This window comes from Papaver somniferum, chromosome 3 (genome assembly GCF_003573695.1).
Source record: "Papaver somniferum cultivar HN1 chromosome 3, ASM357369v1, whole genome shotgun sequence".
Taxonomy (NCBI): Eukaryota; Viridiplantae; Streptophyta; class Magnoliopsida; order Ranunculales; family Papaveraceae; genus Papaver; species Papaver somniferum.
Window position 1 is genome coordinate 6,729,529 of NC_039360.1, and position 71,290 is coordinate 6,800,818.

Here is a 71,290-nt window from a genome sequence, read left to right on the forward strand (position 1 = left end):
GGGGAGATAGAGAATTCTGTTTCGTGTCCGATAAAGGGGCGGACCGTCAAAATCAGAGTCCATACGCAGATTCTACATCAATTCTAGTAAAGGGCGCTAATTAGGGTTTCGACGTGTCAAACCCTAAACCGCAAGCGCTTCCGTTACCAGCGCCATGCCTTTCCAAGTGCTTTATAGAGCGGCAGCTGCCAATCCGCACCACGTCATTCTTTCCTTGCTAACGCCATGCTCTGCCAAACGACCCACGCCCATCTAGGCTCATTAATACCGACAAGTCACTTTCACACCCAGTTTACGCTAGCAGATCCGCCTCGCGCTCCAAAGCTTGGCCACAAAGGCATATAAACGACTGGGATTTATACAAAGCTACCAGATGCAAGGATTGCGAATTCTACTTACGGCTCGAAAAAGGTCAGACAAGTCTCCTTAGCCCTCTTTCACGACTTACTATCTCAGTTCTATCCTCGTCTGTCACCATCTTATGCTTTCCTTGCAACAAGGCCCCTATTCCAAGATAAGCATGGGACTTAATGTTGATGGTGGTTTTTAGACAAGGGGTAAAATCTTAAATCCTTACGTATATCATGACGTCACCGGTGACATTAAATACATTTCTTAGAACCTTTAATGCACTTATGTAAAAAATTACCAGGGTATCTTTTTTCAAATGCTAAACTAGGTTTCGACACACAAAACCCTAAGTCTACGCATACCGCACAACCATTGTGCAAAAACATGGCAACGATGCCAAAACCAAGCCGCACAACCGTTGCGCATCATGGCAACGATGCCAAAACCAAGCCGCACAACTGCTGCGCATCATGGCAACGATGCCAAAACCAAGCCACACAACTGCTGCGTATCATGGCAACAATGCCAAAACCAAGCCGCACAACTGCTCCGCATCATGGCAACGATGCCAAAACCAAGCCGCACAACGCTGCACATCATGGCAACGATGCCAAAACCAAGTCGCACAATCATTGCGCTTCACGACAACCGTGCCAAATCCGAAACGCACAATCATTGCGCTTCACGGCAACCATGACAAATCCGAGCTGCACAAACATTGCGCCACACGTGCCATTGGCACATGCCAAGAGACGCTTGCAACCTAGCATGCTGAACCGTGCAAACCTAGGGCCAAGCCTCCACACGCGCCATTGACACATGCCAAGATACGCTTGAAACCTAGCATGCCAAACCGTGCAAACCTAGGGCCAAGCCGCCACACGCGTCTTTGGCACATGCCAAGCGACGCTTGCAACCTAGCATGCCAAACCGTGCAAACCTAGGGCCAAGCCGCCACACGCTCCATTGGCACATGACAAGCGACTTATGCAACCTAGCATGCCAAACCATGCAAACCTAGAGCCAAGCCCCCACACGCGCCATTGGCACATGCCAAGCGACGCTTGCGACCTACCATGCCAAGCCGTGCAAACCTAGGGCCAAGCCGCCACACGCGCCATTGGCACATGCCAAGCGACGCTTGCGACCTAGCATGCCAAACCGTGCAAACCTAGTGCCAAGCCGCCACACGTGCCATTGGCACATGCCAAGCGACGCTTGCGACCTAGCATGCCAAGCCGTGCAAACCTAGGGCCAAGCCGCCACACGCGCCTTTGGAACATGCCAAGCGATGCTTGCGACCTAGCATTCCAAGCCGTGAAAACCTAGGGCCAACCCGCCACACGCGCCATTGGCACATGCCAAGCGACGCTTGCGACCTAGCATGCCAAGCCGTGCAAACCTAGAGCCAAGCCGCCACATGCAACATTGGCACATGCCAACCGACGCTTGCGACCTAGCATGCCTAGCCGTGCAAACATAGGGCCAATCCGCCACACGCGCCATTGGCACATGCCTAGCGACGCTTGCAACCTAGCATGCCGAACCGTGCAAACCTAGGGCCAAGCCGCCACACGCGCTGTTGACACATGCCAAAATACGCTTGCCACCTAGCATGCCAAACCGTGCAAACCTAGGGCCAAGCCGCCACACGCGTCATTGGCACATGTCAAGCGATGCTTTCAACCTAGCATGCCAAACCGTGAAAACCTGGGGCCAAGCCGCCACACGCGCCATTTGCACATACCAAGCGATGCTTGCGACTTAGCATGCCAAGCCGTGCAAACCTAGGGGCAAGACGCAACACGCGCCATTGGCACATGCCAAGCGACGCCTGCAACCTAGCATGCCAAACCGTGCAAACCTAGGGCCAAGCCTCCACATGCGCCATTGGCACATGCCAAGCGACGCTTGCGACCTAGCATGCCAAGCCGTGCAAACCTAGGGCCAAGCCGCCACACGCACCATTGGCACATTCCAAGCAACACTTGTGACCTAGCATGCCAAGCCGTGCAAACCTAGGGCCAAGCCGCCACATGCGCCATTGGCACATGCCAAGCGACGCTTGCGATCTTGCATGCCAAGCCGTCCAAATCTAGGTCCAAGCCGCCACACGCGCCATTGGAACATGCCAAGCGACGCTTGCGACATAGCATGCCTAGCCGTGCAAACCTAGGGCCAAGTCGCCACACGCGCCATTGGCACATGCCAAGCGACACTTGCAACCTAGCATGCCTATCCGTGCAAACCTAGGACCAAGCCGCCACACGCGCCATTGGCACATGCCAAGCGACCCTTGCAACCTAGCATGCCAAGCCATGCAAACCTAGGGCCAAAGCCGCTACGCGCGCCACTGGCACATGCCATGCAACACTTGCATTTTGGCATTGCCACCTGCACCCGATGCGCAACCTACATCCAAGACATTCCACACAAGCCATTGTCACATGCCTTGCAACCCTTGCACTTTAGCATGCTGCGCCTAAATCAAAGGCCACGATTCCTCTCAAGATGCAAAATCTCTACCGTTGAAGGTCGCCACTGAGCCTGCACATCTCTCAAGCTCAACTTATCAAACACCAGCGACATGCTACACATTTTCCACGAAAAAACTCGAGACATCAATACATGTCACAAACTGGGGGATGCTCTGTAGGGTTTTGGTTTGGCGGTTTATAGCATGCGGCATACACAAATGCCCGTTTCAAGACAGTGTATTAAGAATAAAACGGTTAGTAAATGCAAGAAGTAATGGTGAAACGCTCTTTCATTATGGAACATCAATTCCATCAATATCAGGCATTACCACCTCTTCCCATTTAACTCATTCGTTTCTTTTTCTTACGAGGCCAGAGTACGTTTCACTTAGACTTGTATAAATAGGTCTCACTTATTTCCACCAAAAACACGAGTTTTTGGTCAGGGAGAAATACAATACTCAGAAAGGCAACTTTGCTAGCTTTATCAAAGCTTTCACCTTCTGATACAAGTTAAGTACTACTCTTACAGAACTGCTCTGGTCTCAACACTCTCTTCGCTTCCCTCCCTAAACCAGCCCTTCTCCTCCTCTTTGTGACCGAAGCAAATCCGGAACGGCCATTTCTTGGTTTAGGTCGGAGTTGTACAGATTGATCTCTCGAATCTAAAGTACTCCCGTGCAGTGCATTTGTTTAGGGTTTAGATTTGTTTCTCGTATAGAAAAACACATTCTCTTTCCCTTTTTTCTCTTTAATTGGTGCCAATGTTTGTACCGAAAATTACTTTGAGGCACAAAACATGATTGATTTGATGATGATAGTGTGAAATTAGGGGTTAGAAAACGACAAGTAAAGGAGATAAGAATTTAATGTGGTTCGGCGAGTGATACCTATATCCACGGATGAATCCCCCTAGAAGAGTTATTTTATTGATATATCTGGTACAAAGTGTTTCTAATCCCTTTTAGGCTATATTGGTATATTTTCTTATCTCTAGACTTCCCCCTTTAGGGTTTAAATTTCATATGGGTTAAACCCTAATTTTGAGATAAGCTTCAAATGCAAGAAACTTAGCCAGCAAGACATATGGAATGTTCCACAACTTTCTCCCAACGACTTGGTCAATCAGGCAATCCAGATACTTCTAAAACCGTCCTGACAGATTCCGGCATTGGATTGTTAGAAACGGGTCAAACTGACATGAACTAGCAGATTAACGGGTGGGTCTTGACTTTGACTAGCGGACTGACTTTAGTGGGCATGCATTGACTTTTTGTTGTCGAGCCTTGACTGGTAGGAATTGATGGAATACTGGCTCGACTGGTTGAAAAGCATGGGTGGCAGACTTGATGGCAACATGGCTAGTTGCATGGCTTGAAAATTGAATTGCGAACTAGATGGCATCATGGATGCCAATGAAGGACATGGACGGAGGACTAGAACGATTGACCAGGTCGGGCGAATTGAGTTTTGACCGCTTGATGGTGATTTTGACCATTGATTGACAGTTGACTTTGACCATTGACCGGTGGCCGAAGTACAACCAGGCTAGGCCTGTCTTAAGCCACTCCCGAACAATTTTTTTAGTTGTATTAGGTTTACATTTTAGCCCATCTTAGCTTAAGTGCAGTAATTAAAATTTGTGGTCAAGCCAGGGTTAATACCTTTGTATCTGATTTCATATTTATTCATTTTTGTCTAACTTTTTGCTGCCACTAAGAGGGTATCTGTTTCTCAAGTAGGCAACGTATACATAATGAATGATCGATCTTAGTTCCATATTGCAATATAGCTAGCTCGGTAGATGGGATTGCACAAGCATAGACTAAATAGTAATTACAAAATTTTATTGATCCACTAACCAACATGCATGTACATTCACACAAAAATGATCGTACAGGTTTTCGTAGAGCAAGGAAAAAACACTAGTAACGATCGAGAGCACTGGATTGACTACTTATGCAAATATTGCGGCTGCTTAGTTCCTACTTGATCATAAAAAATCGACGTATTGAGAGTATAGACGCTTTGGTAGCTTTCTTCTTGTTTTTGTCCCGGTCAAGATTGTATATCTGACAGACTCTTTGAAACTATGTGCATCATCACATTCCTGCATTGTAAGGGACACCAGAAGTCATGATAAATCACATTCCTGCAGTGTAGGGGACACCAGAAGTCATGATAAACTTACCACCCTTCATAACATTAGAAGTGGCAGTGAACTGTTTAAAATGTTCTGGAGGCAGGGTTCCCGTCTTTACACCACGCCACTTAACCCTTTTTGTCAAGGCCGCGCCAGGACCCCTGTTATTAACTTCTGCAAAGAAGCAAGTATTGAGGCCAAAGTCGCCCATCCATTCATGCCAACCTGCTGGATCGATCAAGTCATCAATTTGACTATCCATGATTATGTGTCTTGCATATTCTTTCCACGGCCGACCCAAGTAGGACTTCAACGTAAACCTCTCGGGGAACAACAAGGGGTCTGCGGTGATGGTGCAGTTCTGGAGGACGAGGGCAGCTGGGTCATTTTTCGTTTTCCTTCCACTGGCGAGCACCATGTTTGATTGATTTTCCATAGGTTTCCTTACTATGATTTTGCAGTTCTGGAATAATGCCATTGCAGCACCAAAAATGAAATCTATTGTCCCAGTGATGGTACATTCTCTGTAAAACTGGCGATTGGCGTGAGCATATAATGTGTCTTGGTAACCATCAATCTGTACTCTATAAAAGATAGACATATCGGCCGAGACCCTCAATGCCACAGCTTGATGTTTAACTGCTCCTGCGCTGTTTTCAAATCCAATGTCCTTGGCCATGAAACCATCTCCAACGACACCTGTTAAGTTTTACACATATTTGATTAATTATTAATATATGTATATTAGGATGAAAATTTGTATCATTTCCGTTTCTAGAAAAGAGATACATATCACTTTTCACGGTGTGACCTATTTTTAAGTTAAAATGAAAAAAATGACAGTGTCTCTTTTCTAAAAACGGAAGTAGTATTTTTTAAATGAGCTATACATACTGAATGTTGCGGTTGAAAAAGTGTTGATCCCATCCGTAAAGCCTTTGTTGTTGGTGATCTTTGTTTTTGTGGCGCCATCTCCAATCAACATCACATTGGTCATTTGCTTGGTAATGTTGACCCATTCATTATAAACACCCTCCTTTACATAAATTATAAATGGTTTCTTGTTCTTCATAGGAACCTCTTGGAGTGCATCCCCGACTGACTTATACTTACCGCTCCCATCAAGGGATACAACAACATTAGGAGTGATCGAATCGGAATTGCTTTGCAGGAGTTTGCGCTGCCCTGCCGTGGCCCAACTTGGTAAAGTCGATTTTGATTCTGATTCTGATTTCGAGTCCCCTGCTGTGAACAAGCCTTGAGAAGTCGATTCTGATTCTGACTTGGATTCTTGAGAAGTCGATTCTGATTCTGACTTCGGTTCTTGAGAAGTTGATTCTGATTCTGGTTCTGACTTCGGTTCCCCTGCTGTGAACAAACCTTGTGTAGTGGACGCTTCTGATTCGGATTCTGATTCCGTTTGTTCTCCATGGTGAAGAAATGGAATTTTGAAGATGCTAAGGATTTTTGTGAGTTCAGAAACCATGCTAAGTCCATTATTAGTCAGCTCCATTGTAGACTTCAATGATCCTTTCATGGATACCCCAGAATTGCTTGTTGAACTTTCGAAACCATCCAAACATGTATCTTGATACGTCAAGGCCGCCGATAACCAAACTTGCAAGTCTTTTACGGCATCACAAATCTTGAAGATATCCAAAGGACCTATATGTTCGAAACATCTATTGATACCATCGATCGCATAATCCATGAGTTCCTGACAATTGTGAAGAGCTAACTTGGCCCTTGGTTCTCTCTCCCGCCTCAGCAACCCTCCTGAAAAACTGAGAGATCCATGGAGTTGTACCAAGTTCGACTGGAATCCAATCTTAATAAGTTCTTTCGGATCATTTACGTGGCGGGGTTCCGCTTTGTTTAAGGTATCAATGCAAACTTGTTCGAACTTCATTAGTTTGCAAATAGCCCCGATTGGCCCGATTGGCTTATTGGTGGCATTGAACAGTGGCACACCACCAATGACATTTTTGGTGGTGTTTAATACACCGCCAATGATATCAACACCGCGAATGGCATCGACATGAGCTGCAATGACGAATACTAGCACCATCCAGGAGGCGCTCATCATCGCTAAATTATTCTTCTTATGTTGAATCGACATATTTGATTTTAATTGTTAAGAAAATGTGAATTATTATGATGACACAAAGGATTTATTTATATAGGCTGAGACTTGAGAGATAAATCGAGGAAATTTGAAAGTTAGTTAAGTTAGTTAAGTTAGTTAAGAATAAAGAGGAAAAATTTACTACACAATGGAAGGCTGAAAAGAATTTACAGAGATAGATATTTGAGTGTACATAGTCAGTTTGAATTCGGCGTCAATCCTTAATTATTTCTAGTAGATTATCTAACCACCATGTATAAAGGTGAGACGCAGGAATCATCAATCTAGCTCCTAAGTTCGACATTTTCTATTTCCGACGACCATTGTGCATTTCTCCATTCCACTATTAATTAGTGCACAAAACGTTCATTTAGACCGTTAAAATGATGGGAATGGATGCAATGAATCTGCCAAATTTAATTATATTATCCTATTTTGAAGTCTCAATGAACTTGAAACAACATGAACCTCTGATAGTTTTAGGTACACAATAGATGATATGTTGTATCATTTTATTTTATTTTTCTCTTGTCTGACTCGTCTAGTTCTGACTCGCCTAAAACTGACTAAAATTAGCCGAGTCATTCGGATCTGATTCCAAATGTTTGTTTTTCGAGTCAGACCTAAGTCATCTGACACAAAAATATGACGAGTCCGGGGTGAGTCGGATCTAAGTCATCTGACTCAAAAATATGTCGAGTCTGGGTACGTGGAGTACAAGAGAGCGAGGTATTGGAACATTTATTTGTTGCTCAAAAACGTGACAATCTCAAATATAGGGGCGAAATATAGCACAAGACATAACTTAACTTCGCCCCAGATAAGACAACTCCAAACATAAAGTTATTGCGATAATCAAAGATTAAGGCGAAGAATATAAACACGATAGTAAAGAAAGAGTGCGAAGAAGTTACCATGCGATGAAAATAAAGCGAAGGTCGGTTCAAAAGGAGTTGTGCGAAAGACATAGCAAATAGCGCGAAGGACAGCGACATCTTCCCAAAGCCTGGAGAATAAGACAAACTGAAATAAGATCAGTTAACAGAGATCATTCATGTGAACCTTAGTTGTCTTCTACATATATATTTGCATATATAAGGGTTCAAAAATGATGGAGAGAGAGAGAGAGAGTTCAGTTGAGAGAGAAAGGCTAAAGAAACCACTAAGAAGAGTAGAAAATATCCATTATTATAACTGAGTATCAATCATATATTTCTCCATTGTTGTATGTAAGTTCATCTTGTGATCATTGTAAGAACTCCACACCTTTAATAAAAAGTGTTTGTGAAGATCATTTTAGCGTCAAAGTGATGAACAATATCATTAATGTTTGAGTTGATACACATGACTTAAGCTTTGTGTTGTTATCATTACAACGGGTGTAGTTGTGGGATTTTTCGCAACTACATTTTAGCGTTAGAAACAGGGAGGATTTATCCTCACCTGCTAGTTATCAGCTAGAAGTAATCATCTTTAGAAGTTCGTTTGTTATTTTCATTACTATCATTTTTCTGTCCACCATGAGAACTCGCCATTTGATTGTTTGAAGCCATCATTGTTATTATCATCATCACAACTCTACATTGTTTTCATTTCTTTCGTCCCATCATGAAGTTTTGATAGAGCATCACCACTGTCTCATTTGAAAAAATTCCTGTCGAAAAAACCTTCTACTCTTCAAAAAACTGAGCAATACTCTGTCGGATATCATCCTTAAGATTCTTTATCAGTAGCCAACAACCAGACCAAAGTTCATTCACTTACACTCCTCGCGGGCAGGATGGTGGGAACCGCTTCAAGAGCAGGACATGTCATCGCTACACGGAGAAGTGACAGAGTGGAAAATAGAAAGGGAACAAGAGATGAAGCTGAAACTTTAGCTGCTGGAGAGAGAAGAGGTTTAGAGCGACATAACCGTAATCACAACTTACTCTCCATCATAGAAACGGGCCAGAAGAACGACAATGTTGTCGCCCGAAACCCAACCCAACAAAATAACAACTAAGAGAGGGTCATCTATAAAGAAAGTGTCGTACACACGACTGATACCGAAACACTGGAGGATGAGGAACAAACAATACAAGGAAGAGGCGAGAATCCTCATAATAAGGACAATCTGACCATCCAACAATTGAGAGAACGTCTCACACAAGATAGAAGAATTGAAAGAGAACTGAGGAAAGAAATCGAACGAATTAGAGCAAGAGATACGGAGCAAGCAGAAGAACGTGCAAACTTGGCACGACAGAACGCCTTGTTAACAGAAGAAAACAACCGACTGAATGAGGATATACAAGCGCGAACTAATACTGGAGAAACAGAAACTCAGACGAGTAGAAGTTCGTCAAGGTGAAGAAGAAAACGACATAATATAAATAGAGAAGTGCAAAACATCCTTGCAAAATACGAACGAGGAGTACGCGAAAGAGAAAATACGCGCGATATAGAAAGAAGATTACAAGAACGAAGAGAAAGGATAAGGAATCGGGAAAGGAGGGAAAGCCCAGAACGCGAAGTGCAGAGATACGATGGCAGAAGAAGAAGTAGCTCAGAACGTAAAATCCATATATGTAGGAGAGAAACAAGTTTTGAGCGAGAAACTAGAAGGGCGATAGAGAGAAACATGATATAACAAAGAGTTTTGGAGGCGGTAATAGAACCAAGGCAGAGGGAGACAGGGCATATCGATGCGAATGAAGTTATACTCCAACAGATTGAATAACTCAAAGCAGCAATGAAAAACAATAACAGAAGAGGAGGAGGAAAAATGAAATTAGCAGAAGTTATACAGGAGGCGGAGCGATCACCATTTTCGAGCGAAATACTACAAGTACCCATTCTTGCCAAATGTACCTTACCCACGTTCTCCAGCATCTTTGATGGAACGGGGTACAACACATGAAAGCCTATAACTTTACATTAATGCCATGGGCCTAGCACCAAGCGGTGTTACGTAAATATTTTTCGGCCAGTCTAACAAGGGAGGCTTCATTATGGTTCAAAAATTTGTGCGAAGGATCAGTGACTTCTTTCGCGCAACTGCAAAGGTTGTTCTTGGGAAAATACATAACTAGCAGCCGGGCAAAGGAAGGAATTGAAAATGTGTTTAACTTAAGGAAGACGCATGGAGAAAGTATGCGAAGCCTGACCACGTGATGGAGGACCATGTGTAGCGAATCAGCAGGAAAAGTATCAGAGCACACTTGATCCTCGCCTTTTTCAATGCTTTGTACGCAACTGATGTGACGGACCGGAAAATTACGCCTGGGCGCGCATGCCATAACTACCTCGATGCGACATGATGAAGATACGATCCGGGCCTTAAAGCTAGGAAAATGCATGTCCATTTTCCCTTGCAAGCATGCTCGTGGAGCATGGTGCAGCTAACTCATCTTCCAGACCGTTCCATCTTACCCCCTGTTCTGCAAAGGGTTTAAAGCCATTGAGTCTATGGATGATGCATCTTGCATGCATCACTGGCTTCCGAATATTGTCCAGACATAAGGAAAATGCCTAGGACCTAGGCATAGGCAGCTCAAAGTTGATTGTCATTTCCTTACTTCGCTTTACCAACTTAGCTTACTTTCGAGGCCATGCCCAATGCGCCATTGGTACATGCCTAAGTCGAACAACTTGATAGGAAGTATGAGCATCCACGGGATGGCATGCAACTTGCTTCATCAAGTATGGCCACAATCATCTCTTGCATCGAGCTACCGAGCTTAGATGATATGAGGGGAAAAAATGCTGGAGGGCAATGTTGTAACTCATTGCGACTGCCTACGTACCTTTCTGTACTCTAAAAGGATCAATTATAGACCGTAGTTCATCCACGAAGGGACTGCAACTAAGACAAACTCGTTTTTAAGGACGTTGCCAAACAATAATGGTAATGGCCTAGTACGTATAGGCCGTTCCGTCATAATGCACAATGATTATGCATTATCGGGTCCGCGACGATACCTAAGCATCAAATTCCATATTCGCAAGGCTACACAACTATAAATGAGGCTTACACACCATTTATACTCTTTCGGATAAGGTATGAAGCTTATTTGATGCATGGTCCGCATATGCACCTTCAACCAAGTACCCCTCCCTATATGTGTTAACTTGCAATTTCTACAACTTAGAATTGGGTACCAAATTGACATGCTTGCTTCACTATTCATGTATAAATTATTGCGCACAATGATGGATTACAATGATTGCGGACAATGATTACGCAACACTCGTTCGACCAGCCCTTTATGGCCTGATGCACAATGATTAGGCAATATTGGTCTTACGCCAATAGCCTTCATCATGCGCAAAGGATGCGCTACAATGCTCTAGGCCATCCACCCAACTGGCCTAATGCGTCATTTGATGCGAGATTTGGCTCTTGGCCAAATGCCAAACATAATGCGTCATTTTGGCGCGATATTAGCCTTAAGCCAGTCTACCTCTTATCAACCAACATAATTTTTGGATGAATCTTCATCTCAGGACATGTCGCATCTTTTAGCATGTGCCATGATAAAAACACGGGGTGTTACAACTGATCTCTTGTACATAGCCGACTCAGACACGTAATTGATATGCAAGAGCTAAGGGAGTATCAGGAAGAGTTTATCACATTGGAAGAAAAGCAAAGGGAAATGGATATCAACCTAACAACATCAGAACCGCGAAAGGAGAAAGCGCGACACTCATACCGTGAATAGTGGGCAATGTCGAAAGTACCCCCAACACCGAACAGGGAAAGCCAGCAAAAGAGAGTACTGAAAAAGAAGTGGCTCTATCAAGGAAGGATGAAGAGTGGTTTCAGAGACAATATGGGGATATGCTTCACACATACAATTATCCAACAAGGAGGTACGATAATCAGGGAGGAAGCAATAATAGAAGGACCGGGTATAACAATAACCAAATATTTGAGCAAAGTCCATATTACCCTCTATTCGAAGATGTGAAACTTCCTAGACTAAACACCTCAATAGAAAAGATCTGGGAAACTGTCGTGCTGACTGAAGAAATACCACTACCAGGGAATATTGGACGAGAACCCCCACTAGGAGGAAGAAGTGGTGAATTTTGTGTGTATCATCGGTTTCACGGCCATAGCATCGCAAGCTGCAGAAACGTGCGAAGATTTATGCTAGAACTAATCGAGAAAGGAAAATTGAATCGACTTCTGGAGGTAGGCGAATTTCCAAGGGAACTACCACCCCAGCAACCATCAATCATACATCGCATTGAAATCAGACAGAACTCAAGGAAAATAAATTCAGTTATCCATTCTGCTAAAGACATCAGTGATTTTCATGATAATGTCCTAAGCCGAGTGTACAAAAGAGATTGCAATGGTGAAGAAATACACATGGTAACAAAAATTCGATCATTCGAAGAATGGCAAAAGCAACCGATTTCCTTCACGACAGAAGACATACCAGCAGGAGGAGGAATGCATTCTGATCCATTAGTAGTCACCATGACTATGCAAACGCACACTAAATGGGAAGAAGACGAAGAAAAGAAAAAGCGACTTTGGGCGATAAATAAGATCCTGGTAGACATGGGGAGCTCAGTTGATATATTGTTCTATCATGCATTCAGGACCATGGGGTACAACGACTCAGACCTGATCCCTTCCACGTATACAATCTACGGGTTCAACAGTGTTGCGCCAAGACCAAAAGGAGATATTACCATGGTTATTCCTGCGGGAACCCTAGAAACAGTAGTCACATTTTGTGTGGTAAATGTGGAGTCGCCGTACAATGCCATCACTTGGAGGCTCTGGGTTCAGGGAGTAATGTGAGTCGTGTCAACTTACCACAGGAGAATACGATTCCCCATGCCATCTGGCATGTGAGAGAACGTAGGAATTGTACCAGCGGGAAGAGATTCAACGAACTGGATGTAAAGCAATATGAGGGAAAAACGAAACTAAAGGAAAAGCAAAGACAGAATGTGAAAGACGATAAACGGGTGAAAGGCTGATGATCAATATGATAATGGCAGAAGGGGAAAAGGGAAAAATTATGCGAAGGAGAAAGGGGGTCAAAGCATAAAATACTAGGAGAAATACAAAAGGGAAGGATAAGGCTGAATGTGGTATGATGAATGCGAATTCAAACCTGTGAAAACCTAAGAAGATATCAAAACATGGCAAGACAAGAGAACTTTGCAGGATTAGTCAGTCACAAGATTCACCTCCTAAAGGGATGATGGAGCAAGGTGAAGCAACAAAGCACAAGCACTCTCAAAAGACGAGCATTACATCCTCTACAGAATGGCAGAATGCGCTCATAAACGCATATGCACAAATCGATTTGCTCAAAACAGGAAGAAACGCATTATTCGTCTTGAAGAGAGAACAAGGCGAAAGTTTGCAAGACTTGGTATTAAGATGGAAGGCCCTGTGCAATGAAATCTCTAACTGCACCACAACTGATCACTCTGTTCGCAATAAAAGAAAAGGGGCGACCGCGGGTCATCAGCAGGAAACTAAAACTGACCTCGCTGAAGCAATGACTGAAGGCGAAAGCAAAGAGATGCGTCTGATACAAGTTACCATATAAAAAGACGAATACAATGGTGAAATGATGTGATGAATAAAGCAAGCTATGTACCAACCAAAGAAACATTAATATGAAGTAAAGTTCTTTCTATATGCGAGCAAGCCAAAGGCGAAACAAAGTTTAAACAAATCATCTTGTAAGACCTCAATAAGGGGCAACAAGTCACTATTTTAAAGCCTCTAATTAGGGAGGTTGGGTATCCAATTTTGGCGTGTCAACTTAGTTCGCGTGATTGTGCGACGGCGTTTTAGCATGATCACGTAAGAGGCGACCCTAAGTCCTAACGCGCGTCATGTTGGGAAAATCCTGTAAAAGTCAATTATATTGGGGCGACATAAAAGCCTATCCGCTGGAGGCCACTGAGAATGAACCACTCAGCGAATAAGTTCTCCGGTATAGGGTGTAGAAACATGACCAATGGAGTAGAAGGAGTTCCTGGATTGGATACACTCGGTCCAAAGAAACCCCACTTAGGGTGTGATCTTGTACCATAAGCCACATAAGCGAAGGGTACGAGGTTACGACAACACTGGTTGTTGAATATCTGGATGGGAGGAGCCCAACTGAAATGGTTAGGGGTGACCTTCTTGAAAGGGAAATTCGGGAGGAATATAAATAGACGACACCCTCCATTAGCGAGCTGAATTGTGTCAAACACGACAATGTGTTGGGGATTTTTACTAACGGGAGTATCTGAGACCTGGTATATTGTCGCAAATTTGACCTGAGGAGGTAAAAATACTAATACAGATAAGGCGAGATCGATGATCAATGACTCGAAAGAGCACATGGAACTGAGATTTCGTCGCCCAATGTTGAAGACCCTATCCAAGGAGACCATAAGTCCTTTAAGTTCTCTATGTGGGGGAAGGAAGTAAGACCTTACTTAGGAGGCAAATAAGACCTATAAAGATCATGCTAATATAAACAATAAATGGAGCGCGAAAGAAACTGAGGAAGTAAGAAAGTCACGCTGAGGCACGAGGAGACACATTTCTCTTGAGCTAAGTATTATCCAACTTACAAGTTAAGATATTTTATATGAAATACTTAAATGCCTATCTCATCATGATACCATGTGACACACACTATATCCAACCCTAACACCATAATAAAGACTTGCTTCGCACTTGTATCAAACCCTCAGAAATATGACATAACCTCGTATGTGCGAATGGCATGATAAGAAACAAATATAAATTTAATTTTCGCCCAAACTTACTACTCGCATTACCTTAGTATTCGCCAAATCCTAAATGCAACGACCGAAGGGTCCATAAACAAATATCCTCCCTCGGCCGCTGTCATAGATTCATTTGCATATACCATATTAGTATAACACGATAGAATACTAGTCTTCCTTCAAAGGTGGAAAGCGGAGGCAAGTATGGGAACACTAAAATTCATATGCTTTCCACCTACTCAGTCAGATACCTAGAAACACGCTGAGATGTATTTCGAATGTTAAGTACATAACAACGATAGAATTAGAATTACTTGTCTAGATATTGAAGAACAGGAAAACAAGGAGTATTCAAAAGTCAAGCTACGCCCCCAAGCTTGGGAGCACCCAGATAACCACTCAAAAGAAGATAAAATGTCAACAGGAAAAAGGAAGGAGGGAAAAACAAAAGAGCGGAATCTAAGAACCAACAACATCAAGAACAACTGAAGGAGGGTCAGTAACTTCAGGCATAGACTGGATAGTTTGCACCAAAGCATCAACAACTTTCGCGCTTACGGCACCATCATCCTTGGTTTGGGAACGATCTCCATCCTTCTCAACATCATCAACATTGAAAGGACCGGACCCCTCATCATCAGCATGCTCGCCCTCAGAGATGTTCGCACTCACATCCTCATCCTCTTCATCATTGCTGACAGGAACTTGAGGATAATTCACGCGGGAAAGTCCATGCTTACCGCAAACCCAATTAACCACGAGATGGGTCTCTTCATTCACACGACGTTGAGTCGCCTTTGAATATTTCCTTCTGGCCCCATCCACGAAAGACTGATATTCCTGCTCCAACTCCTCGTTTGACTTCCGCAGGTTATCTCGTTCCTTCTTAAGATCAAACACCATGCGCGAAACTGTAGAAAATTATTGAGAAGAAGAATACCGCGCCTTGATAGACTCTTCCAAATTCTTCAGTGCAACAATTTCTTGTTGGAACGACTCTTCCAAATCAGAAAGAAAGACAAGTCAGAACGGCACGTCTCAAATAAATATATAAAACTGAGGCAGCAATTACGGCAGCCTTCGCGACTGCCTTCTTTATGTGAAACAACTACACAAAGGTCATGCGAAACTATAGGTTGACGGGTAACATCTTGAAGTAACCACAGATCTTCTAATGCCTTATCTCTATACCGATAAACTTTATCTCTTTCCTCCGACAATTTCGCCAACTTCGACGCCAAATCATCAGATACATTCTTCTAAGATAGAATAAAACTCTCTAATAAATTGTCATCTCGGTGAAGCCTATAATACACGCCGTCAAAAGAAAGCTTATCATCTTTCAAACCGCGATTATCATCAGACAAGGTTTGATTCTTGTCCAGAAGAGAGGGGTTTAGCATATTGGACACCTCTAGAGCCCTGGAAAGTTGGCCAGATAAGAAACAATGTTGATCCGAACGCGGACGCCAGCCTGAATTTTCAATTACAACTTGCTCGCATAAGCGCAAACGACCATTCTCCAACTGAGTAATCTGAGCCTTCAGTGCGACATACTCGTCTCTAGCATATTTTGCGGCGAATACGAATTCATATCGTTCGGACTTACGTTTTTGGTTTAAAGCTTAAGTACGAAAGACCTAAAAATCAAGAGGGGCGACGCAAAATAAAAACATGCACGATAGACAAAAAAATTTGGCAGAATGTCACCTTTAAGTTCCTCATTATTCGCGCGAAGCCTAGAAACATCATTTGCTCCAGCAGATAGCTCTGACACCTGCTTTTCAAATCATCAATGATTCATTCATACTTGCAGAGTTCATCAGTCTGAACCAAACGACGGCGAAATTCCTGCAAATACCAAAACTTCAGAGCCACGATAAACAAAGAAAGGAGTAAAAATCAATAAGAGAAAAACTTACTTCTGATTCAATGGCGATAAGTTTATTGCGCTTGGAAAGTTGGGACGACTCAGAATCAGTCTTGGGAGGCGACATACCTAGCGCGATAGTGGATTGGCTCGACATAGCGATAAATCTTTCAAACAAACGAACTTTATGAAAACAGGTTCTGTCGAAACAAAGAGGAAGAAATAAGGTGAAGTAGATGAATCTCTCTCTTCGAAAGTATTTATTGAAACAGGCGAACCGGCCGAAGCAGTAACCGGTCAAGAATTGGAACCTTGATGTGTCAATTGAGAAAAGGTGAAGTTACTGCACGTGCAAATAATCATACGAAAAAACCGGAGAAATGTCGGGCAAAAAAAGGCAAAAAGTCACAAATTCGAAGCTGAGATTCTCGCATTATTCCAATTACGGAAGAACAATGCGAGAAGAGGCAAAATGTAGGGGAGAAATATCGCACAAGACATAACTTAACTTCGCCCCAGATAAGACAACTCCAAACATAAAGTTATTGCGATAATCAAAGATTAAGGCGAAGAATATAAACGCGGCAGTAAAGAAAGAGTGCGAAGAAGTCACCATGCGATGAAGATAAAGCGAAGATCGTTTCAAAAGGAGTTGTACGAAAGACATAGCAAATAGCGCGAAGGACAGCGACATCTTCCCAAAGCCTAGCGAATAAGACAAACTGAAATAAGATCAGTTAACAAAGATCATGCATGTGAACCTTGGTTGTCTTCTACTGATATATTTGCCTATATAAGGATTCAAAAATGATGGAGAGAGAGAAATCAGTTGAAAGAGAAAGTCTAAAGAAACCACTAAGAAGAATAGAAAATATCCATTAGAACTTAGTATCCATCATATATTTCTCCATTGTTGTATGTAAGTTCATCTTGTGATCATTGTAAGAATTCCACACCTTCAATACAAAGTGTTTGTGAAGATCATTTTAGCGTCAAAGTGGTGAATAATATCATTAATGTTTGAGTTGATACACATGACTTAAGCTTTGTGTTATTATCATTATAACGGGTGTAGTTGTGGGATTTTCCGCAACTACATCAAATACAAGAATTTTGTTGCATGAAAGCTAATAATCTTGAATTAGCACGTAAAGAATTATAGACTATAGTAATTCCCCTCTGAAGGGAATTCCTGTTGCAGGCAGCCAATCATCTCCTACTATGAAATTCGAGACCGTGAAGGCAGTTGCATTCGTGATATCAATAGTACGATAACCAGGCCACTGAACTCTGCTGCTTGTGTTTGATCCAGGCCCCCTGTTACTGAATTCAGCATAATATAACGTGTCTAGAAATTCTCCAGTCCAAGGATCCCAACCCGAAGGATCAATCAAACTATCAATGAACGATTGACTGTAAATAGTCCTAGAGTACTCTCTCCATGGTCTTCCTAGGTATGTTTTAGTAGTGCCATTGCTCGATGCCAAGTCTGGGGAAGCTAAGATATTGCAATTCTGAATCGAGGTTCCAGTGTTCTGGTTTGGGTCTGCTCTTCCTTGAGCAGTTACCATATTAGCTTGCCTCGGATTTGGTAGCCTTGCATAGATATTGCAGTTCTGGAAAACAACTGCTGCATTACCGAATATGAAATCGACTGTTCCGTATATGTCACACTCTCTGTAGAATTGTCTGAGGGAGTGAGTATACAAGGTATCCTGGTACGCTTCAAAACTACACCGGTAGAAAGTTGAGAAGTCAGCTCCGCTTCGTACCGCCACTGCTTGGTTCATGCTCGGACCTGCTGTATTACGGAATGTGATATTTATCCCGACGAAACCTTCCCCAACCACAACTGCAGTTAATAAAGTCATGTGCATATTAGTGATGAATGCAGCGGATATAAGAAATTCTGAGCGCACTAATTAAAAATCACATCTAAAACAATAAACAATGCAAGGAGTTTGCTAGAATTACTGAAAGTTGCTGATCTGAAAGTAGTTGAGCCACCGCCAACGCTTCGATCTCCGGTGATTATAGTCTTATTGATACCATCTCCTATCATCATAATGTTTCTCTTGTTCTTAACGATGTCAACGTATTCTTGGTAAACACCGGATTTGATGTAAATCAAGAAATAACCATCTGCGATGCGTGTTTTATTTGGTGCAGCGGCGACTGCCTCATTTATGGTGGTGAAATTCCCACTCCCATCTTGGTTCACTACCACCATATCTCGCACTACAACTTTATCTGAAACCGTCTGGAGCAACTTTCTTTTGCTCGCTGACTCAAAGATCTCACGGTTCTGACTCGACATCTTTAACTGCAAGCCACCATCTCGAATCATGTCAGAGAACAAAAGCTTCCTCCCAATCTGCATCTTTCCTCTATTCTTTTCACGTACCCATCCCCGGTTATACAGAGCTAGAGATACGCTAGATATCTTGTTCTCATTTGAAAGAGGTGCGTACAAGGCACCCTTGACAATCTGAGGAGATGCAGTTTCTTGAAGGCCTTCGTAACAAGTTTGCTGATTTGTCAGTATGGCACTAAGCAAGGTTTGCATATCGTCAGCCTTCATTGCAGGGAGTGTTCTGGTGGAGTTAATACTACTAATAGTAGTTGACAAGTATTCCACATTTAGTTGTTCAAGTTGCCGGCAATCTTCTAGAGCTTGAACAACGTTTTTTGACAAAGTACGCGAGCGCATAAGAAGAGAATCAACTGAAGCCATGAACTTCTTTGTTTCTGATAAAGATTTACGTATGGAAAATCGACAGTAATCATAGACATTTGATTTCCCCGTTCCTGGAAATAAGGATTTGCAAAAGTTGGGGTATAGAGTTGCATTGCAAACTACTTCCGGTGCCACGGGCGTCGTAGGCGCATATGAAGGGGTGCTTGCAGCACTAGAAGGAGATGAGAGGACCAAAAGGAGAATAATATAACAAAGAGCTGTGTAAAGAGAAGAAGAAAAGAGTGTAGAAGCCATGACTAGGCTTCAGTTTGATTGAAGAATGAAGAAATTCAGCAAAGCTCATTTATAGAAACCGAAAGATGTTCATGATTTGTAAAAGAACGCGTTAAATGATATAGTAACGAAATTAGATATAAGTCTGCATCTTCAAGAGTAGAAAAAAGATGATGCTCTTCGAAACTCATTTTTCTAGTCAACTTTTCAAGTATTTCTTGGCTTCTCATGGGATATTAGTAGCAGCAGTTAATTTCAACCACTTATTGTCTCCTGTATATTATACCCCACGCAAGAATTAATTCAGTGGTATTGAACCTTAATTTCGCACAAGTGGTGCACAATGCACATTTCACTTTCTCCATGATGAGCCTCGACCAGTACAGCTTTGATGGTTTACAGCAACCAGTATTCCGTTTTATTGGAAAAATTTGGCACCAACCAGTACGATTTATCAGTGCCGGACCCATTTATCGCGTTGTTAGCCAAGGTCTGACGACAAATGTAATAAAACCACATAAAGACCAACTGGGAATCAGAAAAGTGTCGGTTTCGATCGACTAGAGTACATTTTCAGAGTCAAGGATGAAGAATTGGAGGTCTGTTTACATGTGAAATTGATGGCCAATAATTGATAAGGATGCTGAGAAAAGAAGACTAAAAAGAGAAGGATTTGGAAATGGTCTGCCCATAGTAAATGTGCAATCAAAGCTCTTTGACTTTGTCAAAGCTGGGACTTGACTTTATTAAATTATGGCGTAGTCCAATCTAGCATCTAGATTGGCAGCTACGTCCTATGATCATTCCAATCTAGCATCTAGATGCGCTGAATGGACAGCGAAAAGTAGAATTAGGCTGCACAGAATGGAACAGCTTAACCATCTCAGTCGTTGGATGAAATATAAATCAATCAACGCTAAACCATTCCGCAAAAAGGTGATTTTGGCTGCGCTGAACCATTCGACGAAACTGTCCCGTTTTTAGTTCACATGCAAAATATATCTAGAAAGAGAAATAATGTTAACAAATAGACAACGTTTTTTTTCAATCTGCAACACTTTTTGGCTAATCTAGTAGCCAAATCTAGCCCATAAGACTTAGTCATCTTTAATATTTATAGAGTAGTAAATGTTAGCGAAATAATTACTACATCGATACACATCTAACTTTAAGAATGAGTTTATTAATTAAGTTGTAAGACCAACTTGAAACTTGACACCAGTTGATGGTAACCAAGCTTTGCCATCAATAAATCGCCCAACAGTGAAGATATTAGCAGTTACAGCATCGTGTATAACATGATAACCAGGCCATTTAATCCGGCCAGACAACGATGAACCAGGTCCATAGTTCATATACTCTCCATAATACAACGTGTTCAAAGCGAAATCTCCATACCATTCAAGCCATCCTCTGGGTTGAACTTGATTACTCATATACGTCTGTAAGTAAACCGTTCTTGAAAATTGTTTCCACGGCCTGCCAAGATAGGTTGGTTCTGTTGCGTAAATGTAGCTGCGTTGTATTGAAAACCCGGTGCTTTGGTTCGGATCTTTTCGGCCTTGGGCTGTTATTGTGACCTTTTGGTGTGGTAATGGTTGTCTAGTGAAAATCTTGCAGCCTTGGAGTACGGCAGCTCCATTGCCAAAGATGAAATCTATGGTTCCGTAAATACTGCATTCGCGATAGAATTGACGGAGGGAATGAGCGTACAAGGTGTCTTGGTAACCTTCAATGCTGCATTGGAAAAATGCTGATTGATCCGAGTCGACTCTTAGGGCCACGGCTTGACGGTTTTGTGGACCTGCCGTGTTCCGGAATGTTAAGTCTCTTGCTATGAACCCCTTTCCCGAAACAGCTAAACAGAACATGAAAAAGAAACTCATTATTGCTGGAAAATCACGTAACATGTATCTCCAGAACGACTTCTAGATATCGAAAAGTTAAAAATCAGTTTGACAATAACATTTTAGAACGACTTCTAAAAGCAGAAACGTCGGCTTTTTGTGAAGCAAAATACTATTGCTTCTGACTTCTGCTTCAAACGCGCTATAAATTATGGGGCAAGAAGCGTAAGCTTACCAAATGTTGCTGTTCTGAAAGTAGTCCACCCTTGCAAGAAATTACGGTTAGCCGATATAACTGTGACTCCCATTCCATCCCCTACCAACATGATATTTGTCTTCTTCTTTTTCAGTTCCACATTCTCGTTATACACTCCCTTTTTCACATATATCACGTACCTTTTCTCGCTGTAATTAGGAGCTTGGTTCACTGCTTCCATGATTGATTGAAATTGCCCGCTGCCATCCAACGCCACGACTGCATCCGCATTCATACTCTGAGTATGTGCAGCTACGGATTCACGGTCTCTGTCTGAAACCCATGGAGGAAAATCTGGATCCAGATTGTGGCGGTTCCAAGTAGGACGATCATGAGTAGTCGTTCTATTTACATGTGGTTTAGCTGGAACACTATGTAACGTATTGTACATGGATAAAACGTTGCTAATTAGTTGCGTCACCTGTTTTAAACTTCCTCTAATGTACCTCTCTATATGGCCTGTTGTGCCTTCAAAGCCTTCTAAACACGTATCTTGATTACTCAAGGCAGCACTTAGCCACGCTTTTAGGTTTCCTTCGTGGTGTGTTGCGATCGAACTGTTCCGGATTTTCTCCATTTCCTGCATTGACCATCCTAATTCGTCGACGGAGTAATCAAGAAGCTCGACGCAATCTTCGACTGCAATTTGCTCGCGTGGGTTTGTGGATAAATCAGTGAATTTCGTTACCAGCGTAATGGCTCGTTGTGCTTCGTATATTGTTGCCTTAAGTGCTGCATTTAGAATCGAGGTCGGAGTTTTAGATGGGCTCATACGTGCACATTCGGATTGGAAATTCGTGTAGCATGATTCCGTGTTTACGGTGTCAGTGCAGACTTGTTTGATCATGGCATCGATGGTTTCATTTTCGTAATTAGCAGTAGAAAGATCTTCAAATGAAGAAAGGAGAAGAAGAATAAGAAGGATATAATTAGCTACTGCCATTGTGAAATGGAAAAATGAGAATTGGTATTAAAAAGATTACCTCTCTATATAATGAGGATGATAAGAATATATATGTAGTTTCAATTGGAAGTAAGGTTTATTCTTTAAGTAGTCATGAATGAGTCTCCAAATATTTAGTTCCATGGACCTTAGTATGGTTCTTCTTTCATATTCAAGGTTGAAGTTATGCTTAAATTTGGCGTAGTCCATGCATTGTTTTTTATTCTGCACTTTTGCTTATGACTTGTTCATGCTGTTTAAGTTAGAATATTGCGGCTCTTTTTTTTTTCTTGCTAAGTAAAAGTTTTATTGCTAAGAAGAGCAATTACACAGTGGAGTTAAGGAAATTTAGGACATTTCCCCACCATTCCCCCGAGGTTCTAGACCTCTTGCTAAATTTGGCTGCTTGATCAGCCATAATATGGTTCCTTTTTAAGAAGTTAAATTGAGAAAACAAAAAATTGGAAGCTAAAGTTTTACAGTCATTTATGACTGTTTTATTATACCAGTACAACTGGTTGGAAGATGAGTTCAGAGACTCAATAACTAATTTAACATCACTAATAAAACAAATTTTCTGCAAGTTTTTCTCTTTTGCCCATTGCACTGCCTCCAAAACAACCAGACTTTTTGCTTCTTCAGCATTCCTCAATGACCCTACCTTAAGCTTGCATCCAATGAAGTACCTGAGATATCTGTCAAAATATGACCAATACCAGAGAATTTAGTATCCTTATCAAAAGCTGCATCACAGAAAAGAATAACGCAGTCATGTGGTAAAGAGACAGTGACATAAGATAAGTTCTTTTCTTCTGCAAGATCATGAGAGGGGACCGAAAGAGGAGTATCATTTTTTAAATAAATTTCTATGTCATTGACTAGTTTAAGAGCCAATCTAGTTGTAGATAAATGATTGAGAACTTTCTCCAGAAAAGTGTGGAAGCATCTATCTTTCCATATGCTCCAAGCAATAGTAAAAACAGCAATTGCCTTATCTTTCAAGGAGTTATCCATGGTCCACTTGATGACCCAATCATGAATACTGAGAGAGGATGCAATATCTTGTTCAATTAGATCTGCATAAGGGGTTAGCGCCCAAACTGACCTAGCAAACCAACAATGAAGAAGTAGATGTTCAGGAGTTTCTATCTGATTAGAATTACACATGCTGCAGAGGGAGTAATGAGTATTATTATACCTAGCAAGAACAGACTTGGCAGGAATGATGTTTTCATGACATTTCCATATAAACAAAGCAACTTTAGGAAGAATAGGCAGTTTTCATAGAGCCTTATAAAAATGATTACTACCTAGATTATTGTTCATGTAATTTATCTCCCCTGAAATAACTTTGTATGCAGACTTGACAGAGAATTGGCCATTTTTAGAAAAAGGCCAAATGAGATTATCATTCCCAGAAAAATGAATTCTAGTTGCAAGAATGTTTTTAGCATTGTGAGGGGTGAAAAAAGCATTAACAAGATCAGGAATCCAATTCTTGGTGTTTTCATCAATAAGATCAGAAACATTCAAATTAGGATTAGGTCTAGCTTTGAGAACTGGCTCAACAGGATCAGACAACCAATTATCATCAAAAGCTGAAATACTCTTACCATTCTTTACTTCCCAAACAACATTATGATCTATAAAATCTAGACCTCTACTAATACTTCTCCATGTCCAGGAGCAGTCAACTTTGTTGGGGTGATGAAGAGGATGAACATTTTTAAAGTATTTATATCTAAGAATAATGACCCATAAAGCAGTAGGGTTGTGAATCAAATTCCAAGCAGTTTTAGATAAAAGAGACAGGTTCATGTGTTTAAGATTTCTAAAACCTAGACCACCTTGGTATTTGTGAGTACAAATTCTTGGCCAGACTCTAAAATAGATACCTCATGGGCTAGACTTTCCCAACTAAAAATCTCTTTGGGAGGATTCCATGTTGTTAATAATGTTATCTGGGATAGTAAAGGTGTTCATGTGGTAAATAGGAGAAGATTTAAGAACATGTTGAACCATAACAGACCGGCTAACAGTGATGGGGAAAACTAAGACATTCAAGATATTTAACATGGGTTAGCTCATATCGATCAAAATAAAAACATGGGTTAGCTTATTTTCTCAGTTTTCACCCTTATTAGGCCTATTCTTATGCATATGACAAATATCAGATTTTTGCCATATATGTACCAGCTAGTGATTCGAATTCCAAACTTGAGATTTGACTTCGGAGAGAAGGAATGGATTAATCCAGTCAATGCAGTGTCAAAGTCAAAACATTGAAAAAATAAATAACTTTTCATTTCTCACGTATTCTTTGCGATTTACAAAAAAAAAATCAAGATTGCTAATAGGGGTACCAAATTGTTTGGGGGTGTACCAATGGGCAATGGATGCCTTTGTTTTTCGTGTATTTTGGTAGACTCCCGAGTAATTTGGTAGCCTTGTTAGTTGTCTTGCTTCTTTTCTCGCTTATAATGAAACCAGCCTATCTTTTTGAAACAGAGGGAGTAGTTATTTGTGATTTTAAACATCAAAGAAAATCAAGTCAATTTTTATATTACACTTTTATAGATTAATCTCTTTTTTTTATGGAAAATGTAACTTATATTAGTGAAATAATATAGCACAAAAGATTTATGAGCTCATTTTTATTAAATAATATTGGAAAAGTTGAGGAAGCCCAATCCGATCCAGCTGCAATATGCATGCCGATTTGTTGTCCACTGAGTAAAGTAAAAAAAGGCATATCCCATTGTCAAATTTTCTTTTTTAAAAGCCGCATTGATAAAAATTATCCAATCCGAAGTTAAGTCAGACCATTTTTTTGTGGGGATATTTCTTCTTTGGATCTTCATTGTTTTTTGGATCTTCCCCTAAGAATTCTGATGCAAGAATTTCTTGATTCGTTGTATGAGGTGATTCGGATTTGGATTGATTTTTTCGAAAATTGTTGAACATTTGTGCTTCCAAATAAACTAGGATATGGTTGCGATTTTATCCGACCATTGCATGAAATCTTTATCTGTGATCCACTCTTTTATCCAATTTGCTATGGAGTCCGACCGAATTCTAGTGTGTTCACCGCATCTAGAGAAAGACCAAACCAAATAGCTCCTGCAAAGGGACAAAAGAGAAATATGAGTTGTTTTGATTCTTGTTCCTCGGAATTACACATTGGGAACTCTGTGTTTATGTCTGTATTATGCACTCCGAGAGTCTTGAATTAGTTGGGAGCGCTTTTTGAGCTAATTTCCAGACGAATAATTTAATTCTCGTTATTACCAGAATTTTCCATATCTTTTGCCAGGGAAAAAAAATTTAAGCTATTTTCTTCTTGATTTATGAGAAAATTATATACATTTTTTGCCGAGAAGATTCCCGAGGGATGATGTTGCCATATGATTTTATCTTCTTTTTCACTTTTTAGAGATATAGCTATAATTTTCACTTTTATATCCGGGTCAAAATAGGTATCAAGTTTGTCTTGATCCCATATGTCTCCAGGAGTTATCAACTCGTTTGCCTTCCGCGGAACATGTTCTTGAATATTAATGGGTTTTTAAATAATATATGTATTAGGAACCTCCCAAATTTTTGTAGATGCTCCATTTTTTTACTTGCCAGACAAAATTGTCTTTAATGAGATCCAACCCTTTTTGTATGCTAGTTCAAACTCAGGATAATTTAGAAGACCTAAAAAATTCCAGACGATGAAAGTTTGGGAAATATTTTGCTTTGAGGAGTTGAACCCAAAGTTGATCTTGATATGAAATGAGATGGTTGGCTAGTTTAGTAAGAGAACAATGTTAAATTGGTGTGGATTCTTGATTCCTAGACGACTCAGATGAGTCAGGAAAACACAAATGAGGTGTAAGTCATTCACCAATCGTTGCGTGAGCCGATATGTTAACACCCGTAGTAGTATAAGATGCAACCAATCTCAAGCTTTTTTTCAACAAACTTAAAGATAGAATTATAATCCAACAAATTTGAAACCAATCTGATTCAACGAATTTAAATAAGATTGGTATTGGTTTTAAATATACAAGTGGAGTGCACGTGTGTTGCACGTCGGCAAATCATATATAGCTTATCTTCCATTTTCTTAGTATCGGCAAATCATATATAGCTTATCTTCCATTTTCTTAGTATTTTCTCCTCCTTCAACTACTTAGATCTATGGATTGAAAGTATACAGAAAATTACATTACTTAACCAAATAAAATTAGTGTTGCAGCAGCAGCACAATATTGCATGTAGGGAAATGTTCAGGTGTTGCAAGAAAAAAGGGAATAAAAGCTAGGCTTCCTAGTTCCTATAGATATTGAGATTTTGCAGTAACTTGTAATTATAAATAAATAGTATTAATTTACCATGGGAACTAAAATTATGAGGCAGCTGCTTCTTGACATTGTATCAACCATAGAACCTTATCCATCACTTGATCTGCATTAAATCAACGCTGGAAGTTGTCAAAAAAAATTCACTGGTTAAAATTGAATTAGCACCATCAAGAATGCATTGGACTTGGAGAATCAAACACAACCCACTGACATCCTGAAAATTGCTCTCTTCATCACAATTAGAGCAGTAGTGATCACCCAGATCATCTCCCATATTATCTGGCTGAAAATCTGCTCTCATAAACAGCCCAGATTGATTACCTTCATAGTTTTAGGTTCATGGAAGAAAATTATCACATAAATGGATAGTTTAGAAAATAAGGAAACCTCGAATCGCTGTCAATGAATAGTCGTCAAATGCAGCTGTTATTTTCTAATCAAACCATTAGGAGAAAAAAAGAAGAGAATTATACAATAGTATGATGCAAAATGGGGTTTCAAACTAACTATGAGTAATTAAGAGTTTAACTGTATCAAAACGCTGGTAAAATTCAAGAAACCCAGATCAAACCCATAATCAAGAATTAAAACTACTAAATCAAAACTAACGGATGAAATCTTACCAGTAGTTGCACGATTGCATCTTCAGATTGCAACTGTGAATGTTCATTTGTAACCCTAGAAATTGGATTTGTGAATGAGGGGTTTGGGATTTTATTAGTAAAATCTTCATATTCATCATGAATTCTTGATACCGAGCTCAAATAATTGTAGGTTTTTCTCAGAAAAATGTTAATGGAGGGTTAGATGCTTCTGGTGTCATCATTGATAAACATAACGTAACCCCCAAAATTAACAGAACCCTAGTATTATAAAATAAATTAGAAAACAATTTTATTAGTTTTAGAAAATATTCATACCAAATTCAAAGAAAAGAAACATTCGATTCGATGGTTGATCTCCTCCATTAATTGTTCGAAACATAATTGGAGATTCACTTATGGGAATTTAGTTGTTGAGAAGACAGAGAGCTTAGGGAGAAAAAGAAACATCGAGGAGAAAGAGAAGAAGGGCTGGTTTTGTGTACAGGGTAATTTCGTAGTTTTGAACTGACAGTCTCAGCTGAAGATGAACTTATTCCAGCGACCAACTACAAAATACGGGATAGACGAATAGTACGTGCGACGTACCAAAAATACGCGCGGGAACGAAAAATGGTTAGCGTTTTTCAAGAAGAGTTGTTGGCATTAAAAGGGGAGAGATATCCATCCTTTTCTTCTCCTTTGGCCTTCAATACATCACCCACTGTTGTATTATCTAGTCCTTTATGTTGCCAACTTGCAGTAGATGAGGTAACACACAGTCGGTGAAGAAGTCCATGCTTTAGCATTTCATTGCACGACCTTATAATGCCTTGCATTTTGATCCTTAAAAAGAGGAAAATAAACTTCTATGTACCCCAAATTCTTTTGTTTCAAATCCGTCTGGAAATGAGTAGAGTTTTTAAACCTGCTTACCCGTAACATTATAATAATTTAGCAACTTTAATGGTGAGTAAAATCAAAAATTCTTTTCTTTCTGTGTCACGAAAGACCTTGTTCTTTTGTTAGTGGGCTTTGTTTTTATTTATTTCTGTTTAGTAGGTTTTAATTGGTTGAGCCCAGTTGTCATTAGGTTAATCGGTTTAGTTGAGATGCATTGATAGCCGTCTGATTCAGATGTAAGGATTGGTCTATTAATAATCAATCATTGTATTCACCTGGTTTTATCAATGAAAATACAACATAACTGCTTCTTCTCCTCCCTTGATCGAATTATTCTTCTAAAGAGCTGTTTCTGTGCTAATTTGTAACATAGATCGTTACAATCGGTATCAGAGTACTCGATCTGAGTGTCCTGTGAAAGATGGTTAACCAAAAAGATTTTTATGATTTATACAAGAAGTTCAGTACCCTGATGAAGAGTCATGAAGAAATTTTGCAGAAGTATGATGAATCTCAGAGAAACATCAGTAAATCCATACGCTCCGAGATGGAAGCGATGGAAGAAAGGATCGTCAACAAGCTAAAGACTGGAATTGGAGTGTTGCCGCCACCAAATGGACATATACCCCAAGACAGGTATGCATATGGAAGCAACACTGGAGGCAATCAATAAATCACACCTCAGTTCTCCAATCCACAGAAACCCAAGGTTGAGTTTCCTAAATTTAATGGCACTAACCCTAGATCTTGGATTAGGAAGTGTAGAAAGTTTTTTCAATTACATTTGATGGATGAAGAGAAGAAAGTTCTGCTTGCTTCATTATACTTAGAGGGTAAGGAAGATAATTGGTTTCAAGATTATCAAGAAGGGAAAGACCTAATTGTATGGGAAGAATTTGCTGCTGATATAAATTTTCGATTTCAAGAATTGGGTCATGATGACATTGTGGGTGAGTTCAATAAACTGAGTCAAGATGGATCAGTGATGGAGTACCAAGAACTTTTTAAGGAATTAAAGGCCCTTATGCTTGCTACGAACAAACATCTGACTGAAGAATATTTTACCTCCACCTTTGTCAGTGGACTGAAAGAAGAACTCAGGCTAGCAGTTCAAATGTTTTCCCCAACAAGCCTTAAGAAAGCCATGTAACTAGCAAGGATGCAAGAAGCAATACTGGAAAAAGCAACTAAAAGGATCAGGTATATTCCAAAACTACCTCCTCTTTCCATTCCCAGTAGCAGCAGCAGTAAAGGTTTTGTTACTTCACCAACAACTAGTTCCCCTTCACCAAAGAGCAGAAGCAGTCCAAAATTGCCTCCTATAAGGAAGCTTAAATATTCTGAAATGAGATCAAGGCGTGAAAGAGGCTTGTGCTACAACTGTGATGAGGTGTACAGTCAGGGTCATAAATGCTCTAAGCAACAGCTATTCATGCTAGTAGGAGATGATGAAGAACATGGCACATCTGAATAAGAGTCACCAGACAACACAACATTGATCCAATAGATAGAGGATGAAGTAGAAATCTCAATACATGCTTTGTCAGGTAATATTTCTCACAATACTATAAAAGTTCTTGGCAAGACTAAGAATAGAAGACGCATCACCATACTGGTAGATAGTGGCAGCACCCACAGTTTCATGGACCCTGAGCTAGCCAAGAACAGTGGAGCTCTTATTGAGCCAACTACAGACTTTCATGTAGCTGTAGCAGATGATAATAAACTACTCAGTGATGCCTGATGCCCTAACTTCAGCTGGAGCATGCAAGGGCATAAGTTTCAGTTTGACATGAGATTAGTGGGATTAGGAGGCTGTGATATGGTATTGGGTGTAGATTGGATGAGAGATATTAGTCCAGTTAAATTTGAATTTAAGAAAATGACTATAAATTTCAAGAAGGGTGGAGAAGAAGTTACCTTGTTATGTAACACTAAAGCTGCTAGCATTTCTCTCATGTCAGGAAGTGCTTGTAAGAAAGAAAAACATGGAGTTATGGGGCATTTATATGCTATATGTGCTTGTAAGTCCGAACAGCTAGCTAGCTTTCGACCTTGGTTCTTAGCCTGAGAAACTATCTCTTGGTGATTAGTAGTCATAACATCCGATCTTTCTTTACACATGTGTAGATACACTTTACACTCTTATCACATGTCTTTATTTGTTATCAGTGCTTGGATTGTGCCTTTGATAGCTAGATTGACATCTCCATTTTGCTGTGAGCTTAAACTGACTTGCACATGTCACATTTGATGGAATCTGAGCTTATATTTTGACCTAGAACTTTGTAGGTACGTTCTAAGCAAACCTTCACGAGACTTCACTCGTCCACTAGGGACACTTAGTGGTTTAAAAGGCTTAGTGCATACGCTAAATGCATTCGAGAGACCAGCGACAGTGGTATAGGTAGGATTTCCTTAGTTTTGTTTTACTTGAGGACAAGTAAAATTCAGGTTTGGGGGTATTTGATGAGTGATAAAAAGTGCATATTTCTATATATTTTTCTTGGCATTTAACTCATCTTTTGTGCATTAATTCTACATTTTATCCCATATTCTGTGTTTTCGTTGTTTTCAAGAATAAATACTTTTCTTAATTAATTTTGCATTTTTAGGTACTAAATAAAGCCTGGTTAACTCACGGAGCAAAAAGAGCAAAGAAACGGCAAAGACTCCCGCTAGGAGGAAGCGAAGAATGATGTTTGCAAGAGCCGGATCAATTAGAAGTGGGCTTGAAGAGGAAGAATTGTTCTTAAAGAAGATATGGGCTTGGCATACCCAAGACCCAAGACCCTTACCCAAATCCATTTCCATTATCCTTACCCATTTCCATGAGAGCCGTCAGATTGGATCCATCTCATCATCCAACGGTCGCCTCATCATTGTGCATCAAACTCCGAAGCTCCCGTCAAACACTATAGTACCTAACTCCATCTGAAGCCGTCCTTTTTGCTGCATTTCCTCATCCTACGGTCGCTCAAATATCTTCCCATCTCACCGTTGGATCCACCTACCATCCTCACATCCGACGCGTTTCCTCGCAAATCATCACCCTTTGCCACACCCGCTCAACACCCTAACTTCCAAACCCATCGACCTCAAGCCAAACACCCCCTTCTCCCCAAACTGTCGACCTCTTCTTCTCTTCCCCAAACTTCCTCTCTTCCATCACCTGCAACCCCTTCACCACCACCATGCCCTGCCACTCCGTACGAACCACCTTCTTCCCCGACCATCACAGAGACGCTGTCTCAACCACCATCACCTCCCCTACCTCAAACCCATCTCCCTCGCCTAGTTATTTTCCCCATCTCACAACCACTGAAACCCTAGGTTTTGGGGTGAGTAAAATAACTCGAACTAGGGAACAATTAGAGCAGCAGAGGCGTCAATTGAAGGCATAGAAGGACCAGAAGAGGCAGAGAAGAAATGGGTCGACCGTTTTGAGTGATTTGTCACATCAAATTAGGTAAAATATCTAACCCTAATTTTGAGAATTTGGGGGAAAACATTGTAAACCCTAATTTTGAATTCTGGGTATAAATAGAAGGTGTGGGTGTTTGTTGTAACCATGCCTGGGTTAGCCAGCTTCACCCTTCAGAGGACTGGACTAGCCAGTTCCTCAACTATGTTGTGTTGTTCATGTTTTGATATATTGTTAAGTTACTGTTCTGTTTTGAATTCTGTTTTGTTCATGTTTCTGTTTTGTTTATTTCCTGTTTTGTTTATTTTCAATTCCTTGTTCTGTTAATGATATTTTATGTTCAGTTTATTTGCAATTTCATGTTTAGTTCCATTTTAATGTTAATTATGTTCTGAGTTCATTGCTAGGGTTGAGATGAAACCAATAACCTACTGCTAATTTTGATTTATGTTTTAGTATTGTTCTTGTTGTGCTATAATGTTGTGAATAACAGGATTATTTAACTATCTAAATGATTGATCTGTGGTTAGTTTGTTTTGTGAGAGGGCAGCTAATACTAGGGTTAGGAATCATATTAGTGACACTAAATCTTTCTCATGTAACCACCCTTTGATGTGCAGCAGACTAGAATCTTTACTGCCATCTAGATAATCGGCAGAGCCTAGAAGTTTTCCGTTATCTATACAAGGGACAAGAACATTATTGAGACTGAATCCACTTAGTGTAGGATAGGAGGTAGATTCAACTGCCCTAGTGACCTTTTAATCTACATTCTTTCTTACACTTAGCTCACTGTCTGCCTTAGTAACTTCATATTGTTCTTCACTTCTTTTACTCACTGTCTTTGTCACTGTATTACTCTTTTACTCACTGTCCTGTTTAGCTACATTGCTGTTTTGCACCATTGTTACTGTTAGAGAATTAGCTTAGGAGAATCTCAACACACACCCAAGTCTTTGTGGATCGACCCGTACTTGCACATTTGCCACTTTCGACACCGTGCACTTGCGGTATTAGTTTGTAGGTCTTTTTAGAAACCTACCAAGTTTTTGGCGCCGTTGCCGGGGACTTGGCATTGTGTGGGTGCTGTTTTTCCTTGCTTTCTCTTGCTGATATTCACTTGCATATCTTGCATTTAGTATAATCATTTAGCTCATCATAACTTGCATTTTCATCTTTGCATAATTTTTCGCTTTTGCATCATTTTCGCTTGCTGTTCTTGTTGTTCTTGACAGCTTCTGTTGAGCTTTCCAGGTGCTCCTGTTGCTGTGCTGTTGTGACTCTGTTTTGCTTGGCTGAGCCCTTGCTGTTGCTGCTGATTGAGTTGCAGCTGGGCCTGCCACTTGCTGCTACTTTCTTCCTCTTTCCTGTTGCTGCTGCCAGCCTCTGCTGCTGCCAAGACTACTGTTGTAGCTGTTGTGGTGCTGCTTCTTGCACTGCCTCTACTGTTGCTGGTGAACTGGTGGAACTGAGGCTGTTACTTTCCCTGTTGCTGCCTGCTGCTGCCTTCTGCACCTGTTGCTGTATGACCTGACCCAAAGCCTGCTGTTGTGCTGTTGCTGCTGCTGCTGATCTGCTCCTACTGCTAGGCCTGAAGTGGTGCTGCTGCCATTCATAAGCCAAGCCCAACTGGGCCTCAACAAACACAAAAGCTTAGGATGATCCAAAGCCCAACTGGGCTTTTGCAACCAAACTGAGCAGCTGGGCTGTGCTTAAGCAAGTAAGCCTAAACCCATTAAGAGAACCCAACCTGTGGGCTTCCATTTTTAATTTGTGGGCTTGTAATAATTTTTTCCATTTTTCTGTTGGGTTTGTAATTAATTTCTTGTGGGCTTGTTTGTTTAATTGCTTGTGGGCTTGTGGTGTTAGATTGATTTGGGCCTGTAGTTTTAAATTATAAAAACTGAACTTTTAAAAGCCCAACTGGGCCTCAGACCAAACAAACAACAGTTAGGCTATTTCAAAAGCTACATTGGGCTTCAGTTTGCATACACATTGTGGGCTTAGTTCACCTTCCCTTGGCAAAGCAATTTCTCCAACCAATGTGGTCTTGCTCCCAACACTAAAACCAAAATTTTTGCTCCCAATTAAAAACCAAACTTTCTACCTCTTTAAAACCAAATTTGCTCCCATCAAAACCAAAAGCTCCCAAATGGGCTTTGTCTTCAAAGTCTAAAACCAAAGTTTTCAAAACCCAATAAACCAAAGTGTTTTCTTTTCCCATTAGGTCCAAATTTTTTAAAACCCATTAAAAACCAAATTTCTTTTTCCAAAACCCGACAAAACCAAATGTTACCCATAAAAACCAAATTTTTCCCAAAAATCCAAACCCATTAAAAAACCAAATTTTGGGCTTTGTAACATAGTTACTTAGCTTTTGAGCCAAATCATGTCTAGATCTTGGTCTACAGTTGAGGAATACAACAAATCCCTTAGAGAACTTGCGTGTGGACATACTTCACGTTATGAACCTCCCATAGACCATGATGTCAATAGTTATAGGAATTATTATGGACATTTTCAAAGTCCCGAGCCTCAATACATGAACCCTAATAACTATTCACACATGCATCATTCACCACAACGTGAAAATGAACATTTTGCTAGTGCCTCACTCACACAATCATCACTGATCGATCAATTAGAAGCTCGAATCGCAGCTTTAGAAATGCAATCACATGAGGAATCTGTCACATCTAATTTTCTTAGGCAACCTGAAATCTATGCATGTCCCGCATGTGGTAGTTTAGACCACCCTGTTGAGAATTGTCATATTTTGCATAATTTTAGGCAATCTAGAGAAAATCCAAGGTATGAAATGCCCATAAATTGTGAGAATGGTAGTCATTGGGACCATAATCAATCCTTTGAGGGTTGCGATCAATATTTTGTAAACCCTAATGACCATGCACACATGTACCATTCACCACAATTTGAACATGAAGAATTTTGTACTCCCATGAATTTAGACTCCACCACAGAAGCTTTAAGACTCAGTAAGCAAAACTTTGATAGATCTACATCACGAATTCATGCATATTTAGATCAGATTTTGCTTCACCTACAAAAGGAGGAAATTCATGAGGAAATGTATGTTGTCCCTAATGAAGTGTCTAGTCCCATTCATGTAAATGATGTTGAATATGAACCTAATTTAGAGGAACATGAATCGACTAATGACACCACCACTGTTAATGAGGACCAATATGCATGCTACCATGATGATGATTATGATGATATGTTAGAAGAACATGAAAATATTGTGGAACCTGTTGGTTCAATAACATATGGCTTCTCGCCCTCGACCTTCATGAATGTTGTTTTTTCTAATACTCATTGTAATTCATATGATTTTGATATTGACATGGGATTCGTACAATTATTCTGTGAAGATGAGCATGACATAGGAATAGTTGAATCTTCTGTAGACACTAATTAATATGCATGAAAATATATTTGATGTGTCTGATTCTCTACCTAGGTCACATTGTGATATTTCTCCTGATTTGCCGATGCATGAGAATAAATTTGTTGATGATGTTGATGACTCTGATTGTGATCTTGCCAATTTGTTTGATGATTGTGAGCATGTTGTGACACGTGTAGAAGACTTAGGAGATGTTGATGTGATTAGTAATGATGTGCCTATCGTCCTACATAAGTCACAATCTGATGGCCTTCCACCCAACCTAGATTTGGTTTGTACCCATATTGTCAAACCGATTTTCTGAGAGTCCCTAATCTAGGTTTGGAACTGTGTGCTTCCCAAGTCCTTTTGGACTATTTTGCATCTAAGTATAATATCTTTGAGGAGCCACAGTTGGAATTAGCATGTTTGCCCGTCCCTAGCACAGTTCACTTTGAGTTAGACCTTGTACATGATGAACCCCCAAAACTGCGAGATTTTGTTTCCAAAATTTTATCCGTTGAAAAATCCAGGTTTGGGGGTAGCTCATTTTGTTTCACAGTTTCACTTGCGTTTCTTTCCTGTTATATTGTGTGAAGCTGTTGAAACCTCTACACTTTGTCTTTTGGGTTGATCCTCAACTCTTTAGATTGTTAGTGTATGGTGAATTTTTGTATATAATCCAGTAGATAAAATTTCTTAAAAACCTTTTGTTCCTTTTGTATATATTTTGCTAATCCAATATGATCTCGGCTGACATATGTTGGATTCTTGCCTTGAATAACGGAGTTCTAATATTGCTTTCGCCGAAATCGGGTATTCTCTTTCCTTTTTCTCTACTCAACATGATCCTCTTCATATGTTGTATTTAATTTTGTTCATATTTTGAAACATTGAGGACAATGTTTAGTTTAGGTTTGGGGGTGAAAAGTAGATACTTTGATAATATGCCATAATTGAAAACAAGAACTCCTTCTTTTTGAAAAAATGAAAAATGAAAATGAAAATAAAAATTAAAAATTGAAAAAAAACATAAAAATGGAGCTCATTTACCTTGAAATGTTGACTCTTGTGCAAATATGTAATTATTAGGAGTCTTAGTCTAGATATTTAGGCACCCTGATTCTAGCACAATTCACATAGTGATAAGAAATTTGCACGCGCACGATCTACCAATACATGTATAGCCTCGATCTTCAAGGTGTTTGATAGGAAGTCACGATTGCCAATCACTTTAGAATACTGAACGAAACTTGACTAGCTTGTTCTTTGGTTGGTTGGGATAGAAGGTGGAGGTTACATTAAGAAAGACAACCATCGAATTTAACTGGGTGCATCAAAAAGGGCTACCTCTTGCAAAGTGTCATGTAATCTTTTGTTTCCTTTTGTATATGTATCAAAAGTGTTTCTTTATCAAAAAAAAAAAAAAAAAAAAACACGATGTATATATTCAGGAAAAAAAAAATATCAGAAAAATACAAAAAAAAAAAATCAAGTATTTTTCAATTCCATCCTCTCTTGTTCCAAAAATAAAAGAGAGTAGTCAATGTAAATAAGAGTCATATTTTGTGTTTTATTGTAATAAGCAAGGAAGGGTGTATGCCATTGATGTACAACGCGAGTAATTGTGAAATACCTCCAACTCATTCACAATTCTCGTAAAGTCCGGACAGCTAGCTAGATTTCGACCTTGGTTCTTAGCCTGAGAAACTATCTCTTGGTGATTAGTAGTCATAACATCCGATCTTTCTTTACACATGTGTAGATACACTTTACACTCTTATCACATGTCTTTATTTGTTATCAGTGCTTGGATTGTGCCTTTGATAGCTAGATTGACATCTCCATTTTGCTGTGAGCTTAAACTGACTTGCACATGTCACATTTGATGGAATCTGAGCTTATATTTTGACCTAGAACTTTGTAGGTACGTTCTAAGCAAACCTTCACGAGACTTCACTCGTCCACTAGGGACACTTAGTGGTTTAAAAGGCTTAGTGCATACGCTAAATGCATTCGAGAGACCAGCGACAGTGGTATAGGTAGGATTTCCTTAGTTTTGTTTTACTTGAGGACAAGTAAAATTCAGGTTTGGGGGTATTTGATGAGTGCTAAAAAGTGCATATTTCTATATATTTTTCTTGGCATTTAACTCATCTTTTGTGCATTAATTATACATTTTATCCCATATTCTGTGTTTTCGTTGTTTTCAAGAATAAATACTTTTCTTAGTTAATTTTGCATTTTTAGGTACTAAATAAAGCCTGGTTAACTCACGGAGCAAAAAGAGCAAAGAAACGGCAAAGACTCCCGCTAGGAGGAAGCGAAGAATGATGTTTGCAAGAGCCGGATCAATTAGAAGTGGGCTTGAAGAGGAAGAATTGTTTTTAAAGAAGATATGGGCTTGGCATACCCAAGACCCAAGACCCTTACCCAAATCCATTTCCATTATCCATACCCATTTCCATGAGAGCCGTCAGATTGGATCCATCTCATCATCCAACGGTCGCCTCATCATTGTGCATCAAACTCCGAAGCTCCCGTCAAACACTATAGTACCTAACTCCATCTGAAGCCGTCCTTTTTGCTGCATTTCCTCATCCTACGGTCGCTCCAATATCTTCCCATCTCACCGTTGGATCCACCTACCATCCTCACATCCGACGCGTTTCCTCGCAAATCATCACCCTTTGCCACACCCGCTCAACACCCTAACTTCCAAACCCATCGACCTCAAGCCAAACACCCCCTTCTCCCCAAACTGTCGACATCTTCTTCTCTTCCCCAAACTTCCTCTCTTCCATCACCTGCAACCCCTTCACCACCACCATGCCCTGCCACTCCGTACGAACCACCTTCTTCCCCGACCATCACAGAGACGCTGTCTCAACCACCATCACCTCCCATACCTTAAACCCATCTCCCTAGCCTAGTTATTTTCCCCATCTCACAACCACTGAAACCCTAGGTTTTGGGGTGAGTAAAATAACTCGAACTAGGGAACAATTAGAGCAGCAGAGGCGTCAATTGAAGGCATAGAAGGACCAGAAGAGGCAGAGAAGAAATGGGTCGACCGTTTTGAGTGATTTGTCACATCAAATTAGGTAAAATATCTAACCCTAATTTTGAGAATTTGGGGGAAAACATTGTAAACCCTAATTTTGAATTCTGGGTATAAATAGAAGGTGTGGGTGTGTGTTGTAACCATGCCTGGGTTAGCCAGCTTCACCCTTCAGAGGACTGGACTAGCCAGTTCCTCAACTATGTTGTGTTGTTCATGTTTTGATATATTGTTAAGTTACTGTTCTGTTTTGAATTCTGTTTTGTTCATGTTTCTGTTTTGTTTATTTCCTGTTTTGTTTATTTTCAATTCCTTGTTCTGTTAATGATATTTTATGTTCAGTTTATTTGCAATTTCATGTTTAGTTCCATTTTAATGTTAATTATGTTCTGAGTTCATTGCTAGGGTTGAGATGAAACCAATAACCTACTGCTAATTTTGATTTATGTTTTAGTATTGTTCTTGTTGTGCTATAATGTTGTGAATAACAGGATTATTTAACTATCTAAATGATTGATCTGTGGTTAGTTTGTTTTGTGAGAGGGCATCTAATACTAGAGTTAGGAATCATATTAGTGAAAATAAATCTTTCTCATGTAACCACCCTTTGATGTGCAGCAGACTAGAATCTTTACTGCCATCTAGATAATCGGCAGAGCCTAGAAGTTTTTCGTTATCTATACAAGGGACAAGAACATTATTGAGACTGAATCCACTTAGTGTAGGATAGGAGGTAGATTCAACTGCCCTAGTGACCTTTTAATCCACATTCTTTCTTACACTTAGCTCACTGTCTGCCTTAGTAACTTCATATTGTTCTTCACTTCTTTTACTCACTGTCTTTGTCACTGTATTACTCTTTTACTCACTGTCCTGTTTAGCTACATTGCTGTTTTGCACCACTGTTACTGTTAGAGAATTAGCTTAGGAGAATATCAACACACACCCAAGTCTCTGTGGATCGACCCGTACTTGCACATTTGCCACTTTCGACACCGTGCACTTGCGGTATTAGTTTGTAGGTCTTTTTAGAAACCTACCAGTTTTCTAGGCCTTACAGGCTACTACAGAAAATTTGTCAAGGGTTATGGAATGATAGCTAAGCCACTCACTGAACTACTCAAGAAGAACAAGTTCCAATGCAGTGAATCTGCTCAAATATCCTTTGAGAAACTCAAGAAGGTTGTTACTACTACTCCAGTTCTTGCATTGCCAGACTTCAACAAACCCTTTGAGCTAGCTACATATGCATGTGATACTGGAGTAGGAGTTGTACTTATGCAAGAAGATCAGCCAATAGCCTTCTTCAGTAAAGGAATGGGAAAGAGGTATTTGGCCATGTCCACTTATGAGAAGGAGTTAATAGTTGTAGTCATAGATGTGACTAAATGGAGATCTTACTTAATAGGGAACAAATTCATTATATACACTGATCACCAGAGTATAAAATATTTCATGGAGCAGAGGATACACTCAATGCTTCAGCAAAAATGGTTAGCCAAATTATTAGGGTATAACTATGAACTTAAATACAAAAAAAAACTGAAAATAAAGTTGCAGATGCATTATCCAGAGTACAAATAGGAGACAACTCTTCTTGCAATAGATTAACTGAAGTACATCCCAACTGTCTCAAGGATATTCAAGATAGTTATGAAGAAGACCCTCTGGCTCAATAATTGATCCCTAAAATGCTAGCTAAAGTTACTTCCACAGAAGATTATTCTTACAACCAAGAATACTGAGGTTTAAAGGTAGAATATATATTGGTCAAAATGGTAATTTGAGGACAAAGATCATCACTTCAGTTCACTCCTCTGTTATTGGTGGACACTCTGGAGCACAAGCAAGTTACCAAAAGGCCAAACTGTACTTTTTTTGGACAGGTATGCACAAGAAAATTGTACAGTATGTGCAAGAATGTGATATATGCCAACAATACAAGGGTTTTACTTCTCTACCAGGTGGACTCTTACAACCACTTCCTATACCTGAGCAATCCTGGGAGCACATCAGTATGGACTTCATCATAGGCCTACCAAAATATGAAGGGAGATAAGTCATTCTAGTAGTGGTGGATAGGTTTTCCAAGTACAACCACTTTATGGCTCTGAGTCACCCTTATACAGTTGCCTCAGTAGCAAAGGTATTCCTTGACTCCATTATTAAGTTGCATGGCCTTCCAAAGAGTATTGTGTCTGACAGAGACAGTGTTTTTATAAGAAACTTTTGGCAAGATCTTTTTGCAAGATTGGGTACTTCACTATACCTAAGTATAGCTTATCACCCTCAAACTGATGGCCAGACTGAGAGGGTGAATGCTTGTGTGGAGACATTCCTCAGATGCATGACTAGCTTCAAACCAAGTAAGTGGGTTTCTTGGATATCCTTAGCTGAATGGTGGTACGATACTAGCTACCACACCATCCTCAATCTCACACCATTTGAAGCACTCTATGGCTACCCTCCTCCCCAATTTGGTATTACTTCAGCAGCTCAGGGTATAAATGTGGAAGCTGATGACTATATTCAGCAGAGGCAACAAATGGGACAATTACTCAAGGGAGCCTTGGAGGCAGCACAACATAGGATTAAACAGCAGGCTAACAAGAAGAGGTCTGAGACATCCTTTGAGGTTGGATATTGGGTTTATCTCAGGTTACATCCATACATGCAAACTTCTGTCCAGTTAAGAAGAAACCTCAAATTAGCTGCTAAATTCTATAGTCTTTATCAAGTGTTGGAGAAGATTGGCAAGGTTCCTTACAAACTGCAACTACCAGCTGGATCAAAAATTCATCCCACCTTTCATGTTTCTCAGATCAAGCCAAAGATAGGAGTGGGTTTGCTACCTCAAACTGAGTTACCCTCTCTGTCACTAAGGAAAGAAAGCTGAAGATCAGACCCTTACAAGTGATGGGTACCAGGAAAGTTAAGAACAAAAATCAGAGTGTTGCTCAAGTTCTCATTCAATGGGAAGGATTATCAACTGATGAACCCACATGGGAGGATAAACATCCCATAAAGGTACAATTTCCAAATTCATCCTTGAGGACAAGGATTGAGTGAAGGAGAGGGATTTGTCATGAAAGACCTTGCTCTTTTGTTAGTGGGCTTTGTTTTTGTTTATTTCTGTTGTAGTAGGAGTTAATGGGTTGAGTCCAGTTGTCATTAGGTTAATCAGTTTAGTTGAGATGCATTGATAGCCGTCCGATTCAGATATAAGGATTGGTCTATTAATAACCAATCATTGTACTCACCTGTTTTTATCAATGGAAAATACAGCATAGCTGCTTCTCTTGCTCGAGTTCTTCTTCTCGAGAACTGTTTTTGTCCTAATTTGTAACGTAGATCGTTACATTGTGACCAAGAAGGAAGAAAGAATGTCTCGGAAGCTCAACTTAGTACAACTGGGAATTACTTTGTAGCCTTCCACCGAAAGTAGTACTTCTTAGTAAGAACTACTTTTCTTCTTTTTTTTATTTTATTTTATTTTGTAAGCCTGCCAGATAACTTTACACAATGAATATTATGCATTATGTTTGGATTCCAGGATTAAACGAACCACCAATACCAAAAGCTGGTGTAGAAGACAGTGAATCCTATATTTGGGTTAGTGATCTTCTGTGTCAGAATACCAGGCAATGGAATCAGGATCTCATTCATTATCTCTTCGATGCTCAAACAGCTGACAGAATTCAAAATATGAGGATTTCAGACTCAGCTGATGACAAACTTGTCTAGAAGCTAACCAAAAATGGATCTTTCTCTCTGAAATCTACTTACAACAAATTATATGAAATAAGTCAAGGTAACCTTCAAGTCTCTACCACCATCCTAGATACAGAGATCAAATGGAAGGATTTCTGGAGCATCCAAACATGGCCAAGGATAAAGCATTTCTTCTGGAAGTGTCTCACTGACATCCTGCCAACAAAAGTGAGACTGTCAAGGAATTGTCGTAGCATTAATCTACAATGTCCTCTGTGTAATCAACACACTGAATCTATCATGCATGTGTTGTTCCAATGCCCTTTTTCAAGAGCTGTCTGGTCTCTCATTCCTGGAGGTTCTTTGGCTTTAACAGGTGGTTATAATACTATGGCTGAAATGTTCGAAAGTTGGTTACAACATAAGCAACAACAAAATTTCAGGGAGAGTTGGTTTCAGCTAATGTTGGTGACTACTTGGTCTCTTTGGAATACAAGGTGTGAAGTAAATTTTCAGGACGTCAAGATTCAACCACATTCTGTGGTAAAGAAGGTCTTAAATTTTGCAGCTTATCTTGACAAGATGTATGGTAGTTCACTTAATCAGCACAACTCTACTCTTCCAATACCGCTCATTGAAAGACATTGGCAGCTCCCAGAATCCCCTTTCTTTAAATTGAATTGTGATGCTTCACATAATGTAAATAGTGGTAATATAGGCATTGCTCTAATACTCCGTGATTGTGCAGGTACATGGAGAGGGGCGCAACAAAATGCTATGCAGGAATAATTAGTTTGGAGCAGAGTGTTTGGCTTTCTACGAAGCGGTTAGATGGTGAAAGGAATTGAAGCTTACACATATTATCCTGGAGACAGATCTCAAAAATATTGAAAGCTTCGTCAACAAAGCTGCAACAACAATTGCTTGGGAAAATGAAACACTCCTCCTTGATGCAATGAGTAAACTTAGTTATTTTGTTAAATGGTAATGTAGTTTTATGTCAAGACAGTATAATAAGTCTGCTGATATTCTAGCAAAGCACAACAGAAGGCATAGAGCCTCTAGAGTCTGGTTAGATGATTCCCCAAATTTTATTGAGTCAGTTATCGCTAGACATTTCAACTTCAAGTTAATTCAATTCTTTTTCGCATAAAAAAAAAGATTAATCATTAATTCTAGTTCGCATATTTTAGTCCCTGTCCCTTCGATTTCGTCCCAAATCCAAATAGTTAGCAGCACCCACTACCTGCTCCAAAGAAGTAGTGGTCACCTTAAAATTCACACACCGGCACCTGGCTCCCTCTCGAAATTGCAAGGTCCTCCATGGAGTGCTCACCTCCTACTTATTGAGGATGATGGCATAACTAATAGGTTACTTCAGTTCCCATGTTCCATAAAACAAGCCTAATTTTTTTCCAAAAGATTTTCAACCGAGTTACTGGTTATAGGAAAAAAAAATAGTCAATCCAAGTAGAGGATTTCAGATTTTAAATCTTTTACAGGTGCTGTCTCTTCACGTGAGTGTGTCGTTCCAAGTTTATAACCAGATACGGAAATCTACAGGTTCAATTATTCATGTCAAAATTACATCTCGATCTAAACATTGACCGACAGAAAATTATATAATTCCAAGTTAAATACAATTTCACAAGTTACAGGAAATCAAAAAGTAATCCTATTAAATCGACAAGTAAGAAAAACCCGTATCATTTGTAAAAAAAAAAACAGGGTAAAGAAGAAGAAGATGCTCAGAATCTAGTTAAGAATGGAAACAGAGTTATCCTCATTTGTTAATCAGATTAACGAGATGTTTAATCATCACTGCAACTTCTTCTTCTTTTGTTTCACTTTTCAGAAATTCAAAATATATAAATCTACAGAAATTAAAATGAATCGAGAATTGAAACGAAATGAATTCAAGAGAACTAACAAGCCGTAATAAAGTATTTCGTTGTTCTTCTAAGATTGTGGAGAGCCTTCGCTTATATAGCTCCCAGTTAGGGTTAGGGTTAGTTTGTAGATCAGTTGGCATAGTTGATTTGGGTTGGGCTTACATTTATCCCACACCAAATAAGAAGTCCAAATTTGCAAAGTGGGAACTAGTGCGTAAAAAGTCGGGAACCGAGGATTTCATCCGTATCAGTCTGCAAAATTACAGGTAAAATCCAATCCACAAGATCTATAAACCAGACATGGTTAGATTCAACATCAACTCCACGATTCTAGGTGACGTTCAAAAAAAAAAAATGTTCATACCCTGCTGTGACAAATAAGAGAGATACAAGCAAGAATTTAGTTGGCTATGGATAACCAATCACATATGGATAGTTGTGATTTGTGATGATACTTGCTAAAAATTTGATAAGTAGTAAAATTATCTAAATTAACTGAACGAGTTGAATGATACTCATATTTTCCAATGGTTGGATTAACATTTGGCTTAATCACAGTCGAGATCATGAAAAACTCATTTATGTTCCGACCACTGGGGTAAATTCTTTGTGAGGAGAGCTCCGACTTTGGAAACTGTACAAATAGTGCATGGTGACGTAGGGGTGGAACTAATACCAGACGAACCTGTTTGGGAATGGATTCTTTCTGGTCTTGTAATCCATTTTAATGAGAAGCCACCAAGCTTTTTAAATACCTCTCGACATTATCAAGCCCACATAGCTCCTTCACTACATGCATGGTTACTGGGACTTCAAGTTGAAATGTCGACGCATCTGATCCTGATTCTGACCCACTCCAAGAGAGAACCTGTTTTCTTGCTTCTTTAATGGCAGCCCTCGTTGCACAGTGAACTGAAGCAGCCATAAGTACAACAAAACCCATAGTTAATGGACTCACAAACGGAGAAGACATATAACACATCCTACCTTAAGATAGTTTTAAGCGTAATCAATTTAGTCACAGATGTCAAATGATATTATCTTTCGTAATACTACTCCTAATCCCAATGTAGTCATACATAGAATTTCTGCATATTTGCATTTTCATCATCTCACTATCTCCGACAATACTGCAATTTCTGTTGGATATAATCTTAGACTTCAACTTTCTTGGCAGCCTAATTCATTGTACGTATTATCTAAAGGTTAAAGGTTTGAGTTAAATATGGAACCTTTAGAGGACAGAACAAGTTTCTTATGATGCCCAGTGTTCAGCATCTCAACATTGAACTGTCTTGGGATAGTGTCAATAGTTGAGATATTGTAGTTCCATGTTCCATCAGACACCACCAATCCTTCAGAGTTTGTCAGGTACTCCCCCATCATAAAACCCTACTCCTTGAATGAAAGCTCCCTCAATCTGAAAAGCGAAACCCATTTAAGCACTCAAACAAAGAAGAAAAACTCTTAAGAAGTTGGATGAGAAATAAATAAGTTGCAGTTGAGCAAACCTGTCCCAAATCAATAGCAGGGTTTAAGCTCTGGCCACAATCATAGACAATATCTGTTTGCAAGATACTGGTTGCTCCTGTGAGAAGATCAATCTCCACCTCTACATTTAACGAATAACAACAAGCATTCATTATAATTTGTATCGAAAAATAAGTAGTAACTATGCGCACATTATTATTGATGCCATTAACTCACCTCACTCACTGCGGCGCCATAATTCAGATAACGCATGAACTGAAATCAGGAACATAATAAGTACTTGAAGATAAGTTGACAGATTGGAGATGTGCCTGAAAGACAGACGAGTTGGGGTGAGAAAATAGTATAGCAGACAATATTATTAGAAACTTATAGATCGGAAGGTAACTGGACTATCAAAGTTTCCCATGAAACTGGACCCATCTTCTCTAGTAACCTTTCCTTGAGTACGATTAGTCTTTCAACCAAGGCATCACAGCAAAGGCGAACTGCTTCACAACTTGACTCTGAGGTAGTGCTCCCAGCAGTAAATCCTCCTTGTACCAGGCTCAATGTATCAGTCTGAATGACCCGAACCCTGTCCAATAAATCCTCACTTCCATCACACTCTATGGGACTCAGAGCAAATGCTGCCATCTGTTTCACCTTTGTCCAAAGTCCTTGACCTAGCTCAATACCTCCAACTTCAACCACCACCGATCCGTCATTTAGAATGCTCACTTTACCTGGGGTTGGTCTCACCTTCACTTCATAAAATATGGGCACCCGGGAGATTCCTCTTTTTATCCACTTGTTACAGATGTTAAACTGTCTTATTTCTTCTACCCTTTGGTGGAATCTTGAAGATATAGCTAACCTATCTAAAATCAAGGGCATAGTATACTCTGGAGGTTCACCCGCGCTATCCTGATAAAATAATTTGAGGCTCTCGTATGTGTGTATATTTCTTTTTCTGACAGCATCGACTTCCAAAGAAAGAAATGATGCTACATTCTCAACCACAACCTCACAAATAAAGGATCCCTGCACATGTCCCGGTGCTCTCATGGCTGTCTTACCAGAAAGATTTGTCCTGCAAAGTTTTATATCGAAAGATAAAGCTCCCCAGTCATACTTCTTCAGTGAACCCACCATATTATCTGGCATGATTGGGCTTATATCCAGAAATGCTCCTGCATTGATTAGTATATCAAGATGTAGAGCAGTGATCTTTCCATCAGATTTGAAGCCCACGCTGTAAATGATTTTCATTGGGTGTCTTCCTCCTGCCATTATCATATCGATCTTGCGATTGAGGTAAGCTCGGACAGGACGTCGTAGTTTGTGAGCAGAAACTGCACATGCTGTTGCAACCTATACATAAGTTCTTTGATTGTGAGCTTGGTTTTACTGGTTTGAATGCAGAATGTGAAAGAATACGAGTATCAACATCAATGAAATTCTCGAGTTTAGACAAACTTAGCACAACCAAAAAACACAATGCAACAGATAAGATCATATTTGGTTCATTGTGAGATTCTGCAGGATAAGGGAGGATGCCCCAACAAAGGTAGTACAAGGATATTAACCGGTCCAAAAACCTGCCACTTTAAGTTGAATGACCACACACCATTTGACAGGAACTATTTGTACAGTTTCCAAATCAGGATGAAAACCCAATGACTTCCAAATTTGAAAAGACTCATTCGAACGGACGGAGTTTGGTCTAACAAGGTTTGCATAGTAATTAAATAAACAAAATTGTACTTACAGCCATAGATTTCAGGTTTTTTCCACCAAACCCGCCTCCAACTCTTCTCGCTATCACACGGACGTTATGTTCGGGAAGACCTAGGCATTTAGCAATTGCAATCTGTGTGTTCTCTGGGGCCTGAGTGGAGCTGTAAACAACCATGCAGTTATCTTCATCTGGTACCGCAAGGGCAGTTTGTGTCTCCATATAAAAGAAATACTGAGATCCAAGTTTGATCTGAAATAATAAATAACTGTGCATCCATTGAGATACCATTACATGGTTACACTTAAGAAACATACTGAGTTCGATCTGAAAATAGCATTTTGAACAGTAAAGTTTTTGACAAGCACCTCTGCTGAGATAATTCTGTGATCTGCGTCGCTCATTCCTTTTGAAAAATCTCCTACCTGCTTTGGGGAAAGGAAAGGTGGTACTTCAAAGAAGCTAGATCTAGCAACAGCATCTTTTACTTATAAAATGGGTGGTTCAAGATTTTCAGTGTCGTACTCTACCATTGCACTATCCGCCGCCATATCTGCATGTTTCTGTGTATCTGCAACCTACACCAACCATATTGAATATCTAAGGAAATGGCAAAACAGTAATGTTTAAAGAGTTCAGTTTGTATTCTAACAAGAGAATATGACATACTACAAAGCCAAGCATCTGGCCCGCAAATTCAGCAAGTCCATCAGCAAATAGGGGATCAGTACCAAACCTTGTGTTACCCCCTACATTTTTCCCTCCTTTAGGGAGGTCTTCAAGAGAAATAACCTTAACAACTCCATCTGGTGAAGGAAATGACTTGAGCTTTACATTCTTAATCCATGCCAAGGGCATTTTGCTACATATCATTGCTCCATGAAGGCAATCCTTGGGAGAAGGAATGTCATCCACGTATACAGCCTCACCTACATATTTAATATTGGAGTCACATTTCGTGGGAACTACTAAAAAAGAAAGCTTAGTTCCGTGTTATCTCTGAACTGTCAGTTCTAAAATTAACCTACCAACAGAAGAGTTTTCAAAAGGCTTAGAGGATGTAGTGACAAGTGTAACAACAACAAAAAGAGCGAATCCATTTAACACTAAGCTAACTAAGAAGAAAAGGAACTGCAGGCAATAGTAAAAATTTGTATATAACAAACCAGAAGCTTGATTCTCGGCTCCAGATTTTTTAGTAGGCTGACCAACTGGATGAAACTCCGTACTGACTTTTATGACTTGCTTCCCAGAAGAGAGCAAACCCGCCTTTTTGACATGTGACCGCTGATCAAAACTATTGTTGCCTTTGGAAGCAGTAACCACTGAAGAATTAGTATCTCTCGTCAAGCCATCATTCAGCATCGCAGTACTAACTTCCTTAAGAGGGTGAAGAAAATCAAAGAGAAAACTGACAGTCAAGCTTGACCGGTAAGCAGGACTTGAAGTACCCTCATCAGGTATTATTGTGACTCTAAGAATATTTATGGCATTAAGCAGAACATCTTTACTAAGAGATCTATCGATTAAAAATTCCTCAACCTTTCTTACTCTTATTGCATGCTTTGTTCCATAAGCACCAAAAGCCAACTGAAGCTTTTCTAGGACACTACAACCAGATACTTTAGAGAGCGAAACCTCGGCCAAGAAAGCAGCATTGAGGTAAGCCAAGGTATTTCCGAGGGGTCGTGGTGCTGCTCGGTATGTCTCAAACATCAATCCGGATCCACTCTGAGAAGAAAAAATGTTCATTGAGGCCCAACTTGGAATTCTAATACTTAATATAGCGGTCTTGGTATTACAAGGTGGACTACTTAAGAATTCCTCTAACGTAACTTTTATTCTTTTGGAGCCACTAAGTATGATGAGGGATGAACCTGCTGCAAGAAGTATAGTTACAATATCTGAGGGAAACTGTTTCCTTTGTGCCATGACCAAATTCCCTCCCAAACTCGCAGAATTGCGGATGAACTCTGACGCAACCTTCTACGCAAACACTAGTGCCATTTTCAGATTCTACGGATTCCATTAAATGCTCAAGTTCCTCAAGGCTAGCAGGATTGTACCAACATTGCCCTTTTGAATCCCTGAGGATCTTGGATTTAGTTTCAAACTTTAAGAACTTGGGGAAGGTGCAAATCTCATTGCCAGGGTCATATGAGGGTAAATTACAAAGTTTTACACTTTCACTATCTCCCTTCTTCCAAAAGGAATTCAAACCTAAATCTTCCATGTCGACATCAGCAGCAAAACTTTTGCAGGCATCAGCTATTGGACGATAACCGTGCACCGACAAAGGTTACCTGAAACAGCCTCTCAGCTTCTGACTCTGTGAGCTTGGAAAATCCAGGACGCAGATTTTGCGTTTGTGTTTTTTCAGCGTTAACAAGAGCTGAGAAGAGAGACATACACATGCCTGGAGTACAAAACCCACACTGAGAAGCATGGAAACCAGACATTCTTTTGTGGATGGTGTGGAACCCATCTGTAATGCTTCCGAGGCCTTTGTAATTGAACACCCATTTACACTGGAAAGAAGTGTCAAGCATGAACTCACTGTAAAATCCGCAACCTTTTCGCGTACAGGATCATACTTGACAAAAGAACAACGCAAGCTCCGCACCCACTGCAATGGAAACAAATCGGATTACATAGAGGCTTACTATATCATTTTCTATAGGAAACTGAAAAGTTATTTCATTTGACCCCTGGAAGATATTAACAACAGTTATCAATTTGGACACTTAAAACAGTTGGATTTATTTAAAAACAAGATTCAATTAAACAGTTGGGATTTCTTAATCATCATTATTATAATTATTATCAGACAATCTTAATCATCTAAAGAAAACTATTACCAGGGAATCTTAATCAATTTACAGAACTACACAAATTTAATTCAACAAAAATTTGGAAGTTGGGATATACTGACCCTCTCCGCAGCTAAGCATAGTTCCAGTGAAACGAGTCTGTGTACGAATGAATTCAAGTAGAGTAGTGGAATGATCATTGATATGCAATAACTCAACTCTCTCACCATTAATGGCGAAAACCAATTTAAAATTATCTTCAGCCATTTCTGAATCTGATCACTATTATACTGATGAAATCAATTGAACCAACGAACTTAAGACAAGAATTGAGAAGATCCCCCCACCACCGTAAGTCGACTCAAATTCTTCTTTTATCAACTGTTCTTGAGGTTGATGGCTTCTCCCGGGTGAAAGAAGAGAACTACTACTGTAGTTTTTTTAAGAGTAATTTTGTTAAGAGCCCCATATACAGCTTCTTTATTATTTGTTGCAGGGTTTAAGCCTGGAATTGACTGTGCCATTTTCACTCGAGGTTTTTCTGGTGGAGGAGAATTGTTGGGTTTTAAGGATTTCGGTAGAGAATCGGTACTATCAACAGAGGGATCCGGTTATTTTATACCCGAAAAAAACAGTAACTTTAAGTCAAGGTTTTTGGTGGAGAAGAAGAAGACTACTTTACAGTGGTGCCTAGACGTACGGCAGTTTTGGACAGCATTAAAACCGTCGTCCGGTGGTATTTTGCGGGGGCCTGCTTTGTGAGCACGGTGATTCTACACGAACCGCGCCAAAAAACCACACAAAAATGGCCCCTCACTTGGAGGCAGGTCCCGCATCCCTTAGTAGTTTGCAGGGTGCATTTTTGGGCCCACCGTGGGAGGATATACGAGGACACGGTTTTCACACGGTTCATTAAAAAAAATTGGGTTTTAAATTATCTGGCATTTTTAGGGGTCACTGAAAAGTATTTAGGGGCCAACAATAAGATAAAAAAGGTCACCCAAACGTAAAATGTAGTCAGTCCTTATCGCGAGTTTTCGTAATGGCGGAATTATCCTTTAACATTCGAACGCTAAAGTACCATTTTTATCATCCGAATGCATTCGGGAGCCAAAAAAAATTCATATACTTCCGATTATGGTCGGCGCAGTATTAGAATGTATTTTGTCATTTTTTTTCATTTCTTTTCATTTTTGAGTAATAAGAGTGAGAGAGAAGAAGGTGGAGGAAAAAAGTGAAAACCCAATTTTTGATTACAAAGATGGATGGATATGAAGAAGAAGGTGAGAATCATCGGGAAGAACATAATGTTGAAGGTTCACGTCCGTTTAGAGATGACGATTTGGGGTATATGAAGAACGATCCAAACTTTTGCGGAGAGGAAACCCTAGACGACGCTTTCATGGAAGAAAATGGAGAATCACCCGACACCCACTTTGTATGTGTTTGTATACGTTTCGAAACAAAAAAGAAAACAATTTTCGCATGCATTGAATGGCCTGATCTACCCAGATTCGGGAGCTAATGTCTATAAATATCTCCTGAATGTATCTTCATGTGTAAAATTTATGTTCATTCGGTAGTTTTGTTGATTACATTGGCTTCCGAATATAAAAAAAAAACCCAAATTGGTTTTACACAATTTGGGGCCATTCGGTAGTTATGTAGAGTATAATTTCTTCTGAATGGCCCCGAAAACGAATTCCTCCAAAATTTCAAAACTCATTATTTTCTTCTTTCACATTCGGTAATTTTGCATATTAAAATATCTACCGAATATATCCTTGGACCCAAAATAGAATTTCATCATCTATGAAAATCGGAGGTACGTTAATTATGTTAAATTCCGAATCCATATATTCGGAACAAATTTATATAATTTAGCTTCCTATTATGTTAAATTTTGTACTCAGTGACCTGTGTAAATTCATTCGACTTAATCGGTTGTTTAATGGAAACAACTATCTCCTGAATGTTGTATATTCGGAAGTTAGGTGTAGTTATTATATTCTGATTGTTGTAAAATTAGTTGTTGCTTTTATTTGCAGGTCGTTGTAGAGGTTGTCGATGATTTCTATTTGAGGAGAGATACTTCCCTATACTACGCAAACGATTTGGTATACTCATTACTACTTTTTTTTTCCTTTTTTGTATTTTAAATCCTTATGCTTATTAGATATTGTTTTGTTTTATGCACGTTTAGACATTTGGAAGTAAGAAGGAGGCAAAGGAATGGCTTGTCAAGGCTAGCAATCATGTGAGTGACACTCGATTTGAAATGATTTGTGAGCAGGACGGGACGCGAAAGAGTCACGAGGGAAAGAATAGTAAGTACGTCCGGAAGACGAATAGGAAATACCGAAGCAATACAAAGAAGATAGGATGCCTATTTAAGATTGTCTTCTATAAGCCCGATGAAAGGGTAAAGAGTATAAAATGTTTAAAGTTGATAATGGTTGTCACAACCATGATGATTCGGACACTCTAATTGGACATGTAATGGTTGCCAAGTTAAAACCACATCAAATGGAGACGGTGAGGTCTATGCAGATTCAAAACGCGAGTGCGATCTTAAGTAAAATAAAGACGGACGACCCCGACAACTTGTCTACTTTGTTTACAATTAAGTCGGCCCTAGCTACGATCAAAAGGACGGAATGGGATGGCAGAACGGTCATGCAACAATCGGAGTGGTTTGTTTTTCATCAATTCAATCTGAAATCTCACGGTTTCTTTTTGGATTATTTCGGAACGTTGACTTGAACTCATTTCTGTTTTCGGAACGTTGACCTTAGAAACTGCGTCTTGACCAACAATGTGTGGCAGGGGCTTGGGTTGTTAACTCTATGTACTTCACAATTGACTGCATGTTCTGATAATGCCATGGAAGACAACCTTTTGCGCTCTCCTCCATCCACGTTCCAAGTGATCTTCTTTTTCTCTTCATTGTATCTAATTGGAATTGGGAGTGCTGGATACAAGACCTGCCTACCGGCTTTCGGTGCAGACCAATTTGACAAACTAAATTCTAATGAATCCAAGTCCAACAGTTCATTCTTTAATTGGTGGATGTTCGGACAATCTGTTGGATCATACACTTCTCACTTGATTTTAAACTATATCCAAGATAATTTGGGTTGGGGTCTTGCATCTGGAATTTCATCCATTCTAATGGTTATTGCCCTACTTGTTATCATGTCTGGAATAAAATCCTACCGCTACACTCTGAAAAAAGATGCAGATAAAGTGCAGGGATCAAGGAAAGCCGGGACATCGTCTAGTATTACTAAGGTTGAAGATGTAAAGGCTGTACTGCGGTTGGTTCTTGTATGGATTATATGTTTGATGTACACAGTAGTGCAAGCTCAAGTGCACACCTTCTTTATTAAGCAAGGGAGCACTATGGACAGATCGATAGGACCAGACTTTCATATACCCTCAGCTTCAACTCAGATCCTTTTCAGTACATCCATCATGTTGTTTTCGGCATCTTACGACCGTATCTTCGTTCCAGTTACTCAAACTGGAAATTCTAACGGTATAGCTACACTTGAGAGAATTGGGGTTGACATATTTATTTCTACCATAACAATGGTTGTAGCAGGTATAGTGGAGGATAGGAGGCTTAGAATTGCTCAAGAGTTTGGATTAATTGATGATCCAAAAGCAACAGTTCCTATGGTTGTGTGGTGGCTGATTCCGCAATATGTCTTGCCAGGTCTTGCTCTTGTATTCACCGCTGTTGGTTTACAAAAAATTTTCTACGATCAAGTTCCCAATGGGATAAGGAGTGTAGGTCTGTCCCTGTACTCCACCATGTTTGGCTTAGGAGATTTCCTTAGTGTCTTCCTTATATCAGGCATTCAGAAGGTAACTAGTGCAGGTGGTCAGCACGGATGGATAGCAACCAACATCAATCAGGCGCATTTAGATTACTTTTACTGGTTTCTAGCTGGACTTAGTGTAATACAACTGGTTGCATTCTTATGTTTCTCAAAGTCCTATGTATATAAGCAAGGTGCTCCAATTAACCATCAGTAACTAAGATTACACTATGAATGTGCAGAGTTGATGTGTGACCAGTATTCCTTTACAAGCTCTCCAAACAACGATCCATCTTCGTTCATCAGTTTCGTTGGTTCATCGTATTCCACTATCTTACCTGCAAAGAGAGCACACTTTTGTTACATAATGAATTCCAAACTTTAGTTTTTTTGTCTGCCAAGATATGTATAAAACTCACCGTCACCGATTGCAAGCACCATTGTACTGTCCATCACGGTTGGTATCCTATGAGCTACTGTGATGACTGTGCAACTCTCGAACTCAGTACGGATGGTTCTCTGAAGTATAGAATCTGTTGCATTGTCAATTGAAGCAGTAGCTTCATCAAGCACCAGTATCTGACTTCTCTTCAAAAGAGCTCGACCCAAGCAAAATAGTTGCCGCTGTCCCATGCTCCAGTTTCCACCATCTTGTTCAACTGCACAATATATTACAAGTTACATATAAGAGAAAGGATCAGAAAAAAGAGAGAGCTGATGATGGTGGTACTGGCAATCGCGTACCTAGACTACATAAACCCTCTTTTTTCTCTTGTACTGTGTCTCGAAGTTGACATTTATCGAGAACCTTAACACATTTATGAATTATCAGTAGAATAGCGGCGTAGCTGAACCATAAACGTGCAATTCTTCCAGGTACTAACAAAAAAGCATGCAGAGATAACAGAAAACGTACCTCCCAAATTTCATGGTCACTATGTTGAGACAGTGGATCCAAATTGTATCTCACAGTTCCTTTAAAGAGAGTAGGATCTTGAGGTATAATCCCCAACCGTGTTCTTAAATCATGCAATCCAATGGTTGAGATGTCAATGTCGTCTATGACAATTTTCCCTGCGAATGGTTCTACTATACGAAACAAAGCACTTATCAGAGTTGTTTTCCCGCTGCCAGTTCTGCCAACAATTCCAATCTTGTGTCCTCCTTCAAATGTGCAAGTAATCCCTTGAAGAACAAGAGGAGTATCGACCCTATAACGTATCTGCTTGGATCATCAAATATCTTGGTATATTAATTTTCCTCAAACAAGACTTGCAAGGTTGGTTATTTACTAACTTCGCATATTTTTACCTTTAAATCGTGGAACTCAACTCTACCCACAGCAGGCCAGCTTGGTGCTGGCCGATTTCCTTCTATGACTTCTGGAGCTTCACTAAGAATGTTCATGTACTGGCTTAGCCTTTCCACTGAAATGATATTATTTGCTAATGCACACTGGTTTTGAGTTGAGAACACAAGAGACATGTTCAACGAGAGACCATATGACAATGCCATCCCGATGAACCCTGTCATACCATAAGACCCGTAATTATGAAGTCCATCAGTCAATCCAAAGGAACAGGATTAGAAGAGTTTCATTCTATGCATACCTGAACTAAAAGTTCCCTGAGGAAGCAAAACCATTAGTAGCGCCGACGAACAAAGAACAATGACTGATAGTGTTTCCAAACGTTGGATGAACCACTCATTTGCGGAATAAATGTAAAAAGAAGGACTAGCATTTTTGTCAATGAGCTCAAGATTCCGAAGAAAGAATCTTTCTTCATTTTGAAAAGCTCTAATTGTCATTGCTCCTGCTATGGACTCCCCAAGATGATTTGCTATCATAGACTTGGTTGTTCCATTAATTCGCATGAACTCTTTTGCAGAAGCCGAATAGTATCCCTGTTGAGAAAAAAAATACATTTTCAACTCATCGATTTATTCCTTACATGATTGATTAGGAAGAGAAAAACTTTGTATTTTACCTGTAAGTATATCACCGAGAATGCCATTGGTATGCAAACAAACACGACTTGCCAGGTAATCACAGTCAGTACTCCAAGAGTGATATAAAAATTAGCTGTAACCACGATAACATGTATGAAAATGAATCCGAGATCAAGGTCTACAGTACTTAGATCAGAGGAGACCTATAGAAGAAATGTCAATGAGCCTCGGTTAATTCTCAAACAATATCTACAATCCATTTACTGCAATAATAAGAAGTACGTGCACTTACCCGGCTTAGTAATCTTCCCAGAGGAGTCGACTCATAAAAAGAAATTGGTGCACGGAAAAGAGAGTCCAGTAATTTAGAGAATAAGGACTTCGATGAATGCATACTCAAAGCAACCGCAGAGAAACATCTAACAAGTAAAAAGAATATTGAGATGCATCCAATTGCAAAGTACACTACTACTAGTCGCAGTTTGCTGACATGAGAGTTCTGGAGGTTAGAAGCCATCCAGTAGTTCTGTAGTATTTGGCATGCAAAAAAAAAGAACTGCGGAACAGTTGATGAACACAAGTAAAAGAAGCCTTTCTTTCCATTCAGATATTGTATGTACGGCTTCCAGCCCGTGTTTCCAGTTTCTCGTTCTTCTTTCCTAATCAACTGATGTCCTGCTGATTCTTTGGTCTCTTTGTCTCCATATATTTTACCGGCATCTCTTGCAGAGATTCCAATTCTTTGAGAGGAATCAACCTTAGTGAGCTTTTCATTTCCTGCTGTATCTTTATGTGCGTTGACAAGGTCATAAAATACTGAACTTGAAGCCAGTAGCGTATGATATGGAGATGCATGTTGGATTTCACCGTCTGACATTAGCTATCAAGCCAATGAGATGGTAGAGTTCATCAAACTTACAGCCATGTGGAGAAGCAAAACGTACAAATTCATGGTTGTTTTTTCTAGTATATACTAACAGGATGTTTGTTTTTTTGCCGAGTCAGATTGTTTTTTTAAGTTTGAGTTAGATCTGACTCGCGACCTGACTCAATCTTAACTCCTGATTCAGACCTATTTAAGTCAGTAAATAATTAGTCTCTGATTCATGGGATTAAGCCACTGACTGGCATATTTTTTAGTCAGTTAAGTCAGATCTAACTCAAAACACAAACACATGGAGTCATATCTACGAGTCAGATCCCAAAGAATAAACAAAAATGAAGTAAAAGTTCATAAAGTAGCTAGCAGTTTACTGGGGTTTTAATTGCAAACTGACCAGAACATAATCGACTGCGGGAAGAAAATCAACTTGGTGAGTTACAAGTAACACTGTCTTTCCTGAAAGAGCTCCCATTACGTATTCCTGCGGAAACCAAATTAACAATCATTTAAAGGATACAAATTCTGAGCAGAAAAATTTGCCGTAGAAAGAGAATTATAGTCTCACATTAAATAAGCTTGTAGCAGTATGAGCATCAACCGCGCTAAATGGGTCGTCCAGGAGATAAACATCAGCATCTTGATAGAGCGCACGAGCTAGTTGAATCCGTTGCTTCTGACCACCACTCAGATTAATTCCTCGTTCTCCTATTTCAGTGAGATCACCATATGGTAGCATTTCGAGATCCTTTAGCAGTGAACATCTCTCCAATACTTCTTGGTATCTTTTCTTATCCAAGCTGCACCCAAACAGAATATTTTCTTGTATACTTCCTGACTGTATCCATGCCGTTTGAGAAACATAGGCCATCTTTCCATTAACTTGAATCTGCAGATTGCATTCGGAAATCCAACATCTTATGTGTTGAACTTAAGAAATGAAAGAAATGGGGTTTGCGTGTAGCAAGAACTTACCGTTCCTTTTATGTTCGGTACCTCTCCAAGAATTGCAGCTAAAAGTGTTGATTTACCTGCACCAACCTCTCCACATATAGCCACTTTCTCACCGGGTTTAACCTCTAAATTTATGTTTCTCAGAGTGTATTTTACTACAAGACTCTCTTCCCATGAGAAATTACCCGTTTCGATAAATATGGAGTTCTTAAGTTGCTCTTCATCATTTCCCTTGTGCCTGACCTTGTCAGTCTCCAACTCCGGCGCTGCAAGAAATTTTTCGATCCGTTCAAATGAAACTTTTGCTTGAATTACAACTCCAATAAGATCAGGAAATAATCTAATAGGGTCTTGCACGATACGTAACGTTGCTATAAACGTGAACACGTTACTAGGATTCAAAGGAACCTTGAGAAAATAACAAGCCCAAAAGGTGGCAGCAGCCACCATGACAGGTGATACCCAGAAGAGGAAACCATTGAACGCTTTCTGATAATGCATAGGCGACAACCGTTTGTACTCATCATTTCTCAATTTCTCGATAACATTTTTGAAATGAATCTCCCAAGCATACAACTTCAAGATTTTCATGTTCACCAAAGCTTCAGATATCGCCTTTAGTCTTTTATCCTGTACCCCCATAAGATTTCTCTGATACTTGGTTTGAAGTTTAGCTACAGGAATGTTCACCAACACAGTAAGTAGTATGACAGCCAAAGCTGCAAGCGTCGCAAGACCAACAGCACGAACAAGAATCGCTAAGCCTAGACAAACTTGGAGGGCTAGTGTCCATATCTGATGAAACCAGTAAGAAAATTCTCCAATTCTATATGCATCAACCGTTACATAACTGATTATCTCGCTCGCTGAATTCGTTGTTTTAGCAGAACTAGAAAGTTTGAATTGCTTCTTGTAAATAGCTGCTGAGAGTAATGATCTTATCCTAATACCCGTAATTCTACTACGAAAATACCATTGCCGTTGGGACAACGATTCTAACAATTTAGAGAAGAACAATAGTCCAGCTAAAACATAACCTTCATGTTTAAAATCTTCTTTGCCTTCTGCAACTTTAATGAAAGCACTAAGAAACAATGGACCGGAAGATAGAATGATTATCTTGAGTAATGCGAATAAACCCGATACGACGATCTCTTTCCAGTAACAATGAACAATTGCCCACAAAATTAATTGTTGTTGTTGTTGCATGAATAACATGTAACAAGTGCTTGCTCTATCTGAATTTCTTAACATGGGTATATCATCATCTTCAAGATTTCTGTGTTTTCCTTTCTTTATCAATGGGTTTAACCACCAAAATGATAATCTACTGAATAACCCAGCTTTAACAAATGGTGTTTCAGTCCTAGAATCATTCATGATCTCATAAACGGAGGAAAGACAGAGCAAACAGACCAAATTACTCTCTTTACCTCCCTCGCTCTATAAAAATCATACAAATCCTCATATGGGCAACCAACTAAGTAAAGGTAAGAATGTAGAGTCTTACAAAAGGAATCATCAAAATATTAGATTTAAATTCTTTGTCGTTTGGTTCTGCGAGAAAATGGTACAAATCATTCATGTATGATAGTGTCCATGGACCCTCCTCATAAAAATAAGAAGACAAATCATAGATATTTTTTCCTTTTGGTGGCCATCCGGAGCCAACAAATGGTTGCAAGCATAGCTAGCTTTACCCCTTGTTATTATTACACTAAGGACAAGGAAGATACCACTTCATCCTTGATTGGCAAAAGAGAGCATGGGAAGAATCTCCTTTCACTATACCTATGTACAAGAAAGTATATATAGTTTACAGGAAAACATATAATATTTGGTTTTCCTTTTGCATGATTCAACATATCATGGGTGGCTAAAGGAATCATCTTTTCCCCAGCAAACATCATTTAGCCAAAAATGATAAATAATGAATGTTGCTCTAAAGATGTCTTGTTATATCGCCACCCTGTAGCCTTATCATTTTACCACAGTGACACCTGCACTATTATTATTATTATTATTGTATATATACTACCTGGCGTTTTTAGGGGCCACTTAAAAGGATTTAGGGGTCATCAATTTATACCCAGCCAAAGACTCTAGTTAAGGGGTATCCTATATGATATTGAAGTTACATAAATGCCTTTCTGGTAAAACTGTATAAAAACCAAATCAAAAACAATTCTACTCATTTCAACTCTTCTTCTTCCAGTTTCATATTATCTTCCGATTGTGGAAGAAAAAAAAAATTCCTCGTTCAACCGAAACATCGCCGCGAATCGTAAAATCAAAACATCGTCGATTCGATTATAAAACAATGGATAAGAGAAATGAAACCCACAGACCTAGAACCAAAAATGTTGCTCGGGGTATCGATCCAAACATTGGAATTTTAGCAAGAAATAAAGAAATTCTTGCTGCAAATGAAGAAGAACGCGAAGAACGCGAAGAACAAGTACCCGGCAATGTAGTCGGTGGTGGCGATTCCGAGACTCAAACACTTCGTCAACTTCAAATGGCCCCAATTAGGTAAGAATCTATCATTTTTGGGGTTTATTTCGCTTTAATTCGTCGAATCGAGAAAAAAAAATTCTAGGGTTATCGGTTATTTATCCAGATTCGGACGATATGCATGCTCATTTACTTCCGAATGTAGTCGTGTTCTTCATTTTTCAAGAACATCGACAGTATTCGGGAGAAAGATTTGATGATTATCTGCCGAATATTGGTGGCCATATCTTCCTGGATACAAACTGCTAATAATCGGTAGTTTAATGAATTTTTTGGCTACCGAATATATTTAAGTAGACACAAAGTATTCGGAAGAACACTCACTACCGAATGTATATATTGAAAAAATCTCAAAATTTATGATATAGGAAAAATCCCATTTTGGGGCCAGTATTTATTCGGAAGACAATATAATGTTTTATACCTCCGATTGTGTAGGATAAAATTTTAGAGTTTCTGAACTCCAGTTGATGAATATTCGGTTGTAAACGTGTTTAGTTATATTCCGATTGTTTTTCATTCGGAAAAAAGATGTGTCTTATTACTTCCGAATTTGTACATTCGGGTTATAGAGGTGCACTTTTTATTCCGATTGTGTAGGATGAAAAATTTACAGCTTCTGAACTCCAATTGATGTATATTCGGTTGCAAATATGTTTAGTTAGCTTCCGATTGTTTTGTATTCGGGAACAATATGTGTCTTCTTACGTCCGAATGTGTACATTCGGGTTATATTTCCATACTTTGTCTTCCGATTGTATAGTTTGTAAATATTGTTCCTTTCTTTGTTGTTTAGACAAAGTCGAGAAGGGAGGAAGAAAGTGACAGCTAGTGCTAGGAGGGAAAGGAGTGCCAAAAGATAATTCAGGTGCTCAACAAAGCGAACAAGAACAAAGCAGTCAACAAGGAGTGCAACCAACTGTTGAACAACAAGGCAGTGAACAAGGGGTGCGACCAAGTGTTGAACAAGCCGCACAACAAAGTGCAGGACCAAGTGTTGAACCAGTTGATCCAGTGGCAAGAGTAGAAGAAGAAGGACAACCAAGTGGTACCCAAAAAGTCAAAAAAGGAAAAGATGTTGTAAGGAAGGATATTGCTAAGAAAGCATCACATCTTGTCCCTCAGCACTTGAAGAAGAAGGGTATTCCAGCAGGCACAATCCTTGGACTACCAGCGGATGGAGGAAAATTTCTATTTGGATACAAAGACTCATGGGCCAGAGAAATATATGAAACCGAGGTAATAAAATTACTATTTTTTATTAATGTATTGTCTATGTGTTATATCGTAATACTTGTATTAATAGGATCATCAAGATGCGGTCCGTCTACTCAAACCTACCGCCGCACCAACAAAAATGCTTGTGTGGCCTTTATCCGGTGAATGTGAAAGGTTCAAGACAATTGTTGCCAACTCGGGGTTAGCTAATGCCGCCGATAATTCATTGTTGGAACATGATCGTGTGGCCATATCGGCGTTCGTGGAGAGAATGTATCTTGAGACCGATACTTTCCATATGCCGTTTGGGGAGATGACGATCACCCTGGATGATGTTGTGCAGATTCTTAACCTTCCCGACCAAGGCACAGCTGTGAAGTTTAACTACACAAAGCAGTTAAGTTGGGCACAACTTTATTCTCTAACTAACAAGTGCTTAGGTTGGGATGAAGAGACAACAACAGAGTTTAGGAGGCATGCAAGTTACAGAACAAGACAGATCAACATTACAGCTTTGATGAATATGTTTCGAGGCACCTTGGAGAAGGAAAAGAATGGAACGTTAACTGATGAGCAAGTGAACCACGCTGCCACCGCATATCTCCTTTGTGTATTGGGATGTGTCATATTCCCCAATACTTCTGGCAACCGGATCGACGCCAACCTTATACAACTTTTGGATCCTCTCCATGAAGTCGGTGACTATTCTTGGGGCACGGCATGCCTAGCATTCTTGATGGAAGAGTTGAGAAAGGCTTCGAGGCTAGGAACCTGCCAAGTTGCCGGGAATGTGGCTCTATTGCAGGTTTTTTCTTTAACTCTATAACTCACTCTATAGTTATTCAGTAGACAATACATATGATGCATATCCATAACTCCAAATGACGCATATTCGGTAGGAAATTATCCATCTCTTTTCCCGAATGTTGGTTATTCGGTGGTTAAGTACTTACTTTGTTTTCCGATTATATACAATCGGAAATATTCTTTTGATATTAGAACCGAATATACAGGCCAGAAAAGCTATAGGTTACTGAACTCCAAATGACGCATATTCGGTAGGAATTGATCCATCTTATTTCCGAATGTTGGTTATTCGGTGGCTAGGTACTTAATTGTTTTCCCGATTATATACAATCGGAAATATTCTTTTGATATTAGAACCGAATATACAGGCCAGAAAACTATAGGTTACTGAACTCCAAATGACGCATATTCGGTAGGAATTGATCCATCTTATTTTCCGAATGTTGGTTATTCGGTGGCTAGGTACTTAATTGTTTTCCGATTATATACAATCGGAAATATTCTTTTGATATTAGAACCGAATATACAGGCCAGAAAAGCTATAGGTTACTGAACTCCAAATGACGCATATTCGGTAGGAAATGATCCATATTATTTTCGAATGTTGTGTATTCGGTGGATAGCTACTCAGTTTTGTTTCCGATTATATATAATCGGAAATTATGTTTGGAAATTACTACCGAATATACACAATCTATTTACTAAAACTTGGTTTCTTATGTATATAGGCATGGATCTATGACCACTTCCCTATCCTGAAGTTGGCCGGAGAGAACCCGGGGTGGTGCAAAGGTACTCCTAGAGGAACAAAGTATATATTTGAAGACAACCGTTCTAGGACAAAGAGCAGCAGTTGATTCGCATGAGGGAGATTTTGGACCAATTGAAGGCCTCGGACGTATGCTTTGATCCATACAAGGAAGATCGAGTCAGTGGGCATATAAATGTTCGGTCGGACTTGTCCCTTTATTTTGGACCATTGTGGCACCCCACAGGATATGTGATGTATAACCCCTCTAGGGTGATGCGACAACACGGGTATATACAACATCAACCTCTGGAGAAAATGGGGGATTACTACAAATTGGAGTTGGAGTTGTGTTCTTCTAGTGGTGACAATCTCACGATTGTTCACACAGGCCCACCTACTGTTCTTGATAACTGGGATAAGAGGAATGACTTCATTATCGACACTGGTAGACGAACCATCCGAGGTGATGAAAATTCTCCAGACTATATGAGTTGGTATAACAAGGTATCACATCCTTTGGTTATCCGTGAAATCAAATCCACACTACTGCGGCGGGTTCAAGTTATAATTGTATCATCAAAGACAAACCAGCTGGTTATGATAGACTGGTGCGTGTTCTTATATTTTTGTTCATTTTATATTATTCCTATAAATCTTAGGTAATTACCGTTTGATGTTATGTCATTACGTATAAAAAACAGGTGAATAGGTTCAAGCGTGTTTCCAAAATGTTAACTGCATGCTTGAAGAGCGGAGATCCCATGCCAGCTGAGAAGATCAAAGAGGCTAGAGATCTAGTTGATAATATGGATAACGAAGATTATGCTGCCCAGTTTGGGGAGAAAGTCACGAAGAGGCATCAGCCCAAGGTGGCAGTATCAAAGACGGGTAAAAGAACTCGAGCTTCATCGAGCGCTGAAGCTGCTCCAACTGAAGGTGCTCAAACCCGTGGTCGTGCAGGACTGGGAGGTAGTCACGGTCGTAAAGTAAAGAAGAGCAGATAAATGACAATGATTTTTGTTGTACATTCGGAAATTTGTTTGGGTAACTAAGTTAGACAAGTTCAAATGACAATGATTTGTGTGGTATATTCGGAAGTTTTGGTAACTAATTTAACTTCCGATTATTTCAAAGACAAAATTTGAAAAGTATAAGTTTTTCCAAATTCTGATTTTTGGGCCATCGTACATTCGGAACTTTATAAAAAACCTATCCTCCGAATATCACAAGTTCAAAACAAACCACGCCATGGCTCCAGGTGGTTCCAAGGGCCAATATTGAAGGTTAGACATCCCATATTCGGAAGTTTTGGTAACTAATTTAACTTCCGATTATTTCAAAGACAAAATTTGAAAAGTATAAGTTTTTCCAAATTCTGATTTTTGGGCCATCGTACATTCGGAACTTTATAAAAAACCTATCCTCCGAATATCACAAGTTCAAAACAAACCACGCCATGGCTCCAGGTGGTTCCAAGGGCCATATTGAAGGTTAGACATCCCATATTCGGAAGTTTTGGTAACTAATTTAACTTCCGATTATTTCAAAGACAAAATTTGAAAAGTATAAGTTTTTCCAAATTCTGATTTTTGGGCCATCGTACATTCGGAACTTTATAAAAAACCTATCCTCCGAATATCACAAGTTCAAAACAAACCACGCCATGGCTCCAGGTGGTTCCAAGGGCCAATATTGAAGGTTAGACATCCCATATTCGGAAGTTTTGGTAACTAATTTAACTCCGATTATTTCAAAGACAAAATTTGAAAAGTATAAGTTTTTCCAAATTCTGATTTTTGGGCCATCGTACATTCGGAACTTTATAAAAAACCTATCCTCCGAATATCACAAGTTCAAAACAAACCACGCCATGGCTCCAGGTGGTTCCAAGGGCCATATTGAAGGTTAGACATCCCATATTCGGAAGTTTTGGTAACTAATTTAACGTCCGATTATTTCAAAGACAAAATTTGAAAAGTATAAGTTTTTCCAAATTCTGATTTTTGGGCCATCGTACATTCGGAACTTTATAAAAAACCTATCCTCCGAATATCACAAGTTCAAAACAAACCACGCCATGGCTCCAGGTGGTTCCAAGGGCCAATATTGAAGGTTAGACATCCCATATTCGGAAGTTTTGGTAACTAATTTAACGTCCGATTATTTCAAAGACAAAATTTGAAAAGTATAAGTTTTTCCAAATTCTGATTTTTGGGCCATCGTACATTCGGAACTTTACAAAAACATTATCCTCCGAATATACAAGTTCAAAAAAAACTGTTTCCTGGAACCAAACAACAATAACGGAAAGAAAGTTGACTCATAAAATAACCGAATATTACAATCGGTAGGTTGTTTAACAAAATAATCTACCGATTTCGTATAATCGGCTAGTTTTTATATTAATAATACTCCGATTACATCCATTACATAAAGTTCAAACGGCCTTAACCTTACAATTTCGTCAAAAGCACCTAAATCCATACTCCTAATTGACCATAAAAGTATTAAAACAGATCATAACTTCCAGTGACCATAGAAATTGTCCCTCTTGATTTTGTAGCATCCTTCATGTTCAAATCGTTTCCCGTAGAGGTCCACATACCGGCGATCCGCAAGATTTCTCTGAAATTACGAATGAGTAACAAGTTAGTACTAACTTTTGTTAATGTGAATTGGAGTTACAGAGATACTTACTCGTTTTTCATACGTCCACCAAGGAAAAGCGTTCCTAACAAACCGTTCCTCATCTTCAAGTTTGTCAATCTCCTTATCTAGCGCATTCTTTCTCATCTTAATGTCATTGGATGATCTTCGAATTCGATTACCATCTAAGGCCTCAAATACCATTAAGATACGGTTCCATATCTGCTCTTCGGATTCCGATTTGTGGAGCTTGTGAACAAGATCATGAGTAGTTACCACAACCCACGCTCTATAAATAGCACAATCTTCTTCTTCGGCAAAAGCAATATCCATGTTTTTTGTTATGAAAATTAAAACTGAAGAGAGGAAAGAGTTTGGTGCAACTGGGGTGATAGATATGAGTTTCTTTATATAGGTTTAGGGTCCAACGGCTCTTTTTGTTTTTCCCAAAAACTCCAACGGCTAATTTGACGAAAGTTGAATGTGGAGAAACCAATAATCGGTAGGTATTGGATTTAGCATATCTACCGATTATGGTAGCTTTCAAAATTTGAATTTGCGGCAACTTATAATCGGTAGGTTTTGTAATATATTTAACTCCCGATTAACGCTGAATCCAAAACACGAACCAAGAAATACTGCACCTCGTATAATCGGATGTCTGGCAAATATTTTGGCCTCCGATTTCATTCGGAGGGTAACAATGTTATCATATCCTCCGAATATATAAGGGTAATTTCGCCATTACGAATTACGCGAGATAAGGGCTGGCTACATTTTCCCTTTGGGTGACCTTTTTTGTTTTATTATTGGCCCCTAAATCCTTTTGAGTGGCTCCTAAAAACGCCAGGATATACTAAGCCTAAAAAGCCTCCTTTTCCTTCTTTTTTTGTCTTTTCTAAACCCTTTGTATTTTCTTTTTTAAAGTTTAATGTGTGGCTAAACTTGTTTCTTTGTGTTCTCCCTTCTGTAACAGGTTTTGGCGTCCTTTGCTTTGATTGTAATGGCTGCATTGCAATTTGCATCCAAATTTCACATGAAGATTGGTCTAGTACCTACTGAGGCAAACTCAAAAGTCAAAAACAGGTCCACTTATCTTAAAAGCCGTTCCAGAATGGGTCATCATGCTATACCCCTTAAATGGTAAGATGATATATCACTGTCATTTACACCCATTTAAAGCTATTCATTCAAGCCATAGGTTCAATTTGTACTCTATTTATTGAATTGTCAAATTTTTCTGCAGTTCTCTTTTCCAAGGCTGCTCTTTTCTCTGTGATATGATCAACGTGTAAAAGCCATATGCCCATACGTTACATGACATCTAACGGGGGATCGAAATTACCAGGGGTACTGTTTCATATGAGACAAAAAAATTATATCCGATCCTGGCCGTCGGATCATTCAAACGGTATCCCTGCTAATTCCTGTCCCCCATTAGTAGCCATGATATGTTAGGTCACCTTGAGCCACTATATAGCCCAAAAATAATTGAATTACGTGGTCCCAGAAGAAACGTGCCCCAATTTTTTGTTAAGGACTTAGATTTTTTTTGTGGAAGGCAACATAATCTACCTTGTGAATGTTACGAAATTTGTCATGGAATTTGCCTCGATTGATGAAAAATGAAATTTTATACTTACATGTTTGGTTCAAGGAATTGAATTCTTAGTAATCCAATTTCCGGGGAATGCAACAATTCCTTGGACCAAACAAAAAAACAACTCATCCTAGGAATCTAATTCCCTCCGAACTACTCCCTCTGTTTTATAAAGATGGTCTTTCTTTTGCTAAGCAATAAGATATTATTATAATCAAATCAAGCCAATGAATACAAAAAATCCACCAAGGGATTACAATCAAAAAGTAGAAAACGGAAAAAGCAATTTGGCTAGTCAGTCCGGTGCTCAATTAAGTGTAGAAATACAAAGATACTTAGACTTTTGGAGTAAAGGTAACCATTATGTTCCTCAGGTGAAAACTGACAACTTGATTTCTAGTACTTGGTCCCCACCAAAGAAAAATCAATTGAAGATGCAGCCTGGAATTCTATAATTATGCATGCAGGTTTTTCTTTAATACTCAGAAATGATACATGTGGATTTGAGCAAAGCAGGATCATTCTCAGCTTCTACCGCTGAAGAAGCGGAAGCAATAGGTATGAGACAGGGAGCGAAATGGGCAGTTGAACATGGACTGGCCAACTTTTTGGTAGAAGGAGATTGCAAAAACCTCATTGACTATCTGAATGGGAAAGAATTGGGAATTGAATGGCAGAATCAAGCCATAATGAATGAAGTCAAGAGTGAATTTAATCTTTGTCAGAATTTTTTAGGTTTTTTTTATGTACCTAGAGCTGCAAATAATGCAGCAGATATCTTGGCCAAGGAGGCCAAATCCTTTAGTCAGATTTTGAATTGGAGAAAACTCCTCCCCTTTGTATTAAAAATGCTCTTGAAGTAGATAAATCTAATGTTAGGATGGATAACTCCAATCCTACATTTGATGGCTCTACTCATCATGATGTAAGGGTTTCTAACTCCCTAAGTTAGTTCTATTGAATGCACTTAACTTACAAAAAAAAAAATTGCTTAGTCAATCAACGGCAATGATTTCTACATTTTTTAAAGTACTCTAAAATATGGCTGATTAGGAGTTTCCCTACTCTCCAAAATCTGGTTTTTCCTCATATACTATGCATTCTCCTCTAGGCAAATTTAAAAAAATAATAATAAAAATATAGGCTAATTTTATGTGTAATTTGTCTATAAAATAAGCTTATTTTTTTAAAACGGGGGAATAATAGATTTTTATTGCAATTGGTCTAATAGTGTAATGAAATTGGATTTCTGAGCAAAAACAAAAGTAACTGAATTACCTCGACCAAACGTTAAGTTTTTGGATTTCAATTCCGAGCATCAGACTACCCCATAATTGAATTAATAGGATTCCAATTTTTCCAACCAAAACAGGTGTTAAAAGAAAAAGAAAATAAAGAAAATCTTAGCTTACTTTTTGACACCCACAAAGTATTGTATACTTAGTGTGATTTTAACCTCGAACATATTCATATAACATTTCCACTAGGATTGATTACCTCTAAATCTAATCACATTATATTTCAAGTGGAGCTTAATTACAGTCACTTTTAAAGCCTGAAAAGCACAAAATAAATAATATCAAATACTTCTTAATAAATAATTCTTTAACTTAAAGAATGTTATCTTATTAGGTTGTGATTATATTCTAGTTGATATTTCTTGCTTTTTAGCATCCAAGTGATTCTATGACCAAAACCACATAAACATCTAAAAGATTAATTATTTTTCATGATAAAAGTGACTAACCCTCAGAATGTCAAGTTTCTCTTTTGGTTAGGACTTCACAGTTGACCTGCCATGACTTCTGATCCTGCGATCCCTTCTAGAACCACACTCGGTACCCTTTCCAACAGTTTGTCATGTCCTGTTTCTCTCGTTTCAGTGAATATGAAAACTGGGCAGTACATATTGACAAGAAAAAAAGCTAGCAAGACAGTGTACCTGCATATGGCCTCGAGCAGCTGCGACAGTAATAGCTTTAGGTGGTTTTGGTATACTGAACCCCGACTATACATGCACCACAAGCTTGTGCCAAATCCACGTCAGGCTAAGAAATGGCCCCAACTGAAGCTAGTGATCAACCAGCACAATGAGCTGCTTCAGATCCAAATGAACTGCCCAACTGCAGGCGGTGTCCATGCACCACTAGCCATAAATACAAGCACAGCGGGTAAACAGACTTCACGAATTTTGTTTAACAAAAAAAAAACAAAGAAATTTCTGTTCAGTTCTTAGACTAAAAAGAATTTTCTGCTTAGTTCTTAGAAATTATGTAGAATTTTTGTTCATGCTATATTAAGAGGGAAACTAATCAAAGTATACCCTCTGATCACAAATAATATAAGTTGGGGTACCTTTCAGCAAATGGGATCCTATTACCACGATAAAGAGAATCATACCTGAGCACCGTCTAGATTCATTAGTGCGTCTGTAATAGCTTGGACAGTTCCCTGAACATCACCTTTAACAAGAATCGCAAGTCTCTGTGGCTCTTTAAACTCTTCATGTTTCATCTACTCCTGTAAAGCCTACCCTGTTTCTTTTTCTTTGTCCTGGATGAACTAAGCATCCTTGCACTGGCCTCTGAATCCAAGACAACAGTATCATCACCAGCCATCAGAAGCCCCTTAAGCCCTTCAATCTCAATAGGCATAGCAGGTTTTGCTATATCCATTGTCTTACACACCATATTTCTAATAGCCAAAATTCTACCCCATTCGGCACCAACAACCACATGTTGACCTGAGACGAAAGTTCCAGCTTTAAGTATTGTAGTAATCAAATGACCTCGCCTCCACTACGTACATTAGCTTGTGTTGGTCCATCCACGAGTGATTTCAGATCATCAGCTCAGACTGAAGAGCAGAGCTTCCTCCACTTTATCCATGCCAAATTTAGAAACTGCCGATACCTCAACCATTTGAACATCTCCACCCATGTTCTCTAGTGGCAAGCCCTCGGAACCAAGCTGAGTCTTCACCCTTTCAGGGTCTGCAGCGGGTTATCACACTTGTTGGCAGCAACTACAATGTGTACTCCATCTGCTCTGGTGTGGTTTATGGCTTCCAGGGGCATCACACCATCATCAGCTGCTACCACAAGCACTACAATATCTGTAACAGCAGCTCCTCTAGCCTTCATCGCACTAAAAACGGCATGACCTCCAGGCTGCATTTCCACGGCAAAAGCACCAAGATGCTGGGTGACGCCCCCAGCTTCCCTGTTCACTAGAAAAGGAAATTACCATTACAACCAGCTCTGCAACATCGATGCTGATAGGGTTGAATCCCGAATCGGCTTTTCCACGACATTGACAAGGATATCTTGCAGAGTTGATATTGGTTGAGCAGAATGCTGGGAAAGCTCCGAAATAGTCATTCCTTTGAATATTCCAACAATCTGATTGGCCTCCTTACGTTTTGGAGGTATATATCGAGCTTCAACAGGTGGTTTCCGAACTTCTTTCTCAGGTGTAAGTCCCGTGGCGAATTTCTTTGCCTGGTTAGTTTTTTTATTTTATTTTATATAGTTCATGAATTGTATGAAAACGTCTTCATAGAAGGGAGAAATGAGAATTTGACTAGTCTTGGCATGTCATTTTCATATTTACATAGAGATGTGAAAAATATAACTAAAGGATGTACACAAACTCATGACACAAAACAGAATATCAAGCAAAAGCGTGTTTTCTTACCGGATAAAATTCTGTCGAGTTGAAACTCCACTATCTTCAGTGTCAAGAAATGCTGGATTGACAGAGCAATCAAAATTTCGTAAGAATCAAAGAGGAACTGTTTTTTTTAGTGGAATCACTTCTAGGACTGGGTACCATTACCCGATCACTTAGCCATATATGAAAATGGAATATACGACTACTACAAGTGAAGTAAATATATATCTAAAATTTAATTACCACTTACCAGGTATTCCCACTCCCTAAAAAGAAAGTGATTGCACTCCGTCACCTAGAGTGGCCAATGTCAAAGCTCTTAGAACCTTGGGTTGGATACCCTGAATATAAAACACATAAGAATCAGGAGAAACCTTACACTACACAAGTTAAGGAAA

The 71,290-nt window shown here is 39.5% G+C and overlaps 5 protein-coding genes, 1 long non-coding RNA gene, 1 other non-coding gene and 2 pseudogenes across 9 annotated transcripts; 1 reads left to right on the forward strand and 8 right to left on the reverse strand.

The window, feature by feature from the left end:
• Positions 1-4,621: 4,621 nt before the first annotated feature.
• LOC113355234 (pectinesterase/pectinesterase inhibitor-like) lies at positions 4,622-7,122 on the reverse strand. Of its 2 annotated transcripts, XM_026598055.1 has the most exons (3): positions 5,866-7,122; positions 5,020-5,670; positions 4,622-4,938 (listed from the first exon to the last, which is right to left on the reverse strand). In XM_026598055.1, exons 1-3 carry the CDS (start codon positions 7,088-7,090, stop codon positions 4,931-4,933), a joined length of 1,884 nt encoding a protein of 627 aa, XP_026453840.1. In that variant the 5' UTR covers positions 7,091-7,122; the 3' UTR covers positions 4,622-4,930. The 2 variants fall into 2 exon arrangements, with proteins under 2 accessions (XP_026453840.1, XP_026453839.1); XM_026598054.1 differs by having other exon boundaries at positions 4,622-5,670; positions 5,866-7,121.
• Positions 7,123-17,693: 10,571 nt separating this feature from the next.
• On the reverse strand, positions 17,694-19,813 carry LOC113355235 (pectinesterase-like). Its single transcript, XM_026598056.1, has 2 exons — positions 18,690-19,813; positions 17,694-18,567 (listed from the first exon to the last, which is right to left on the reverse strand). The coding sequence occupies exons 1-2, from the start codon at positions 19,705-19,707 to the stop codon at positions 17,879-17,881; spliced, it is 1,707 nt and encodes a 568-aa protein (XP_026453841.1). The 5' UTR covers positions 19,708-19,813; the 3' UTR covers positions 17,694-17,878.
• Positions 19,814-20,739: 926 nt separating this feature from the next.
• LOC113355236 (putative pectinesterase/pectinesterase inhibitor 22) lies at positions 20,740-22,732 on the reverse strand. The gene is made up of 2 exons (XM_026598057.1): positions 21,769-22,732; positions 20,740-21,544 (listed from the first exon to the last, which is right to left on the reverse strand). Exons 1-2 carry the CDS (start codon positions 22,730-22,732, stop codon positions 20,874-20,876), a joined length of 1,635 nt encoding a protein of 544 aa, XP_026453842.1. The 3' UTR covers positions 20,740-20,873.
• A 4,199-nt stretch (positions 22,733-26,931) lies between these two features.
• Positions 26,932-28,170, reverse strand: LOC113355237. Its single transcript, XR_003362216.1, has 2 exons — positions 27,705-28,170; positions 26,932-27,514 (listed from the first exon to the last, which is right to left on the reverse strand). It is a non-coding gene; the product is annotated as an uncharacterized LOC113355237 (long non-coding RNA).
• A 15,743-nt stretch (positions 28,171-43,913) lies between these two features.
• On the reverse strand, positions 43,914-43,993 carry LOC113362521. Its single transcript, XR_003365771.1, has one exon. It is a non-coding gene; the product is annotated as a small nucleolar RNA U30 (small nucleolar RNA).
• A 415-nt stretch (positions 43,994-44,408) lies between these two features.
• On the reverse strand, positions 44,409-49,333 carry LOC113355238 (annotated as a pseudogene).
• A 2,005-nt stretch (positions 49,334-51,338) lies between these two features.
• On the forward strand, positions 51,339-54,118 carry LOC113358964 (protein NRT1/ PTR FAMILY 5.10-like). Its single transcript, XM_026602672.1, has 3 exons — positions 51,339-51,515; positions 52,126-52,194; positions 52,904-54,118. Exons 1-3 carry the CDS (start codon positions 51,339-51,341, stop codon positions 54,116-54,118), a joined length of 1,461 nt encoding a protein of 486 aa, XP_026458457.1.
• Positions 53,979-59,311, reverse strand: LOC113355239 (ABC transporter C family member 10-like). 2 transcript variants are annotated; one of them, XM_026598058.1, is made up of 11 exons: positions 57,707-59,293; positions 57,300-57,620; positions 57,129-57,215; positions 56,144-56,731; positions 55,890-56,054; positions 55,512-55,806; positions 55,213-55,427; positions 54,818-55,123; positions 54,646-54,709; positions 54,321-54,560; positions 53,979-54,239 (listed from the first exon to the last, which is right to left on the reverse strand). In XM_026598058.1, the coding sequence occupies exons 1-11, from the start codon at positions 59,063-59,065 to the stop codon at positions 54,130-54,132; spliced, it is 3,750 nt and encodes a 1,249-aa protein (XP_026453843.1). In that variant the 5' UTR covers positions 59,066-59,293; the 3' UTR covers positions 53,979-54,129. The 2 variants fall into 2 exon arrangements, with proteins under 2 accessions (XP_026453843.1, XP_026453844.1); XM_026598059.1 differs by lacking the exons at positions 53,979-54,239; positions 54,646-54,709 and having other exon boundaries at positions 54,353-54,560; positions 57,707-59,311.
• A 9,494-nt stretch (positions 59,312-68,805) lies between these two features.
• Positions 68,806-70,738, reverse strand: LOC113358965 (annotated as a pseudogene).
• Between the last annotated feature and the right edge of the window lie 552 nt (positions 70,739-71,290).

What these genes read in the sequence shown, in the direction of transcription:
- LOC113355236 (XM_026598057.1), bottom strand. Translation starts at nt 22,732, where the DNA reads ATGGCAGTAGCTAATTATATCCTTCTTATTCTTCTTCTCCTTTCTTCA. An exon ending in TTTCAGAACAGCAACATTTG is followed by an intron (nt 21,545 to 21,768) that starts GTAAGCTTACGC and finishes TGTTCTGTTTAG; the next exon opens with CTGTTTCGGGAAAGGGGTTC.
- LOC113355239 (XM_026598058.1), bottom strand. Translation starts at nt 59,065, where the DNA reads ATGAATGATTCTAGGACTGAAACACCATTTGTTAAAGCTGGGTTATTC. An exon ending in GTGACCATGAAATTTGGGAG is followed by an intron (nt 54,710 to 54,817) that starts GTACGTTTTCTG and finishes AAATGTGTTAAG; the next exon opens with GTTCTCGATAAATGTCAACT. An exon ending in GGTGCTTGCAATCGGTGACG is followed by an intron (nt 54,240 to 54,320) that starts GTGAGTTTTATA and finishes CTCTCTTTGCAG; the next exon opens with GTAAGATAGTGGAATACGAT.
- LOC113358964 (XM_026602672.1), top strand. Translation starts at nt 51,339, where the DNA reads ATGGATGGATATGAAGAAGAAGGTGAGAATCATCGGGAAGAACATAAT. An exon ending in AATCACCCGACACCCACTTT is followed by an intron (nt 51,516 to 52,125) that starts GTATGTGTTTGT and finishes TTTTATTTGCAG; the next exon opens with GTCGTTGTAGAGGTTGTCGA. An exon ending in TATACTACGCAAACGATTTG is followed by an intron (nt 52,195 to 52,903) that starts GTATACTCATTA and finishes AATGTGTGGCAG; the next exon opens with GGGCTTGGGTTGTTAACTCT.
- LOC113355235 (XM_026598056.1), bottom strand. Translation starts at nt 19,707, where the DNA reads ATGGCTTCTACACTCTTTTCTTCTTCTCTTTACACAGCTCTTTGTTAT. An exon ending in TTTCAGATCAGCAACTTTCA is followed by an intron (nt 18,568 to 18,689) that starts GTAATTCTAGCA and finishes TATTAACTGCAG; the next exon opens with TTGTGGTTGGGGAAGGTTTC.
- LOC113355234 (XM_026598054.1), bottom strand. Translation starts at nt 7,090, where the DNA reads ATGTCGATTCAACATAAGAAGAATAATTTAGCGATGATGAGCGCCTCC. An exon ending in TTTTTCAACCGCAACATTCA is followed by an intron (nt 5,671 to 5,865) that starts GTATGTATAGCT and finishes AAAACTTAACAG; the next exon opens with GTGTCGTTGGAGATGGTTTC.